The following is a 55,784-nucleotide window of genomic DNA, read 5'->3' on the forward strand; positions in this document are numbered from 1 at the left end:
CCTAAGAGCTCATGCTGCTCTCTTCCTTGCGTTCCTTAGGGCATTCTTGGACGGGCATTTTTTCGGTCCAACCTTGATGACTTTTACAGCCGCCTTGTTTGTCTTTGTTGCTAACTTAGCCTTCACCATGTTGCAGATAGTTGGTGCTTCATTGATGGTGAAGGAGATTCGACGACCAGCACGCCCTCCATGTCCAAGTTTGGATGCAGCAGCAGAGAGTTCGTGGAAGTAAACAGTAACTTGTGGTGCCATGCTTCCTTTTTTCTGCAAAAAAGAAAACACATAGCACATTAATTATCTTCAAAATTAGAGATGAAAGGGAAAATGGGTCCCACCGGGCGTGCCAAAAATTATGTTGAGCAAAAATTGTACATAATATGTAAACAAATAATTCACTCGACATAATTTCACCCTCGTTCATTTTTTCAAAGAGGGTTTTATTAATTCGAGTTCGACCCATTCTAGGCTACGCGCCTATTAATTACAACCTTTCTTTTGGAAAGGCATACCCTTTGATTCTAATTTGAATAAATCATAACTTGAGGATTTGTGTGTTTGTTTGATTTTGTGACTGCACCTAGGTCGAATCCTAGATTGCCTACGTACCCTCTTGAGGGATCAAGTCACTCGTAGTTCAGGTATTTGGTACTTGTTGGGATTTGATGCCTTGTGCAGTTTTAGCTCATGCGGGCGAGGAGCATAATGTGGCTTCGTGTTATTTAAATCTTGTTACGGCTTTGTGCCCTTTTGATACTTGATACGGCTTCATGCCATTGAAATTTGTTGTGGCTTCATGCCCTTTTGATACTTGATACGGCTTCGTGCCTTTGAGATTGATTGCGGCTTCGTGCCCTTTGAAACTTTTCTTCGGCTTCATGCCATTTTGGTATTTGGTAGCAGGAGTGAATTTAGTTTATATAAACCAGGGATTCGTTTCAGCTTTACGGTTGTGTCTAAAACTTGATATCAGACTGCCTACGTATCCTTAACGGAATCAAACCGGCGTAGTTCATAAATCTTGATTTCATGGTTGTGTCTGAAAATTGATATCAAACTGCCTACGTATCCTTAACAGAATCAAACCAGCGTAGTTCGTAATCTTGATTTCATGGTTGTGTCTGAAAATTGATATCAAACTGCCTACGTATCCTTAACGGAATCAAACCAGCGTAGTTCGTAATCTTGATTTCATGGTTGTGTCTGAAAATTGATATCAAACTGCCTACGTATCCTTAACGGAATCAAACCAGCGTAGTTCATAATCTTGATTTCATGGTTGTGTCTGAAAATTGATATCAAACTGCCTACGTATCCTTAACGGAATCAAACCAGCGTAGTTCGTAACTGCTTGATTTGGATTTGCATTCTTGTGTTCAGACTTGGAAAAAAATGAGAAGTCAATTGGGTATTCAGACTTGTTTGAAACCCATACATGACCTTTTGTGACCTTTTGTGAAATGGGACTTCACTTTTTTCTTTAAGTAGCAACCCACGAGGGATGTGCAGTACAAAGTAAATGGGACTTTGTCCTTTCTTTGAGTAGAAGGTGGGATTCACACCATATGGACTAAAAAGGCATTTAAACAACCTTTTATTTTTGGTTGGTTGAAGGGCTTCCCTTGTGTTATAAATCCTTAGTGAATTAGGATTCATCTTTGCATGACTTTTTCACACGGTTTGGGAAAGGTTTGATCCATATAACTTCTTGTGATGCCTGTTCTTTGAGGGTTCCCCGTAAGTACCGTCCGTAATTAATTTGTGAAGTTTGCTGCAAGCAAACTTCTTGTTTTTTCTTTTATTTTATTTTTTGCTTTTCCACCCCATTTAAATATCGGACTTTGAACCCATTTGATTCAAAACCTTCTGACATCAAGCTTTTCTCTTCATTGTTTTTCATGTGATTTTAAAGCTTCCAAATTCCAATAAGACTTGAAAGTTCGAAATCCTCTCTTCCTCTTCACGTGAGCCAACTCCCACGTAAACCATTTTTCCTTCCTTGCTTTCCTTTGTCTTGTCAATTTGTCAGTGTGTCCCATAATGGGGATCCATGACTTTCTTTTGTTTTTCTCATGAGTGGCCTTCCTGTATGGGAAGAAGACTACATCAATCATTTTTTAATTTTTACTTTTGCTGTAACAAAAGCTTCTTTTGATGACGTTGGCTGGAACTCTTCTCTTCCTTGTGAGTTTTAAACTCCTTTGTTTTTGTCATTTTTTCTCCAACTTTGAATTTATCTTTTGCCCAATATTTGACAATGGCTTACTCATCTTGGAGGTTCCACGTGCTAAGCTTTTTGAAAGAAAGCATTTTTTAGTTTTACCACTTCCTGCATGGATTTGTCCTCGCAGGGGAAAAAAAAATATATCTTCAACTGTAGTCATGAATCCTTTTTATTTGCTGGAGATTTTCCTTCCAATTCCCTTTGTTTTCTTCTCTTCCCTCTCTACTTTTCATTTTCTACTTTCTTTTGCAGAGTTTGTAATCTTCATTTACGGAGCAGCATCAACACACCAAGCTCCTAAAATGTACCAGCAGCAACACACCAAGCTCCTAAAATGGAGCAGCAACAACACGCCCAATTTTCCGAGTTGAATTCTTCTATTCTTGATGCACAGTTTCTCAATGAGCTCATAGCAGTAACCATTTCAATTCTACATGTGAGCTACTGCGGTTGTTGTTCTCACGGCGGCGAACTTCGTCTACAACCGCCTTCTTCTTTTATGCAACACGGCATCACCATACCCATCTCCTTCAAGCCACGTCCTGCGACTTCCTTCGGGTTCTTCTGGTTTTATGCAACACGGCATCACCAAACCCATCTCATTTAAGCCACGTCCTCCATTGACCTTCGGGTTTTTCTGGTTTTATGCAACACGGCATTACCAAACCCATCTCCTTTAAGCCACGTCCTCCATTGATCTTCGGGTTTTTCTGGTTTTATGCAACACGGCATTACCAAACCCATCTCTTTCAAGCTGCATAATGCACGGACTTCTTCTGGAGGACCACCATTATACAATACTGCATCATCAAATTCATCTCCTTCATGTTGCGGAGTGCATGGGCTCATTCTAGATGAGCACCAGACGGCTAGAGAGCGGTAGTGTTGCGGTTTGGTTGCTGCAACTTGGGATGACGTTGGGGAATGGTAGAGGTTGGAGAAGCAAATTGCTTCTTTTCTTCCTGCGAAACCAAGAGAAACCAAACAAAGAAAATTTTAGAAGGATGGATTTGTACCTTTAGATGCTTTGTTACTTGTAGTTTGCTCTCCTTCTTTGAAAGGCTTGGTTTGGAGTCACCGGTATTACTTCGTTGCTTCTTTCCTCCCTCAATTTCTATCTTAATTTCTGCAGCGTCTCCTCTCTTGTTTCCGTCCCTTCCTTTTTTTCGTCCACTGCGACTGATGCCTATTTATAGGCATCATAGGAAGCCTCGGGAACTTTTACGTGGGGAGATAGATGCCATATCTTTCGCCATCCTCTCCCACTAACCATGTAACCTCCCATGTCTTGCATGAAACTTTCCACGTTTTGCAGAAGATGGGGAGTTTTGCTCCACGTTTTCTTCTCTTGTCGACTTGGATTTCCAAGTCTAAACAGTTTTCACGTGAGCAGCATCTTTCTTTTGAAAAGTTTGTTTGCTGCAAACTTTTTATTTTATTTTTTATTTTATATATATATATATATTTTTTTTTTTTGTTCAACACCATGCATGCATGATATGAATTATATGAATTGATAATTGATGCATATATATATGTGAATTGGTGCTGTGGACGCACAGGTAAGTATCAGGTGAGTTTTATGTTATTCATGTGCATTGTTGATGTGTATATTGTTGATAGCTCATAACCTGCAATCATGGTGTTAGTGCTTATATTATTCACCTCGCACCGCACGCTCACCTTGGATCCAAGTAGGTGCATGTCGTACAGACCATGAGAGGGTTTCGACTGATAGGTGGCCTTAGATTGTGTACACAGATGATTGATGAGAGAAGCACTAGAGCGTATTATTACACCATTCATGTCGTACGGACTACTTCAGGTAGTTCCGACTTATCTGCAGTGTAGTGCCGTACAGGTCACCGAGGTGACTCCGGTTGGATTGGATGTTGAGCTATAGAATTAACCGTACAGGACCAACTGCAGGGTCTCCGGTTAATTCATCATTTCACCTGTTACATTGATGCATCATTCATTCTGTTTTCGAAAGTTTTAACATGGCATAATTTTTTGTTTTAAGAAAGATTGATGATTTGAGATTTATGAAAAGTATTATGCTATTATGCTATTTTCTGGGAAAGTATACAGGTTTTACAGCGAGGGGTTAGAAATGTTTTAAATGAAAGGTTTTCGAAAAGCTTTGTTTTACTGACCCACTTAATTTTGTTTTGCGCCCCTCCAGGTTCTAGTTAGCAGTTGGTGGCTCACGAGGTTTCGCTTCGGCGTTCTGACAGACTTTCTACATGTAGGACTCACCTGCGGGTGTTGTAACTTAATTATAGTCCTACTTGACTGCAACTATTGCTTAAGCTTTGTTTATGTGTGCACTCACACTTTAACTCACTCTAGCATGCTATTTGGTTATTCTTGCTAGTAGTTGGTTTGTATTCTTTCGTAATTCTCTTATCTTTGCTTCTGCACTGCACTTATGGTTACGTCACGCTCACGTGACGGCCAGCATGCCTTGATTCTAGGATCGGGTTGTGTCAGTTTGGTATCAGAGCTTAGGTTGCAGTCTTGTATAATTGTTAATGCTCTAATGATCTTTTGGTGTTTTCTGTCAGAACTATGCCGCTCGTAGGGAACCACGTCGTACTCTGAGTCTAACTTCCCTGATATAGCTCAATTAGGGGAAGCGATTGCCCATGCTTTTCAGAATGTAATCCGTCCTCCTCCCCTGCCTCAGAGAACACCCCTGGAGACCATGTACAACCTGAAGTTAGACCGTTTCATGGGTAACGAGGGTCACGAAGGGGCAGAGAAATGGCTAGACCATATTGAGAAAACTTTTCAGGTGATGCAAAGTCAGGGGAACCTTCCTGCTAACAGATGGGTTGAGACCACCACCTGGTTTTTGGGGCGAGAGCCAGCAGGTTGATGGAATAATCAGGCCCAGTTTATGTCACCGAAGATGGCATCTGATTGGGCAGTATTTAAGGAGAATTTTAAGAAGAGATTTGCCCCTCCAGAGTATATTGACCGTAAGAAGCAAGAATTTGCCCGACTGAAGCAAAAGAATATGTCGGTGCATGAGTACTACAGGAAATTTACAGACTTATCTCGTTACGATCCAGATACAGCTGGTAATCCGGTAGAGATGCTTCGCCGCTTTAAGCTGGGAACAAAGAGGAAATGGAGAACTTTTGCTAGTGCACTTCCTTGCGCTGATTATCATGAGTTTTATGAGATTCTGGTTCGGATGGAGGATTCCGATAACCTTCCCAGTAACAGTGAGGATGATGAAGAGAAGAATGATACTCAGAGGAGATATGACAGAGGAAAAGGTATCTCTATTCCGGGACCCCGTAGGATGCAGACTTTTAAGAGGAGTGGAGCGAGTTCCAGTTCTTCCAGTGGAGGGCTTAGTGTGACAGGCCAGAGGAGAGGTGAAAGGTTTGCTGGCGGACCTATATTTCAGAGGCCGAGAGATTTTAGTGGAGCTGATGATTCAGGTGCTCCGTTGTGTCGTCGATGTAACTTCAGGCATCATGGAGAGTGCAGAAGAAGTGGTAGTGGTGGTGGTTGTTTTACTTATGGGCAGATGGGACATCGAGCTGCACAATGTCCCCAGAGTCAGCAGAGACCTCAGCAGTCTACTATGCCACCTCCAGCACCTGTTCAGCAAAATTATGGATCAGGCAGCTATGATCAGACTGGCCGTGGTGGTGCTTACCACTATCAGGGTGATGCTGCTCCCTATGCTTCAGGACATAATCAGTATTCCCAGGATCCTTATTTCCAGAGTGGGTATTCTCAAGATCTTGGAGGTTATTTTTCATATTCTTCCATGCCAGCCAGTGGGTCTCAGTGGTATCAGGGAAATCAGCCCCGTCAGGGAGAGGTTGTTGCTAGTGGTGCAAGATCGTCTAGACATGCTAGCCAGTAAGGCCAGGGACGCACTCCTCAGGGGCGAGGTAATCAGAGTAGTAGAAGTCGTGGTGGATGACAGCAAGCTCAGGGACGTGTTAATCACATCTCTCTGCAGGATGCTCAGAACCATCCAGACTTGATCATGGGTACGTTAAACATCCTTGGTCACTTTGCTAGAGTTTTGATTGATTGTGGTGCTACTCATTCTGTGATTTCTCATACGTTTGCTCAAATGACACAACTTCACCCTACACCTATAGGATTTGATTTAAAGTTTGTTATGCCTAGAGGGGACAAATGTTATGTTGATAGTGTTTATCCAGGGTGTCCAGTGATGGTAGATGGCGTAGTTATGCCAGCTAATCTTATCCCGTTAGATATTGTGGATTTTGATGTGATTTTATGGGCAAATTGATTGCATTATAATCGTGCCCATATTGATTGTTACGGGAAATCAGTTACTTTTCTTCGTCCTGGACTACCAGAGGTTACTTTTATGGGTGAAAGAAATGGAGTGAGACATGGTGTTATTTCTGCCATGAGAGCAAAGAAGTTGTTATCAAAAGGTTGTCAAGGATACTTAGCACATGTGGTGTTAAATGATGTTGCTCCTAGTAGTATTGAGGAAGTTGGAGTAGTCAGGCACTATCCTGATGTATTCCCAGATGATTTGCCTGGATTACCGCCAGACAGAGACGTGGAGTTTTCTATTGATTTGTTTCCAGGTACGGATCCTATATCTTTGACTTCATATAGAATGGCTCCAGCTGAATTGAGGGAGTTAAAAATTCAGTTACAGGAATTAACTGATAAAGGTTTCATCCAACCTAGTACTTCACCTTGGGGAGCTCCGGCATTGTTTGTAAGGAAGAAAGATGGAACTTTGAGGTTATGTATTGATTACAGGCAATTGAATCGGGTAACGATTAAAAACCGTTATCCATTGCCTCGTATTGATGATTTGTTTGATCAACTTAAAGGTGCATGTGTGTTCTCCAAGATTGACTTGAGATCTGGATATTACCAGTTGAAGATTAAAGATGAGGATGTACCTAGAACGGCTTTCAGAACCCGTTATGGACATTATGAATTTTTGGTGATGCCATTTGGATTGACTAATGCACCTGCAGCTTTCATGAGGTTAATGAATGAAGTATTCCAGCAATATCTTGATATGTTTGTCATTGTTTTTATTGATGATATTCTGGTATACTCTTAGTCGAAAGCAAACCATATTCGAGATCTAAACTTGGTATTAAGGAAATTGAGGGAACATCAATTGTATGCCAAGTTCAGTAAATGTCAGTTTTGGTTGAATCAAGTGGCATTTTTGGGGCATGTAGTATCAGCACAAGGAATTCAAGTTGATCCTCAGAAGATAGCAGCGGTGGAGAATTAGGAACAACCGCGAACCGTCACTGAGGTACGGAGTTTCCTTAGTCTAGCAGGTTACTATCGACGGTTTGTTCAAGATTTCTCTATGATTGCTTTACCACTGACGAAGTTAACCAGGAAGGATGTTAAGTTTGTTTGGGATGAGAATTATGAGCAAAGTTTCCAGCAGCTGAAACATTGCCTCACTCATGCTCCAGTTTTGGTACTTTCTGACGATAGTGGTAACTATGAGATTTACAATGATGCTTCATTGAATGGTTTAGGATGTGTCTTGATGCAACATAACAGAGTGATCGCCTATGCTTCTTGACAGTTGAAGATTCATGAAAGGAATTATCTTACTCACGATCTTGAGTTAGCAGCCATTGTCTTTGCTTTGAAGATTTGGAGACATTATCTCTATGGCGAGAAATGTAAGATCTTCACAGATCATAAGAGTCTTCAGTATCTTTTCATTCAGCATGATCTTAACCTTCGTCAGCGAAGATGGATGGAGTTACTAAGTGATTATGACTGCACCATTGAGTATCATCCGGGTCGTGCAAATGTGGTAGCTGATGCACTAAGTAGAAAACCTCAAGGTCGACTTAATGCCTTGTATGCTAGCCGTGTTCCTCTACTTGCAGATTTGAGAGCTACTGGAGTTAAGTTGGAATTGGAAGAGCGAAGAGAAGCTTTTCTTGCTAGTTTCCAAGTCAGGCCAATTTTGGTTCATCGTGTACTTGAAGCTCAGTGGGTTGATGATGAGATTCAAGAATTGATTCAGTTGAGAAGTGAAGGGAAAAAGAAAGATCTCAGGATTCGGGAGTCGGATGGCATGCTTATGCAAGAGAACATGATGTATGTGCTGAATAACGAGGAATTAAAGAAAGAAATTTTAGATGAAGCACATTGTTCGGCTTATGCAATGCACCCAGGAGGAACCAAGATGTACCATACCATTCGACCATTTTATTATTGGCCGGGTATGAAAAAGGAAATTGCTGAGTACGTAAGTAGGTGTATTGTTTGCCAACAAGTCAAAGCTGAAAGAAAGAAGCCTTTTGGTCGGATGCAACCACTTCCCGTTCCTCAGTGGAAATGGGAAAATATCACTATGGATTTTGTGTATAAGCTTCCTCGTACACAAAATGGATTTGATGGCGTTTGGGTGATTGTAGATCGGCTTACCAAATCAGCACACTTCATTCCTGTGAGGGAAAAGTATCCTCTGAATAAATTGGCTAAGTTGTTCATCACGAAGATTGTAAAGTATCATGGCGTTCCAGTGAATATTATTTCTGATCGAGATCCAAGATTTACTTCTAAGTTTTGGATAGCTTTTCAGGAAGCTCTTGGTACGAAATTGCTTTACAGCACTGCTTATCATCCTCAGACAGATGGACAATCTGAGATGACTATTCAGACATTGGAGGATATGTTGAGATCTTCAGTGTTGCAATTTGGTGATTCTTGGCATGATCGCCTTGATTTGATGGAATTTGCCTACAACAATAGCTTTCATTCGAGCATTGGTATGTCACCATTTGAGGCACTTTATGGTAGAGCTTGTCGTACGCCATTGTGTTGGTCAGAGGTTGGTGAAAGAGTGCTAGAAGGCCCAGAGATTATGGATGAGACTACGCAAAATGTTCAGGTGATTAAGGCTAACCTGAAAGCGGCCCAAGATCGACAAAAGAGTTTAGCAGATAAACATGTTACTGATCGAGTTTATGATGTGGGTAATTTGGTATTCTTGAAATTGTCACCTTGGAGAGGTTTAGTACGGTTTGGAAAGAGAGGCAAGCTAAGTTCGAGATACATAGGACCTTATGAGATCACCGAGAGGATTGGTGAAGTTGCTTACAGATTGGAGTTGCCTCCGGAGTTATCTAAGGTTCATAATGTGTTTTATGTCTCGATGCTTCGACATTTTGTTTCAGATCCTTCGCATGTGATTCCTCCTTAACCTTTGGAGATTAATCCGAATTAGACGTATGATGAGGAACCAGTCACTATCTTGGATTGGAAAGATAAGGTTCTAAGGAATAAGACGGTGAGTTTGGTGAAAGTATTGTGGAAGAACCATTCAGTGGAATAAGCTAATTGGGAGACGGAAGACCGAATGAGAGAGATGTATCCGAGGTTATTTTATGAGTATTAAGTGGTTTGATTGGTTGTATGAATTTCACGGACGAAATTCTATAAGGAGGGAAGATTGTCACAGCCCGTCCCGAGATTTTTTTATTAAGGATGTGAAAGGACGAGAGTGCCCTCGACGTTTGCTAAGGTACGTATGTGTGACATATATTTTTGGGACTAAATATACATTTTCCATAAGTTTTTGGAAAATTATATAAGTTGATTTAAAATTGGGTTCTATGTTTTGTGTGGTTAGGGATTAAAAGACTTTGGTTTATGGATGGTGATGGTTTGAGTTGGACCACACAACACACATACAGTCAACCCTCTCTCTCTCCTTCCCCCCTGCTCTCTCTCTCTCTCCTCCCTCACGACTTCCTCAGTTTCTCTCTCACCCTCGAACGTATGGACGAAGCCCAAAACCCTCGAACTTTCACGGATCAATGCCAAAAAAGTATGAATCTTCATCCTTTCAACCTCCTGAGTCGATTGGTGTTGGTTTTAAGAAGTGAAACCTTCGAAATCACGTGAAACCCGAACCTCCATTTTATGTCACTATTCATGCAATCGTAATATGTCGATTTTCAGGGAATTCTAAGCTTGTAGTGAGCTTAGTGAGGTCCTAAGGAAGCTCGGAGTGCTTCGTTTGAAGGTTTTGGACGTCGGGATCACTGGGTTCAACTTTGGCCGGTTTTCTTGGAATTTTTCCGGTGAGATTTCGTAATTTTTAGAGCCTTAAAGTAGTATAGCGTGAAACTACATGTTTAGGGCTTCAAATTGATATAAAATTCGAAGAAAATGGTTGAGAAACGAGGGAGAACAAGGCAATTGAAAATTGCCCAATTTTCCAGCCACCGGAAAGTTCAGTCCGACGAGCTCGCGAGGAAGAAGACGCGCGTGGGCGCGCGTGTGTCTGTGCCACCCACGGCGCGTGCCACATCAGAAATTTTTTCTAAAAATTCCTAGACGTCCGTGACTTCGAGTAGGTCACTGTGGTATATTCATATACCCAAATTGAGCACCGTATGAGAAGTTATTACGAATTGTTGGTTATATGCTTTAAAATAACGTTTTTATAGTTATTTCGCATATAGGTGATACCTATCCCGAGGACGAGCGCATCCAGGGACGTCACGGGGGCTACGACCCTTCGACTTATCAGTGAGTGGGCAGTATTTTCTGTTTATACCTATATAAAGGTCGTACCCAGTGCACAAGGCTCCCGCTTTATGCAGGGTCTGGGAGAGGTGAATGTCGGCTAGCCTTACCCCCATTTTATGGAGAGGCTGCTCCCAAGTCTCGAACCCGAGACCTACCGCTCATGGACGAAGGCACTTGCCATCGCACCAAGTGCGACCTCTTGTTTATACCTATATGCTATTGAAATTCCCAGAAATTGAGTTTTAATGAAAGTATGTTTCTAAAATGCCATGCATGCATGATATGAATTATATGAATTGATAATTGATGCATATATATATGTGAATTGGTGCTGTGGACGCATAGGTAAGTATCAGGTGAGTTTTATGTTATTCATGTGCATTGTTGATGTGTATATTGTTGATAGCTCATAACCTGCAATCATGGTGTTAGTGCTTATATTATTCACCTCGCACCGCACGCTCACCTTGGATCCAAGTAGGTGCATGTCGTACAGACCATGAGAGGGTTCCGACTGATAGGTGACCTTAGATTGTGTACACAGATGATTGATGAGAGAAGCACTAGAGCGTATTATTACACCATTCATGTCGTACGGACTACTTCAGGTAGTTCCGACTTATCTGCAGTGTAGTGCCATACAGGTCACCGAGGTGACTCCGGTTGGATTGGATGTTGAGCTATAGAATTAACCGTACAGGACCAACTGCAGGGTCTCCGGTTAATTCATCATTTCACCTGTTACATTGATGCATCATTCATTCTGTTTTCGAAAGTTTTAACATGGCATAATTTTTTGTTTTAAGAAAGATTGATGATTTGAGATTTATGAAAAGTATTATGCTATTATGCTATTTTCTGGGAAAGTATACAGGTTTTACAGCGAGGGGTTAGAAATGTTTTAAATGAAAGGTTTTCGAAAAGCTTTGTTTTACTGACCCACTTAATTTTGTTTTGCGCCCCTCCAGGTTCTAGTTAGCAGTTTGTGGCTCACGAGGTTTCGCTTCGGCGTTCTGACAGACTTTCTACATGTAGGACTCACCTGTGGGTGTTGTAACTTAATTATAGTCCTACTTGACTGCAACTATTGCTTAAGCTCTGTTTATGTGTGCACTCACACTTTAACTCACTCTAGCATGCTATTTGGTTATTCTTGCTAGTAGTTGGTTTGTATTCTTTCGTAATTCTCTTATCTTTGCTTCCGCACCGCACTTATGGGTGACGCTCACGTGATGGCCAGCATGCCTTGATTCTAGGATCGGGGTGTGTCACTAAGTCTGTTAGAATTTATGCCCGAAATTAGAACTTCTGTCATTCCTCCGTTAGTAGCTTGCAGGTGGGTCTCACGGGTAAGACTAAGATGATCATTTCATCATTTCCATTTCATCCCTTACATACATAAACACAAGTTTTGCACCCAATTGCCCATCAGCTTCCCCACCATTGTCACAGATAATTGAGTGAACCATTTTTTCGTCTTCCATCGACATCATTCCAGCACATAGCTCCACAACGGAGCAGTAAGCCTCCAAGTCAAGCTCGAATTTTTGAGCCCTCGACACCATATTCATGGCGGATTTCAGATTACCCATTTCGCAGTACTTGTTAATCTTGGCGTTCTTGTCTGCAACTCTAGTGATGGCGGGTGTGGCGAGAAAGTTGGAGATGCGAAATCGGGCACGAGAAAGGCCCGAATTTGGAGATAACATATGGGTTTTTTAAGAGGGTTTGAGGAAGATGTAACCATTTGAGGGTCTGAAAGATTTTGATTTGTTTCGTGGTGAGGAAGATGAGACATCGCCAACAAGTTTGGCGGTGCAGTTGTGGCCATCATCATCGTTCTGAAGGAGATCAATGGAAGGGATGAAATGGAAATGATGAAATGACCATCTTAGTATTACCTGTGAGACCCACCTGCGAGCTACTAAAGGAGGAATGACAGAAGTTCTAATTTCGAGTATAAATCCTAACAGACTTAGACTACAGGGGTTTAAATCCAAATTTTTTTACCACAAGGGATATCTTCCGAATACCTTATGACCACGGGGACCATTTATCGATTAGGCCTTATTTTTTTAATCCCATATTGACAAGGTTAGTAAATAAGAAAAAACATCTCACGATTTATACAAAAACACTTTAAAAGTTCTGATGGAAAACAAAACTCATATCTATCTACTTGTAAACCTATAGTTTTTTTGTTTCCTTCTCACGATAATAAATTAGTTTTTCCATGTTTCTAAATTATTAAGTTTGAAGTGATTTTCTAAGTATAATTTTATCGATATCTTATGTGTCAAAACAAATAATTTTCTTATATAAAGTAAGGGTACATTTTTTAGCATTGTCCCGGGCCTAAAAAATCTCTAGACCGGCCCTGGGAAGACGAGGTTTCTGGTGGTGAAACCATTGCAGGAGCAAAGGGGAGTGAGGAGGATGGAAGGGGAGGCGTAGAGGAAGAAAGGAGGTGTTTGGATGTGGGGTTAGTATTGTGTTTGGTTACTTGTTTGTACCATACTCTGCTCAAGGCAATGAGGTAAAATTAAAATAAAAGAATGTTCCAATGTGCATCTGTTTTCTCTTTTGACACAAACGATATTGGGAAAGGAGGATTCGAACACAAAAGCTCGGGTTCAAGGGAGGAAGCTCTCCACCAACTAAGCTACAAACCCTTTGCCACTGTGTATCAGTTTTTCGATACCAATTGCAAAAGTTAAGGCTGAAGGAGCATTGCAAATTGGTACAAACAAGTTTTGGTACGTACTCGAACACAAAATCGATGTAATTCAAAGAACTGCAAAATTGAATGTCATGAAAATATGAAATTTATTGCATATTGTTCAAGAAGACAATGAACACAAAGAACCAAAATCCTAAAAAAAATTAAACAAACTTAAAACAAAATCCCCTAGGCACTTAAGAACAATAGCTATACGCAATCAGTAGTTGGCATACCAGTACCACATTCACAAGCAGCAAGCAGGGCACCTAATCAACCCGTTTTCGTTGCAATCCTGGCATCTCCTCAGTTCCCCTTCATCCTCATCAAACAGCTTTCGGCTGCCATTACATGTCGGGCACGGTGCAAACCTTGCATCCCCACATCCTTCACAAACAAACCCGCCATCCCTCACCGGAAACCCCCTCAAAAGCTTCCCCAATTCTCCGGCCTCGTTGAGTTGCTTAACCTCCTCTGCGCCTCCAACATACTTGCCTCTAACAAACACTTGTGGCAGACTCACCGCCTTGTCCCCAACCGCATTTTGCAACTCTTTCCTGTACTCCGAGTCCATTGAAACGTCCCTCTCGTCTACCGCCACTCTAAATCCCCTAAATATCATCCGAACGGCGCAACAATCCTCGTAAGTCTTTCGAATTCCTCTCAATGTGGTGAAGTAGATAACGATTTTATCCTCAGCGCCCGGAAGACAAAAACAAGCATTTGAAAATGGGGAATGTAGCAAAGGTGTACTACTACAAGTGAATGATCTTACAACATTGCATCGGTTGTTGCTGCTGTCGCCCAACTGTTTAGAGGACAATGCTCTTCTGTAAGTCAAGACCACATTGGGGTCCATTTTCGACAACAACGATTCCTCGGCTAAATGCTGCCACAGAGGCTTTGAATTCGACGAAGAAGATGAAAGGGCTGGCAATGCGTCCTCTACCTTTACTTCCGAGTATTTCGCCGATTCGAAAGAATCAAACGGTCTTCTTGAGTACCTGCAAGAACTGGCCTTCTCGGGAAAAGCGATGGGGCGGTCAGAAATGGGGTGTTTTGCAGAGAAATGGGTGTGGAAGTCGGAGTCGTTGAGACCATCCATGAGTTCCCAGGTGTTGATGACGGAGTCGGGGGAGGAGGTGGAGTGTTTTGGGGGGTGGGGGTGATGTTCAGGAGAATCCTGAGCGTTGAGATTGAGGAGGGGGTTTAAGGGAGATGGAGGGTCGAGACGGAGGGAGCCGTAGGTGGTGGAGGTGAGGGAGACGAGGTGGTGAGTGTCGCCTTTTCGGAGAGGAGGGTGGTGGACGAGAGGGGCAGAGGAGATTGAGAGAGCTCTTCTGGAGGTGGAGAGAAGTGGGGAGGAATTGGAAGAGTCTTGGAAGGAAGTAGGAGCAATTTGTGAATTCTGTTCTGGGTTTTTGGTTAGAAGGGTGAGGGGTCTTGAAGCAGAGCACCCCATCTCTCTCTCTCTCTCTCCCTCTGCAGACACACAGAGAGAGAAAGATAGAGACTTTTTGGTTTGGTTTGTGCCCTGTTTGTTTTCTGAAGGGAATAAGATTGCTTCTAGTTCTAGAGAGAGAAAGAGAGGAGGATTGTGGAGGTGGGTTTGGGAGCTTTTAGAGAGAGAGAGAGGAGGATTGTGGAGGTGGGTTTGGGAGCTTTGAGAGAGAGAGGAGAGGAGAGGAGAGGATTGTAGAGGTGGGTTTGGGAGCTTTTAGAGAGAGAGAGAGAGAGAGAGAGAGAGAGAGAGAGGGGGACTAATGTTTTGGTGAGGAAGAGATTTCAAGAAGGAGAAGAAGGGGTTTGGGTAATTTGAGAAATTGGGTGGGAGAGGGGAAGGTGAAAAAATGAATGAAGGCACAAAACGCGGTTCGTTTCTAATTAGGAGGTTTTTTTATATGAATTTATTGATAAATAAATATTAATTTTGTAATTAAACAAATTTGTTAAAGCGCCCTAGTTGTACTAAATTTGGAATCATTCGAGGCAAAACCTTGGATTAAGGAAATCATTAATTTTGGAAAGTTTCAAGAATCATTTGCAGCAAAGGAACCGGTATGATATGTCGCAGTCTGCATTCATGTGTGCGGATTGACATTTGGACCAATTTCTGCGTTCGTAAGGGTAAATAAGGAAAGGTGTTTCAATGCGCATGAAACGTCAGTACATACGTTATTGTCATTATACGAGTGGAATGATAGTTGAAAAAAATTTCTTATACTTGTACAGTAACATGCATATCGTCCTGTATTTTAGTCATATTGAAAAGTCTCTTATAAATAAGATAAACGTGTCAATCCCAATATTTATGGTTAATTGCAGTTTCCCTATATATTTTGCATAGATATAATTGAAGACTTTCTTTAGGTTAGCGGGGGAAAGTGATTCGAAGTTATGAAAGCATATTTGGTGTAGGTAATAATAGTAGTGTAATATGGTTATCTTCATGTCTGCTTGTTACATAATGCTTCAAACGAGTAATTTTTGTAAGGTTTGACCTCCATTGCTAATAACAAACTAAAACACTTATCACAAACAACCAAGTTCTGATACAATTTGACCCATATAAAAAACACCACGGTCTTGTTTGCTTTGAATTTGAGCCAAACGCGTGACCAACACATTGACAATAACCTTTGGATATGCGTCGTGGAGGAGCCAAACATATCATACTGTTAGGTAAGGCTTCAATTTCACAATGCAGGACATGTCCTAGTTTGATGCTTCAAATGTTATAGAAGTGAAGAGTATTACATGTGCAATGCAGGTTAGAAAACTTGCATTGAAAGCTCACTTTCACATTTAATATTAAATTTGGTTCTTTAATTGTGTATCGTGTTGCAGGACCAACTTTTCAACGATCTTTATATAACAAATTATCACCCAAATTGAATGGTGTGAACTCAACAACCTCCACCAATTGTGATAAATAAATAAATAAATAAAAACTACCTCCACCAATTTTTTAATACGAAAACATAAATAATTGTAGATACAACAAACAAAACAAAAGTGACAAAAAGTGGAAACTTGGCTATGGACGGAGCTGACTTAGGCCCAGCGGGGGCCGATGCCCCCCTAAATTATTTTTTTATTGAAAAAAGAAATTTAGTTGCTTGTGACATTAATATTAATTCTTTTATGCATTATTGTTATTGTCGAAAGAATATATTCAGTCATAAAATTTTTAAAGATCGATTGAGAAATTGGATGAGAGATCAATAGATGAATAATAACATGATTATTTTTTATAGATAGATTTGATGGTATTAGTAATGAAGTTGTCATGCAACGTTTCAAAACATGAAACGCGTCGAGAGATATTGTAATAAGTTGTATAAAAAAACTTATGGATTAATATATAAGTGTTTTGTTGAGTACATTTTTGAACTTTTTAATTTGTGACTTTGTTATTTGAGGATACCCCCCATCCATGCAGATCTCTAACTTCGTCCCTGTCACACATCGACCATTTAACGCTAAGATATATGATATTTTCTATGTGGTTGGTTGCATATCTAATCGTTAAATGGTAAATGTATCAACTAAACTAATGGAATATTTGTCTGTCCAAACTTTGAAAGGGTGTAGTACAAATTGAATTTTACAGCTTAATCTCGTATATTTCATAATTCTGGTTAAATAGGTACATACAATCCTTGTTGTAAAAGGAAACAAATAAAGGACATATTGTCCTTCCTAAACAAGACTCTAATAATTACAAAATATTTACATTCCATTTCTCCTAAGTATTGACTTATTCCAATACTCCCCCTCAAGTTGGAGCATAGATATTACTCATGCCCAACTTGACTAGTGAATCATCAAAACGCCTACGACACACGACATGGGTAAGAATGTCTGCAAGTTGTTCTTCTGAGTTCACAAACGGTATTGACACAATCTTCTTTTCCAGCTTTTCTTTGATAAAATGTCTGTCAACCTCCACATGTTTAGTCCTATCATGCTGTACCGGATTCTCAGCTATTTCTCTGGCAGACTTATTATCACAATACAACTCCATTGCTTCTGTCTGTTTAAAACCGAGACTCCAAAGTAGCTTCTGTAGCCAAAGAATCTCACACCCTGTGCCATTCCCCTATACTCGGCTTCAACAGAGGATCATGATACTACATTCTGTTTCTTGCTTCACCAAGTGACCAAATTACCTCCAACAAATGTAAAATACCCAGATGTCGATCTTCTATCAGTCACATCACCTGCCCAATCAGCATCGGTAAAACCCTCAATTCTCAAATGTCCATGACATGCGTACAAGATCCCTTTACCAGGTGCAGACTTCAAATAAGCCAAGATCCTCATTATTGCCGCCATATGATCCACACTTGGTGAGTGCATGAATTGACTCACTACACTTACAACATAGGCAATATCCGGACGAATGTGAGACAAATAAATCAGTCTCCCTACCAGTCTTTGATAACTACCCTTGTCAACTGGCTCTTGATCTGGATAAATCCCCAAATAATGTTTTTCCACGATGGGAGTGTCCACCGGTTTACATCTTAGCATTCCTATTTCCTTTAATAAATCCAGAACATATTTACGTTGAGACAAGAAAATACCTCTAGATGACCGAGTGACCTTCACACCAAGAAAATATTTCAAATCTCTCAAATTCTTCATCTCGAATTCAGCAGCCAGGTTTCGTTCCAGCCTCATCATCTCTTCTGTATCATCACCTGTTATGATCATATCATCTATCCATATAGATAATTAAGGCCGTCACTTTTCCACTCCTCCGTTTCACAAATAACGTATGATCTGAGTGACTCTGATAATACCCAATTCTTCTCACCACTTGAGTAAATTTTCCAAACCATGCACGAGGTGACTGTTTAAGTCCGTAAAGTGACTTTAACAATCTACATACTCTGGTTTTCCCTCCGATATTAAACCCTGGAGGAAAATCCATATATACCTCTTCTTCCAAATTTCCGTGTAGAAAAGCATTTTTTACATCAAATTGTTTTAGTGGCCAATTCAGATTTGCAGCTAAAGAGATTAGAACCCGTACCGTATTCATTTTCGCCACTAAGGAGAAAGTTTCCTGATAATCAACACCATAGGTCTGAGTGTAACCGTTTGCCACTAACCTTGCTTTATACCTGTCTACTGATCCATCTGCCTTGTATTTAACTGTAAAGACCCATCTACACCCAACCGGCTTCTTTCCTTTAGGTAGCTCCGTTACCTCCCATGTATCATTCTTATGTAATGCCATCATTTCTTCATCCATTGCAGCAGCCCATTTAGGATCCTTCAAGGCCTCCTCAACTCTAGTTGGTGCTTGAATTGCTTATACATTATTCACCCAGGCTTGGCGTTCCGAGGCAAGGTTCGAACACGACACATAATTAGCTATTGGATACTTCACTTTTCCTTCAGGAGAAAACCTGTCAGGAGGAACACCATGATTTTGCCTTGGTGGAAACTTATATGTACTCATAATGTTATCTGGATTAGGTACATGAGTATCAGTAGTACTTACCTCAGGGATATTTAGAGGAGATACATTGGGTGGCACTATCGAAGTCGAGAGAAAGGGGGTTGCAGATTCGGTAGGTAGTGAAGTGACTGGGTCGGCAACTTCATGCCGACTTTCTTCAGTATCCACGGCAAGCTGTTGCTGAGAGGACTCAGGTGGCTGAATAACACTCCAATGCTCGGTAGGCTCATGTGGAGAGCCTGCACGGTTCCTTTATGCAATATGCCGAGAGCTTTCACAATTCCTTTCTTCAGTACACTCTATCCCTGAGCTACATATTTCCAACCACCTAAGATCACCGATAATATTCTCCCTCTGGTGATCAGAAGGTGATGGACTCAAACCATAGAAATATTTGGACTCTGAAAAAGTAACATCTATGGTCACGTACATATGGCGAGTTGCAGGATGGTAGCACTTATACCCTTTCTGTTGAGGAGCAAAACCAAGGAAAACACACCAGTGGGCACATGGATCCAACTTACTCCGATGAATCTTATGAATGTGAACATAAGCTACACATCTAAAGACACGAGGAGTAAGAGTATGAGTGGACATGACTGGAACAAACTATGTTAACACTTGGAGATGTGTACGAAAATCCAACACCCTGGATGGCATATGGTTAATGACATATACATCATAAGTAACCGCATCATGCCAGAACTGGGTAGGTACAGATGCACCAATAAGCAAGGCACGGGCAGTCTCCAAGATATAACGGTTTTTTCTCTCTGTAACTCCATTTTGTTGTGGGGGTATGAAGACAAGTAGTTTCATGCAAGATTCCGTGATCCCGGAGAAAGAGAGACAACTCGGCACCAATATATTCACCTCCATTATCAGAGCAGAGAACCTTAATAACATAGGAATATTATGTTGCAATCATTTTAGAGAAGGACTGAAACACCATACTCACATCACTTTTATTTTTCATCACATAAATTCACGTTATACGTGTACAATCATCCACAAAGGTAACAAACCATTTAATGTCGAACAAAGTACTTACAGGAGAGGGACCCCAAACATCAGAGTGCACAAGATAAAAAAGGAATAATCTTTTATTCATACTAGAAGGAAACGAAGCACGATGACTCTTCACGAGAATACATACTTCACAATGTAAGTCTGATTCTTTTATTGCATGGAATAAACTAGGCAACTTATGCCTTAAATAACCAAACGAAGCATGTCCTAACCGATGATGCAATAGCCAAACTTCTTGTAAATTATTGGTACGGGATGCTTGAACTGCATTAGCTCTGCCAGGAACGACGTCATCCACATAGTATAACCACTCTCTCTTAGTGCCATGCCCAATTATCTCATTGGTCTGAATATCCTGAAGTAAACAAAACAGTGGATACATAAGTACGACACAATCTAATTGCTCAGTAACTTGAGGAATAGATAACAAATTATGAGACAATGAGGGAACAATAAGGCAATGATAAAGAGGAAGGGCCGGCGTGAGGTGCACAGTGCCGGCCCCCAAAACTGGTGCTATTTGTCCATTGGCAGTTGCAATACATTTCCGGGAACTCATTGTCATACTAGTAAATAAATTCTTATAAAAAATCATATGATCGATTGCACTCGAGTCTATAATCCAACCTGTATGATGTTTTGTATCAGAGGCTAAAAACGCATGCCTCATACTACCTAGAATGGCCGAGGTTTCACTAGGAGTAGTCCTAGTCAGCAAACTTTGACTTGGATCACTAGAGGGGGTGGCATTCTTAGAAGCAGTGGTCATGGATGCACGGCCGCCACCTGCTCCACCAGCGCCTCGTTCCTTTGCACGCAACTTTTTCTTCAATTCCGGAAACCATTCTGGTACTCTATGTTTCTGAAAACATGTATCTTTTGTATGACGCGTTTGCCCACAAAAAGTACATTTCAAGTCATCCTTATTTTCCCGAGTGAAAGGCTGAAAAGTTGTTGATGATAATGGATTAAAGGTCCGGCTACCTGAAGGTGGCCAGGACACCATAAGCACGGGAGAGATTCCCCCTGATTCCCAACGCCATGACTACCCATCATTGTTGCATGGCGTTGCGCTTCCCGCCTCACAATAGAGAACACTTCCTCCACAGATGGTAAAGGTTGTGATCTCAAGATATCACTACGCACCTTATCAAATATATCATCAAGCCCTGCTAAGAAGGCATACACACGATCTAGTTGGATTTCCTTTCGAAGTGTCTTCAAGTCACCAACACATTCCATCTTGATTGGTCTCATCTGATCCAATTTTTGCCAAATAGTTTTGAGATCGGCATAGTATACACCGATAGGCCTCCCTTCTTGTCGAAGTCTGAATGACTTGACTTTCAACTCATAAATCTGAGAAATATCAGACCCATCATAATACGTTCGAGCAACTTCTTCCTAAACTTCTCTAGCAGTACGAAGATGGATGAAAAGCCCCATGATGGTAGGATCCATGGAATTAATCAACCACCCTTTCACAATGGTATTCCTCATCTCCCAAGCTTCATACTCGGCACTGTCCTCCTTGGGTTCTTTGATGCTTCCTGTCACGAACCCTTTCTTACCACGCCCAGCGATATGCATCTCCAACACCTTGGACCAAAGAGGATAATTTGATCCATTAAGTTTTATAGTACTAGGTACCGCCGAAGCATCACTCTGAATAACAACCAAGTTTACGATTGAACCGTGGGTAGAACCATGTGATCCACCCTCCAACTTCAGCCCCAAGTCGCCTTTGTCACTCGCTATAGGTCACGGCACACACAAGCACACTGCACAGCAAACTCACGGCATACACAAGCACACTGCACAACAAACACACACACTGCATGACAAACTGTTCTTGTTGCAGGTATGCAACGAAAAAACCAGTTTTGTCTTCCTCCCTTCCTTCACGACACACACAGCACGGCAACACAGTGGGATTAGGGTTACAGCTTGGCTCTGATGCCAAATTGAATATTACGGCTTAATCTCGTATATTTCATAATTCTGATTAAATAGGTACATACAATCCTTGTTGTAAAAGGAAACAAATAAAGGACATATTGTCCTTCCTAAACAAGACTCTAATAATTACAGAATATTTACATTCATTTTCTCCTAAATTTTAACTTATTCCAATAGTACATGCTTATCAACCTGCTACTTGCATCAGGACTTCTCAAATATCCTTTCTTGTAATAGACAATTGTTCTAATTATTAGCATTTTCTTGCCAAATTAATTCTATAAATTAATTTATCTCTTTCATTCAATCCCGTTCTCCTAGACCCTACGGTCCAAGGAGATTGTGGCCAATTATTGTTCAATCTTAGACTTCTTAGTACAAACGGTGGAGATGATGGAGTTTAGGAGAACGGGACTATTCTTTCTCCATATACAAGCGGTACAGAGGAGAAAAAATGCATACTCTGTTCACATGAATGAATGTGAAACAAGGGTTCATAAACTAAAAATTCATAGGTATTTGTCCTTGCACTTATCACAATCCGGAACAATGATCATTTTTTATGTTAAAATTTACATCCAAAATAAAAGGTTTAAAGGGACGAAAGTTTTAATAGAGTTATCCAAACTGATCATCGTTCCACATTGTGACAAGTTAGGAGATCAACACTCACAAATTTCTATGATCCTAAATGTGCAAGTGTAATCACATAAACCAAGTCAAAGACTTGTCAAAGGCCTCAAGTTTCCAAGATCCTAGAAGAAAACAAAATGTATTGTTTGCCTCATACCAACGAAGCTCTAGTGCAAACTTGCACCAAAATCAGTATTATAGTTATGCAAGTTGTGCAAGGGTTGGTGAATCATTTAATACATTGTCCATTGATCAATGCCAAATTTGTTGAGCTCTTGAAAAACCCATATGCCTACTCGAGTTCTTTTAACCGTTGGTTCTCAATCAAAGATATAACGACCAAGATTTAACTGTTAAAAATTCCGGAGCATAGGTTACTCTGGACTAGAACTTTCGAGATTGAGATGCTAAAATTGAGCATGGGTTTAGTTTGGGTTTGGGTTTGGGAATATCTGTTATCTGAGTTCTACCAGAAAGAGACTGAAAGAATAATAATGAACCCAAGAAAATGACATGGTTTTCCAGCAGATTGAAATGGACTTATGATAAATGGGAAGGACCACCATTCACAAAATTATTCAAAAAATTAGGGTTAATTCCACGGAGGTCCATTCATCCCATGTGGGTTGAGCTGCCAAGTCATTATCTTTGCTAACTTTATTCTTCTGCCTTATCCAATCTCTTTGTCTCAGATAAGCAACAACAAAGTCTTATCCCACTAAGCGAGGTCAGCTGTATGAATTCTAGAACGTCATTACACTCGGTTTTGTATCAAGTTAGATACAAGTACTCCAAGTCTTAAAAAAGCAAAGAACAAATAAAATTCACAAATTTGTTTGATTTGCATAAATTTTCCTACCAATGAGAGATTATTTGTGTAAACAGTGGCAAGCCTGTGCTCATATTTTATCTCAAGCCTTTCTTGGACACTGGGACCGAAAGAAACACTCGTGGCAAATCACGTGCAGCATAGTTTGTCAATTGATACATACTTCTTACATGAATTAATATGACAAACTATTAGTTAAGGAATCAACTGTTATATTATGTTATCCACTAATTGTTGGTATAAAAGGTTGGCTTGATACAAGTCAAGATGGATGTGAAGATAGTCCCCATCGGAGAAGTCCAACAATAATCTAAGGTTTAAATATAGCTGTTCTATTTCTAATTACACCAAGACTTTTTGAGATAAACCTCACACGTGAGGTTTATTGGGCTTGATACCACCCAAGGGATGGAGCCTCGGTGAACAAATGGGGACATTATCGGTGCATGACGGCCTCAATAGTGGACACTTATGGAGCTCATGACACAACACTAATGTGGTAAAATATATATGCTCCTCCACTAATTTTTAAAAAGAAGAGTCACAAGGGCAGGTTTGATTTGATGTACTTGCTAATGAAGAGTTTAGTTGTGAAATTTTGATTAGAAAGATATGTTGGCATTCATTTGGAAGAAAAATATGCCACACAAGTTAGTACCCAGAAGAGCTCTAACTTTTTAACCCTAGCATTTGTTTTGGTCTAGAGATTTGGATTTATGCAGTTAACTCAGTGGTGTATACAAAAAGAAACATCAAAACTGTATAGGCCAAGGGCTTTTAGATTTAGTACAAGGTTAAGGGTGTGTTTTAGACATTGGTTCAATTTGAAAAAGCACCCTGACAACTACAAGTTTTATGCAAAAACACTCGGCACAATTGGCCAAAAAACCCTCATTTATGATTTATCCACCTGCCATCCTCCAATTGATTCTTAATCGTGAAATTCTTACTACTACTTAAACTCTTGCAAGTTCCCAAAGTGGATAGATTCATCTAAGATACACAGATCATCTAGGCAGGGCATATTAGATGCCGGGAAGAAAGACAAAGACTTGACTTTAATAAAGCAGCTGTTGAGTGCCACAATTTACGGCTGGGAAAAAAAATGAAGAAAAACGTTGCGTAGCCATCAAATTAGCATAAAACTATGGTTTGAGCTTAGGAAATTCGGTATACAATGTTGCCGAGCACGAGACTTGGTTTTAAAGCATAGCACCCAACAATCTTATTGATTTCCAAACACAAACCAGAAATATACAACTTTCCAGTACAAAGCACAAACCCCAGTATGACTTTGGTATTTAATATGAAACAAAAAATAAATAAAAATAAAAGAAATCTACTCACAGTATTTACAGTATTCACAGTATAAAATTAGCAGCTCTGAATGTCCAGGCCATGCACCCACCGTCCCTTCACCGTTATTTACGGATTTTAACCATCTGCAAGTGTACAGGAAAAAGGAGTTGCTGTTATACAGAGTTGAAAGACCAAATGACTGAAACCCGTTAATGAAGTAATCAAGCTATGTGTATCAGTAAAACATGATACAGGGTGAATCGGGTAAAAACAAGAAATTCGGGTTGTATCAACTTTAATTTTTGGAGCCCAAAACCTGACCTAAATAAAGTTGTATAGGGTACCAAACTTGCTAAATAGCTGATGCACCACTTAGACAAGACACATTTTCTCCTACAAATATGGCTTGGAATATTTTGATTCTATTTTTTGTTTATATTCTTAGCACAAATCTCAATCGAGATTCCTCTCTGAAGCATCATGTTTGTTTGTTGAGGTGGAGTGCAAAAACAAGGTGATGGATTGGGTTGGTTGAAATTTCGGGCTTGTGAATAAAATGGGCACAGGGACTTTGAGGAATTTATCAATTTTACAGAATTTCATACCATAGTTGAACAAATTTTGGTGATTGGGGAGATATAAGGTTAGCAAAACCACCCATCAGAGCCATCGTTAACCATCGGTCGTTAAGGCGTATTCTCAAGATACCAATATCTGTAGTTGTGGAAATAGTTCGAGAGGACAGGGAAGGACGCAGAGTGGAGGCATTGATTTCATAGTTAACAAGATAAAAATTTAAACAATTTATAGAAATATTGCAATAGTTTAATTTCTTAAGTTCAGTTGTTAGAGAATTAGAAAACCAATGACAAATCTCCCATCTCATCAGAAAACAATTATCATTTTAATGGTGATATCAAAGTATGTAGAGCAGGAACGCCTTAGAGACAGACAACTAGCAGGAAGAGAAAAAATTTGTTCCAAAATATAAGGCTTGCCCAGCACAAGACTCAAGTAAATGTTATGATTAAAGAACTCAAGTGCAACCATAACATGCACAAAATAAATGAGCTTGCTGGATCTGTCCTAAATGCTTTGCCCTTATTAATTATTCCCAAAATCTTGATCGACCTGGCTTATGCTCGGAAAGATTATAAAGGTTATCTTCTTTGTTCTGATGATCCACTAGCAATCGAACTTTTGAAAAAGTTATTTAAAGAAGTAGCAATGAAACAGTTACTGCAGTCATCCTTTGATGTTGTAAAAAAATGATAAGTTCCAAAAGAAAAGGGCAAACCGTCAAAGTAAAGGTAGATAAGATTCAAATGAGGTTGCTAATGTGCACAAATGATGGCTACCTAATTGTGTAACTCATCACCACACGAGTTGTGACAAGCCATATAGAAGAAACAATGGCCATTTACAATCTCAATTTCTACGGCAGCTAGGTACTTGGGATTTCTTTTGTATATGGATACAGGGGCACTAGACTTACAAACAACCTGCTTTCCAAAGAGATCATGTCTGCAGGATATGTGACAGAATTTATAAATTCCACATATCTCAAATAGTAAAATGATATCGCAATCAGATATTAGTTATTTCCTGACATTGATACAACACCCTTAGTAACATATTAAAGACAGCAAGAAACTCACCATGAATCAGTATTAACATATTCTGTGAATTGAGTTTGATTTCGAAGTTGGCCTCACTAGCACCCTTGTGGGCTACTCTTTATAAACAAGTCTTAGCTTTAGGTAAGACAATCTAAACACTCACGGGTATTTGATTCTTTCCTGACTTACAAATATTTCTTCTCTAACCAAAATTCTACAGTTTGTATCCAATTCAATTCACACAAAAATTAATGTTCAGCAAGCATAACCACCTAATAGAACCTCAAATTACGTCCCGGAAAAAGGTGATTAAGGTACTTTTCTTGTTGACCATTCACAGCAACCCTAAAGCCATGAGTTTGTCATTCTTGGAAACCCTAAACAACACATCTTATGATCGGGCCCTAAGCGGACCATAAAGTGGATTGGCTGGTCCAAAAAGGATAAGCATGAGTTCTTGTCTAGGGCGTGGTTTCTCCAATTTGTGACGTAACTCTTAATACTAGTCATTAAGGGCTTGTTTGGTGGGCTGGATGGGATTAAGCCTTAAGAATAGGGTTGGATTTGTAGGGACACGACTTGTAATCCATGTATAAGGATATAGGTTAGATAACCTACTTTATTGTGGATTCATAAATCATGTCCATCTCGCATTTAGACACAACAAACAACATATTGGACTCAGGTTCATTTTAACTGATCACAACCCAACCAGCCCATCAAACATGCCCTAAATGGATTACAGTCTGGAACCATCCAACAAACAACATGTGGTGAATTGCTCAGGTGAATACGGTCTTCCTCTTCAACCCACTACCGTTCAAACCCTTCCCCTACCCTTAGTATAGCTTACAGTAGTAATGTCGCTTGTAATAACAAAAATCGATTGCCCAACAAACCCATCAAGCAAAACAACCAGACAAAACTTGACAAACATGAAATCAAGCAATCAACTGAATTTACAGAGACAAAAAGATGGAGGAGGAGGAGGAGGAGGAGGAGGAGGACGAGGAGGAGGAGAACAAACCAGAGAGCATAGGAGTGGTGAGTCCGGTGACAATCAATCAGCCGACATGCAAAGGGCCAATATCTCCGGTTCTAAGGGAGCCGGCGACTTCATCGGCAACGGCTAAGCAAGACGAAATCAAGCCGGTGAGGGCCAACCACACCACCCTTGCCATCCAAACAGTGACGCCCCATGGCATTACCATTTTTCTGGGGAGGCTTCCTTTCCCCCTACAATGGTTTTGCACCTTGATCGATCCGAGCCCCCCTTTTGGGGTAAAAACTGAAGTAAAAAAAAGTCGGAAGAGTTCATAACAAGGATTCACCTTTTCCTTTTCCTTCTTGGCTTTTTTTTTTTTTTATTTTTTTTTTTTATTTTTTTGAGAAAAGCTAAAGAGTCACTCAAAAGAAAGGTATAAAATATCGATAATATCGGAAATATCGGTAATTCAAAAACACGGAAATTTCGATGGAAATATCGGGATATTATCGATATCAATAAAAATTGAATAAAAACCACGAAAATTGTAAGAAAAACTTGGAAATTTTTATTGAAACTTTGCAGGATGTTTATTTAGTCAATTATCTATTAGTTTATCACAAAAAATTGGAAGGAAATGCATTGCATGATAGATATAACTGATTTAAGTTGATTATATAGCGAGCTGTCAAACATTGTGAGTGTAAAAAATATGTAGTAATTAATGAAAGAAGTTTAAACACACCATAATCATTTATATATAATGAATTAGTATAATATTTTACACTTTATACATTGCATGGTAAGATACATGAGTGACTTAGCAATGTCTAAAATATCGATGATATCGGAAATATCGGTAGTCCAAAAAAATATCGATAGTCCAAAAACACGGAAATTTCGATGGAAATATCGGGATATTATGGATATTTTAGACCATGCTCAAAAGTAAGACTCTGTCAGTAAAATATTATGCAAAAAATATCAGGCGACGGAGGGTTTATTGAGAACCATTTTGAGAGTCACTTTCGTAATTTTTTTTTTCTTTTCTGAGCAAAAAGTATTAACACTCGAAGTTTTAACTTTAACTTTTAAAAAATCCGGTCCATCCAAATCGTGCCCAACCTACTACTGAAAATGCTTTGATTCCAGAAAAAGTTTGAATTAAGCACGCAATGGATTTAATAATAAGACATGAACATTAAAACAATTCACCACTTGTTGTTGTAATTAAACCAACCAAACTATGACAATGTATGTTTTGCATTAGAGAAGGCCTTAGGCCCTTAATAATAACAAAAACGGTTGTTTACTTCAGGAGCTGTTAACTATTACTCGGGTCATATTTTGATCCCTATTTTGATTTATTCTAAACAACGAGGAAGGATATTTAAATTTGGATATAGAACGAAAAGCACGCTGCTATAAAATATACTTTGGTTAAGTTCAGATATGTGTCAAAGTTGTGACTTATAAAACTAAACAAAAAGGGAAAATAACTCAATACAAGAGGAATTTGCTAGTACATGATCTAAATCAAATTATTCATTGTAGGCTTGATTGCAGCCACATTGGTTGAAGTATATTTGTTCACCCATGCAACAAGGTTTGAATCTCCATCGTTGTAATTAAGATAAATTTAAAGTAAAGCATCACTTTGTATAAAAAAAATAATTCAGTTATCATTAGGCCAAAATCCTTGCACATTTGAGGAGGCCAAAATCCTTCACACCTCAGAATCGCAATGCTTATACCTTCTTCAACTTCAAAATTAGGAACAACTTTTTGAATTGATCAAATTGCGATCCCTCACAACTTTGATTTTTCGTTTTTTGAGTCAAATACAAGCACCTTTGAATTTTGGTCAACAATGTATTCAGTTCATCGATCACTATTGACATGTAATCATATCATATGTTAAACAACACAACCTCAATTTAAAATATGATCATGTGCTTCACAGATGATCACGTATTTCTCAATTGCGCAATTTTGACAAAATTGGCAAAAAAAAATCGACACTATATATTAAATCAAATTCAAATACCAAATACCACGAATTTTAATTCAGTTACAAAACTTCAATTGACCAATAATTTAAGGCCGATTTCTGTAATTTAATCTTTTACAAAAAGTTAGGGCCAAATAGTTACATTTCATAAATCCCAAGGTGAAAATTGTAATTTAGCCTAAATTTTAATCTCAATCGTGCGCTCCCCACCTCACCTATAAACAAAGTTGCATCCCTCTAGGGTTTTACTTCTCAGCGCGCAGCCTCAACACAGTACAGTCGCTCGCCGCCGTCTCTTCTTCTTCCTCCAGCCGCCGCCGCCTCCCTCCGCAACCGCAACCATGGTAATTCTCCCTCCAGCTAATTTTCTGTTTGTTTCCCGAGAAACCGAAAAGAAAGAGAACGTTGAATTTGTTGTATCTGCAGATCATTTCTGAGAAGAATCGTCGGGAGATCTCCAAGTACCTGTTCCAAGAGGGAGTTTGCTACGCGAAGAAGGACTATAACTTGGCGAAGCATCCCGACATCGACGTCCCAAATCTGCAGGTGATTAAGCTGATGCAGAGCTTCAAGTCCAAGGAGTATGTGAGGGAGACGTTTGCTTGGATGCACTACTACTGGTACCTTACCAATGACGGTATCGAGTTCTTGAGGACTTATCTCAATCTCCCTTCTGAGATTGTCCCTGCTACTCTCAAGAAGCAGGCCAAGCCTCCTGGCCGCCCCATGGGCCCCTCCGGTGACCGCCCCCGGTAATTCGCTTATTGATTTATGTTGATGGAATTGTTTATGGTAGAATTGCGAAATGTCGAAATGCTTATGTTGATGGATTTGTTGGTATTAGGAAGTTGTTAATTTGATTGATTAAATTGATACATTGCTCATTTTTGGTTTAGAGATTCTGCAATAAACTGCAATTGAGTGAAATGTGAGTGGGGTTTAATGGATGATTGAAGCATATTTTTTTGGTTGGGTTTTAACGAAATCACGACACGTTTGAATCAAAACACAACACATTTGAATCTAATATTGGTCATGTAGGAAGAAGTTAATTTTAACAGCATTGCAACGCATTTGAATCTTTGTTAATTATTCCACCAATTAACTGTGACAGATTTGAGCTTCCTTTTCTAGTCTATTTGTTGAATGTTTTATTGGGTTGGAATTTAATGTTTGGTTTGGTGATGGTGTGAACAGTGGCCCATCTCGCTTTGATGGAGAACGCAGATTCGGTGGTGACAGGGATGGGTACCGTGGAGGACCTCGTGCACCTGGTGGTGACTTTGGGGACAAGGGTGGAGCTCCTGCTGATTATAGGCCTTCTTTTGGGGTAATTTCCTTGTTGCGAATTAATTTGTTTTGTATTTTACTCTAAGGTTCTGTTTGTGTTTACCATTTGTCGGATATGGGATCAATTTCACTTCTATATGTCAACTGAAAAAAAATCACTACTCGTGGAATCGCAAAGCTGTTTTCTGTCTGATACTATCGAGCTTTTTACCGATGACTTGATAAGTGTTGCATGACTAGACAGTTTGGTCACTTTGGGAATAACATGCATCAGTGTTTTTTCTGTGTAGTGTAGAAGCAGTGCCCTATCTTTCCTTCTTGTTAGGTGTCAGTGTTAAAGCGCTTCATATGAAAACCTCTTAACTCATCTTTCTCTTTGCTGTCTGTATTTTCAGGGTCCCGGTGGAAGGCCTGGCTTTGGTCGTGGAGCTGGTGGTTTTGGTGCAGGCCCGGCTAGCTCTAATCAATCTTAAATGAATGGATGTTGAGATGATGACATTTTGTATTTGGAGACAATAGCGGTTTTGCTTAATTGTTCAAGTGTCTACAACATTGTCGGATTTTCATCGATGTTTACTTTATTCTACTTTGTTTTTGAACGGCACCTTGAAACATATTTTCTTTCGGTCATCTATCAACAAAGTGCCACAATCGCGACTGACTAGAAAGGTAAGAACTAAGAACTCCAACCTATTTGATGCTTCTTTTGGCCAAATACGACATACAAGTGACACTTGCACTACAAGCAACTCGAGGGAAATGGGTTCTACCAAGAAACTATGGATAAGTACATACAAGTGAGACTTGCAGTACAAGTAACTAGGGATGGGCAATGGTTATGACGGGCGGCTAATCGTTGTTATTTACCTATAACCGTTTATATTCATGCCCGCATAACCGTTTACCCGTTAGATAATTGCCTAAACAGTTATATCCATACCTATAACCGTTTATAAACAGTTAACCATACTTATAACTGCGTACCCATTTAACCGTAACTGTATACCCGTTTATCCATTTTTTTAACCTATTTACCCCTTTTTGCACCTATTTACATATTTTTTTTAACCGTAACCGTATACAACTCCAATAATTGAAATAATAAAAACGAACGATAGTTTTAATCAATCAAGGTAATATAAATTCAGACTTCTTCTTCCACGACTTCCCTAATTTTAATTGAAAATCAAAATTACTGATTATTCAGTTTATGCAACAACAAAAAATCACTGAATAAAAAAAAATCTCTAAAAATTAGTCTTTAGTCTACACAATATTTTCAATCAGAATATTCAGCCTTCCCTAATTTTAATTGGCTCAATCCGTACTATGACTTCCCTAATTTTCAATCAAAAAATTTAAACAATACCCTGCATCACTAAACCCAAAAAATAAGAGATTTTCAATAAATTAAGAGTAAATTGTAGCTATGGTCCCTTAACTTTAACTCAATTAGAGCAATGGTCCCTCAACTTACAAATTAGGTTTTTTGTTTTTTTAATTTTATATATCTATTAAAATAAACGGGTAAACGGATAACCGTTATAACTGCAGTTAGTATCCATAACCGTTCATTTAAATTTTACGGGTAAACGGTTATACCCATAACCATTTAATTATCTAAACGGTTACCCATAACCGTAACCGCGAAATTTAAATGGACGGATAACCACGGTTACCCATAACCGATGGGTATTTGCCCATCCCTACGAGTAACCGGAGGGAAATGGTTCTGCCAAGAAACCATGGATAAGCTTTTGCCATTGGTTATTGGTCGAGCCACTGGAATGGAACGATATAAAGTCTTTGGAGATCTTTCATCCCACTTGAAACAGTTTTTGCCGTCGTTGGCCCTTCTTTCACTAATGATGCCGTTTTTTAGTAGTTCCGCAAGGGACCGTACTCCTTATTGCTTGTGCTTGCTTGTGCTAGCTTTTCGCTCTCAAGTTTTCGCTCTCAAGTTAACGGTGATTATTTGGTACTTGTATCAAATTAGGCTGCCCATTATCTAACTTAGCCGAACTCTCCTTCTCCTTAGTGTAAAAATATCAATGTACTCAAAAGTAAACGGTCTATCTAAAGCAAACCAAAGCACAAGGACGATAAGTTTGCCGTTTGAAGCGCTACTAGCACAGGGCATCTTGTCCAGGCCCAAGTGTTAATTTAGGGTTTTGCCATATGGTTATCATTCTACTTGCTTTATGAAGGATTTTACCCCTGAAAATCAAAAGGGAAGGTCTTTATCATATAATGACCAACAAATGTAAACAGATTTTAAGATTAATGTATAAATTCTACCACATCCCTCTCAAAATTTCAACGTAAAATAGACCGATCTCATACAACTTCGGATACACAAACTTTGAAGAACCCTGAAACGAACTGAGCTTGAAAGCACTGAGATTCTCCCAAAACAAGACTGGTTCACAAAATGTTCCACTTTCCTGCCAACGCCTGGCAAATCATCGTGATACAATATGCCGCACTCAAGGGATAACCAGATACTGCAAGAGTTGACAAATAAGATGCTGCATTAAATTTCACAATACAGAATGTAGCAAGCAACGTACAGTTGACAAAATAAAAAAGAGAAGTTTTAAGGTCAAAAGCAAGGCATGAAATGCAACCGGACTCCAAGGCTAGAAAATGGCGGTAAAACGATTGCACAAACAAATCTAACGATGGTCAACACTCTGGTCATCAGTTTTTCATTCAAGAGAGGTACTGCAACACTAAAAATAAAGGAGTTCACATTTTCAACTAACATAAACATTGATTGCGTGCCAGTAAATGTACAGTCATGTGCTTGGATACAAAACTCGGTCTGATCATAATGTTTAGTAGGAAGCTTGAATTCAGCCCAGCCTGACCATCATGCTTAGTACGACGCTCGAATTCAAGTGATATCTAAAATTTTAGATAAATAGTTAAGTTTCTTTAATAAAATGTTAGTATGGATGAATATTTTTATTTGGAAATCGGATGAAAGGGGATAAATAAATGAATTTCAAATATGTAATTGTACTTGGTCATTTCAAACGTTTACATTGTATCTAGCCATTTCAGTACTTTGTATCTACAGTATTTTTACGCTCTTCCATATAATGTAGTCTTGCCAAAATTCTAATCATCTCTCTAAATCCTTCCATCAAATCCTAACCGTGGTTCTTTAAACTTTGTAGTCAAACTGAACAAAAGCTTCCATCCATTAACCCCGATACAGGGGATGAGAAATAGACCTAAAAAATTAAATATTATACTGATGAAAAGCAAGGACATACTTGAAATGAAATCCTCAATATAGTCTGTCTCAACTTTCCCATGAGCCATCGCACCAACCTGAAAATACAGTATTAGAATAGCTCCAAGTGAAAACAGATAATATTCAAATATAAGGCCAATGCATTAGTTTCACGCATACCACAAAAACAAAGTCCGCACTGTTTTCAGAACTAGCAACATAATTCTGTATGTTTACCAATTTTTCTGAACTGTATGAGAAGCCTGGAATGCAAGAATACATCTTCAGTTTTCAAGATAGATATGACATAATGGTTGGCGAGAGTGTAGCATAAGGGTTGTCTTTTAGTCCACTCACCTATTTTACGAGAGTTGACAGGTAAATACTGTGTCACAGGGTTCTTTATCACACGCATAAGTTTCTCACGCTTACCAACAGCAGATATACTCAGTTTTTGTAGCAGCTGCACTGCAAGATGGTTGGCAGGATTAAAATGACAAAATGGCCTTCAGAAAAAGTAAATAACAGTGTTGCTTTGCATAGGAATTAGACGACAGATGAACTTACACATGACACCAGCGAACCGCTTAAATGTTCTCGGAATACGAACATATGGCTTAACTTCAATTAGAACACCTGCTGCAGTTCTCACATACACGTTTCGCAACCTCCCAGCTTTATTAATTGGGCTATCTAAAACCATAAGGAGAGCCTGCAGACTTTGATAGTTAGAATCACATAACACTTCTGTAACTTAAATCAGTTATTTTAATTTTTTTTCCAAAACTGATAGTTACTTTCTTCTTCTTTTTTTATAATTAAAATCCATCGATTAAAGGAATCAAAGACAGCAAACCGAGGACAAGAAGTCCTGTACGCTAAAGAACTCCTGAAAGAAAGCTAGAAAAAGAAGCACACAGAAAAAAAATACATCTAGAATAACAGAGCAAAGCACTAGGAAGCAGCAGCTTTGAAACACGCTCCAAAAATCTGACAATTCTGAAACCAAAAACTCAACCCTCTCCAACAAGTATTCCTTCTCCTCCTCCCTCAAACCATCAAACACCCTCCTTCACTTGAGACACCGCATCCCACGACGGCCTTGCTGCCACACCTTCTAACAAAAGTTTCCTCATCTAACCAGAACGCCTCTAATTCATTTCATGTAACGGCCAGCAATATAATGCCAATTCAATTTTGAAACAGCTACTTTATGCAGTTCAGAGTTTATCCTATCTTATATAGTAGAGCTTAAACCAAACTTTTTTTGTAGCGACGAGTGGACATAAATTTACTCCATATATACAAGTGTCATGGAATACAACAAATAAGTAACCAATTAGCCAGAGTTTGCTAACCTGATGAAGGATATCCGGCCGGTAAAGAGCAGGATCCTTGTTGTTCTTCCTCAGGAAATTTGAGTGCTCGTCAGAATTCAATAGCTGATAAGTCTGCCAGCAAAAAACAAGTTACAAAAAATTGAGAGAGATGCAAGAGTTGAAAGAAAGCAAAAGGGTTAGACCAACACTGAAGAAACAAACAAAAACCCAAATATTAAAAGCCCTAAATACCCATTTATCAGTTCCTACAAACAATTAACTATAAAATAATAGAAATAGCAATGAAAAATCAAACCTTTCCAACTTTGGCAACTTCCAGAGAAGCTTTCTCGAGGATGAAGATAGCACCAGGTCCGTTCTTGGGGTTAATCTCTGCTGGGGCCATTGGAATACCCTCGAGCTCAATTGGGTTACCCTTCCTTTCTTCTGCTTCATTTCCTTTGCTCCGCTTCTTATCGGCTTCCTCTGTCTCTGTTTCTTCTGGTTCTGCTGCCGGTGCTGCTGCTTCTTCTTCTTCCTCTGCTCTGTCGTATACATCTGCCTTCTTCTTTCGCTTCTTTCCCTTCACTGCATACGGCCTCACCATTTTTGTAGCTCAAACTCGCGGTTTATCAGCTTCCCCGAGACTGAGGTCGCCAGAATATATGGCTTGATTGGAGAGTATTGTATTGGCAGTGAGAAAGTGAGAGTTTGGAGATGACGATTATCACACGTTTAGGGTTTAGGGCAACATGTGATGTCGAGCTCAAACATTTTGGGCTTGTATGATTTTGATGATAGGCCCAAATCTATATGGGGATTAGTTGTGGGGCCATGCCATAGAAAACTTTTATCGATATGTACTGTCTATTTTTCAAGTTGCAACCTATGAATCATTCTTGCAAAGTATTAGATAAGTCCGAAATATTTGAGGCATCTAATTGAGTTGAAAGAAATTCACGAATACTATATTTAAAGAAACATTGAAATTTCATCATAGCAAATAAATGGGCAAATTGTTTCGGATTAAATTGAAATTTTTCATAGATGGTCTATGAATCGAGACTTATAAAATAGACAGTTATGATAGTTGAATTTTGATAATCCTCATTTAAAAAAAAATAGAGATCCATTCATTTAAAGAGCCTGGATGACACACATCGATCAAGATCAAGGCATACTGACCGTCACATGGGAGTGACGTAACCATGTGCACAGTACGGAAGGGATAAAGATAGCAAATATACGAATAATTGAAAACCAAATTACTAGTGTGCACTACTAAACAGAAAGTGATAGGAGTTAGTTACAACAGTAACACTCCTAATCAGAGCATAAATTCTAGGTGCAGTCCAGTAGGACAAGTACTAGTTACAGAGTACTAGGAATGTCCTACTATTATTCAAATAGGTCAGAATTGTCGAAGATCTCGAGCCACCAACATCAATCTTACTTAGAACCTGAAGGGGTGCAAAACAGAAAACGTGAGTGGGCAAAAACAAATGTTTAACAAAACCATTTCATTTATCATCATAACTAACCCCTCGTTGTAAAACATGTATAATTTTCCCATAATCAAGATGTAAGCATATACATATATATATATATATATATATATATATATATATATCTGAAATCATAACCATTCAATTCATGCTTCACATAATCATTTTCATATGTATGCCATGCCGAAATTTAACAAGTAAACAATCCAGGTAAGAATGATTTCATAGAAGTACGATATATTAGCCGGAACCCCTGTGGTAGTCTGTACGGCTGAATTCATAGCTCAAACTCAATCTAGTCGGAGTCACTACCATGACCTATACGGCAATATACTGCACAAGAGTCAAAACCAAATGCAAAGGTCTGTACGACGATAATGGGTGTAATATAATTATGCTCAATACTACTCTCACATAATAGCCGGGCGATAAATTGCTAGTCACCTACGAGTCGGAATCACTTATAGTGGTATGTACGACAAGACTGTGCACCTAAATTGGATCCAATGTGAGCATATGATGCGGGAGGTGACATAATAAACAGGCTTGTATTTCATATCTCTGGCTAAATCACAATCACCCTAAGTGCAGTTTTATGAGCTCAACAATATTCAATCATATATCACATAGACAATCAACATGTTCATCTCATTTATTGAATGGCTGCATCTAACCTCGCCTTAGACTGCCTACGTACCCTAAACAGAGATCAAGCTATTCGTAGTTCACCTAAACCAAACATAACTTACTTGCACTTACCTGTGACTGCACAGCACCACAATTATATATATATATATATATATATATATGCAACCATGAAATGCATATTCAGAATATAAAGGCATTTGGCATATTATTACAAAGCATACTTTCATTTAAAACACATTTCAGGGAAATATATCAAGTATATACTTATATACTGAAAACAAACGCCCACTCACTGATATGTCGACGGGTCGTAACCCCCGAGTCGCCCGTGGATACGCTCATCCTCGGAATAAGTCTCACCTATATGCGAATTAACTATAAAAACGTTATTTTAAAGTACATATACGAAACTAGCTAATAACTTCTCATACATTGCTTAATTTGGGTATATGAATATACCACAGTGATCTACGCAACCTCACGAACATTGATATTTTTAGAAAAATTTAACTATGGCTCACGCACCCTCATGCGTCGGGGAGGGCATGGCCTTACGCGCGGCCCACGCGCATCATCTTCAACCTCCAGACACTGGAACTGTTCACCGGTACCGGATTCTGGGCAGACCTTCAAACTCACTATTCTCTTTTGTTTCTAAACAATTTTTCATGCAATTGGTACCAAAATGAAGCTAGGGACATCTACAATCACGTTATACTACTTTTAAGCCTTGAATTCCACTAGAATCTACCTGAGGAAGCTCGATAATCCGATCGACTTGAAAAGCTTCGATCTTGGCCCTCCGACGTCCAAACTCTTCCAATGAACTACCCCAAGGCTCGTGAGGACCTCCTTAAGCCTTATATGAGCTTAGAACTCCCTGAAAATCGAAGAATAAAAGTTGCATGAACAATGCATGGAATCAGACTTTGTGGTTCTACGTGAAATCAAAGGTAACCTTACCTATTTTTGGTACCTTTGAACTCACGAGGACCTTAGGACACACAATGGTACCATTTTCAACCTTGATTTGCAAGGTTTGGGGTGTTATTGCCCTTGTCCGTACGTATGATGAGGAAGAGAGAGAGAGTGAGAGTCCGAGAGAGGTGAGAGGACACGGGGGAGAGGAGAGAGGGAGAGTGTGTGTGGCCTAGGATTGGTCAACCACCAAAAGAAAACATAACTTAATCCTAATTGGTTCCAAACAATTAGGATTTAAGTATATTAACCCAAAGCTACCCTTAAACCACATTACACAACTAACGTTGAAGGGTATTTTCGTCAATTCACACCGTTGATAAATATATATTTGGGACGGGCTGTGACACTAGAAACATAAGTAGTGTTATAAAGAGAATTAAAAAGCCTAATGAGTAATTCCCATGTGAGATTGAAAATTTAAGAAATTTCAGAACGTCCAACCAGACCATAGCTTTGTTAGAATGTAATGGAAGATGATCGACACAACGCACCTGTACAACGCCCAAACCACAGTCCATGGCCTACATATCCAAATTTGAACATTGAATACTACTTTAAAAAAATGAAAGAAAACAAGTGTGCCAAAAATAGGACGGTGGTTCTACGCTAGTGTCATGCATTCAATGCGACGAGCACTCAATACTTTGCGGCAATCGAAGCAGTCTTGAATTTTGATCCTGATTTGACTTCCAGTAGCCATGAGTTGACGATGTACAAAGAAATAGTTGATGATGTACAAAGAATGATTCAAAATCATGTAAAAGCTTCCAAGCATCATGATTGCACCATTATGTGAGATAAATGGTCGGATGGAAAACGTAGGAGTCTAGTCAAATTTCTTGTCAACACCTTGAGGGTGTGTTTGTTTCACGTTCTTAGGTGGGATTGGACTAGGTGTGAACTAGGGGACTTGTTAGCTCGTCTAAGTTAGTCCTCCGCCGAACCATGGGATTGCTAAGAACCTTACTAAGCGCTTCCTTCTTGACGTGATTTGGTGAGAGCATGCTTTGTTTCCTTCCTTCTCTTTGGAATCCCAATCGGTCTATGAATCTCACTACAAATCTGAACTCGAGAACCTTGATTTCACCAACAATACAAGAATTCTTTGTCTCGTGGTCACTCGGTTTTCCACATCTTCTCTTACTGTTCAAAGCTTATACAAACAAGAGGACAATCTAGTTGCTATGTTTTCCTTCAAAGAACGGTAACTATGCAAAATTTCGTGAAGCAATGACAATTAAGAATTTTCTTCTGGATCAAGGGTCCATACTTGTTCGTATCAACAATTTATTAAGCATACATGTATATTAATAGCCATATACACAAAATCTTATAGTTGTTAAATACATTTGTTTATGTATATTTCATTTCAACGATGAAATTTAAATATTAAGTAGAAAGTAGTGATTCTACACCACTTAGTATCACTTGTAAGTTAGAGGTTTTAGGTTTAATTCTCCCCAATCACATTATTATGGCTTGCCCCTTGTGAGGTTTAACCCACTCTCTCACCTCTAGTGTAGATAATATCGTTTGTTAAAAACAAAAATTAGTGGTGATTCTACAACACCAAGTTCACATGATTAGAGTCTAATATGACATATAATTTGGATTATTTATCACTCATACTCACATTAGGAAAAAGAACGAAAGTAAACAATTATAACCTGTGAAACCTACCCAACCAAAACCGCCATAAAATAGTTTGCGTGGGTGGTTTGCCCAATTTATTGGGTGGAAATAGGTTCGAATAATGTCAATTGAGTTGGACAACGAGTTGAAGTCGAACGCTACCAAATGATCCATTGCCCACCCCTAGTAGGGAGTGGGCTCTTTGGCGCTTTGAATCCTAGACTCCTCACCCTCCTAATGAGCTAAGTTTTCTCCCTATTTCTTTCCAAGTTTTAGTGAAGGGAGCTGGAAATTGGATTTGAGATGATGAGATGAATCTAACGTGAATACGAAGCAATAAAAATGGCGCGCGGCGGTGAGGTTCAAGAAGTGTTTCTTCTCTGCTTCAGTATAACTCAGCAACAAGAGAGCAATCAGTTAGAGCTTGAAACACCCAGGTCGACCTTAAGAGGTTGCCGAAAAATGACAAATTGCCGGGAAAGCTGCAGGGAGGGGAAGTTGACAAAGCTCGTTCAGCCATCACGGTGGCTCCAATGAGGACACTAATAAGCACTTGTTAATGATAAATCTAATATTACATTCATTAAATAGTAACTAGATGTTCATTAAACAGCACACAAGAGGCACTGGCTAATGATAAATCAATCTCTAATATAATCATAAGCAACTTATGGATTTATTTTTGTTCATGACCACTCTTTGCAGCAGCAAGCTGCTTCTTAAGGCCGAGGACCTCTACTCCTTTTGAAGCTAACAGGTCCTTTAGCTTGACTGTAGCCTCCTCATACTTCCTGTTCATGTGATTGGACTCGTCTAGAGCGTCCTTGTATCTACTTCGGAAGGCATCTAACTTTGCTTGTGCCCCTCGAAGCCTCATTCGGAGCTTTGCTTTGTCTATGCTGTTTTCAACTTGATCCTGACCAAAGTATAGTAGGCCAAATTAAGGACGCAGCAAAGAAAGATTATATTACTTGCGATACTTCTTTTCTTTCTTTTCTTGAGAGGAAACAACTACGCATGAAAGTTTTAGATTTGAATTCCGACTCCACATGAAATTTTACTTTCATTTTTTTGCTTATTCCCTATGGTTATACGTCACTCTTAATGCAACCGTTGTGAAGAAGTTAAACACTTGTGGTAAACCCCATTAGCAATTAAGGATCAAATCAAACTTCCATTAGTTTTCCATTAAAAGGGGGCTTAAAATTGTCATTTCAAACAATTCAAGTAACTCAGAAGCCAAGTGCATTAGAGTTTGAGAAGGCCGTTCGCTGACCACAGAGTTGGGGACTCACTAATTTATTGAAATTGGTATTTCATGTACATTGAGAGGCTTGAGGCCTGGTGTAATCACCCTAAACATAGTTCTGAATGGGTTTTGCAAGATGAGGAGTATTGAAGATGCTTTAAAGACGCTAAACAACATGATGGTGGACAAGTTTTTTGCGCCAGAGTAGGATCAAATAGAACAGACTAAGAGGTTTTGGGATGATGTTATTTGGCTATCACAGAATCACAGAATCACAGAAACACAGCAACTTTGTATATGCTGCTATTATCAAAGGGATTTACCTTCAAGGGACGTTAGATCAAGCATGTCATTTAATTTAGGAGTGAGTAGATGCTGGGGTCTTCTCATATCTTTATAGACATGTGATTAATGCTTCTGTATATTAGTATGAAGAAGGAAGGAAGCATATGAACTTGCAAGAGAGATGGAAGAAACGAACTGAAAACAGAAATCTGAAAATACGGTTCAATTTAAGCCTCAAGCCTCCGAATTTCCATCAAATCCTAATTTCAAACACCTCAACTGTATTATGCGAACGACCATCCCAAACTGGTACAACATATGAAGTTAATTGTTTGAAAATGATGATATTAACCCCTTTACTAACGGAAGACTAATAGAATTTGGATTTAGACCTTAATTGTTAACAAGGTTCACCACAAGGGTCACCTTAGAATTGGGCTCTCACCACAGGGGGACCACAAAAAAAATTTGGCCAAATTTTTTTTAGAGATTTCTTGACTTCATTTGGAGCTGATGGATCTTAATATCCAGACGGTTAACCGGACCCAATTGTTGAAACTCAGCTGTATACTATTGTTTATCTTTATGACTACAAATATAGCAACTACAAATTCAAGTATATAAGCACTTACTTTGTGAGTCTTTAACTCCATGCTTGATATTCTCCTTTTCAGTTCCTCGACTTGAAACTTTGCCTCCAACAACTGATATTAAGTTCATCATTATATGAGACAACTCTCAAACAATAAGTACCACTGAGAAAAAAGAACTTTTCAGTCACCTACCAAATCATTATAACGTTTATTAAGACTTTCTTCTTCAATTGCAAGTTTCTGGTGCTCTTGGATCTGAGTCACTAGATTATCCCTTTCAATTGACAAAACATGGAGCTGGTTGTTGAGACTCTGTAGACAAAAACCAATGAATCAAACATATTGAATAAATTTCAAGAATAAATGTTAGTTTCTTCCCTACTACTAACTACTATACTTTTTCCCTGAACATTATGTACTGTTTCAAAAAGAACAGAAATGGAGATATTACCTGGTGGTCATTTGAAAGTTCGGATAACTCTTTTATTTGAATCAACAAGCCTTCTCTTTCTTTACTCAGACAACTGAGCTCCTTCCGAAGCACATTCACCTCCTCATAATCATTAATTCCGCACGTCCCCAAGTTTGAGCTCAACAACTAAATGGTTTACAAGTAATTTTAAAAAAGAAAAAGCGCATACCAACAAATGATAAATACGTGTAATAATACCAATGTTTTAAAAGGCTCGCCTCAGGGCGTGCCTAGGTGCCCTGTGAGGCTGGGCTTGAGGGTTCCCGCCTCTATTTTGAGGGAGTGGCCGGAAGGTGCCGGAAGGCGTCGCCGGAGCCGCCTAGGCGCATCTCAAGGGATTTTTTTTTTCTCCCAAATCCAAATTTTGGGTAGGGTTTTAACTACCTCATACCTCTTCCTTGCACTATCATCTCTTTGCCTTGTTTTCTGATTTTTATTTTTTATACAATGGATGTGTGTGCCTTCTACGTGCATTGTTATATGTATGCTCATTGTGCTTTTCATCCTCTATTTTATATATATATATATATATATATATATATATATATATATATATATATATAATATATGTATATATATGTGTGTATATGTATTTATAATATATGTGTGTGCTCAGGGTGATTATTGATTAATAATCTTCTTTTTTTTAATATAATATGTGTACGCTCAGTGTATATATTAAAAAATTTAGGTCCTGTGAGGCTTTGCCTCATGCCTCACGCCTCAGGCCTAGGTTGGGCCATCCCTCGGACGCCTCGCCCACGCCTTACGCTTTTAATACATTGAATAATACCAAACAGTATTTTGAGACGAAGCAAAAAACTCACTTCTTGAGACTCTTTGCTCAGAATATCATCTATACTCTCACCACTATTCAGTTGATCAATCCCCAAAGGCTTCTCCACGCTGCAACAGAAGTATAATAAAATAATAATATTTTGGTCTTCCAGATATTCACAACTTTGACGTTCAGATTCAAGACATTCATTGGATCAAAAAGAAAAAAAAAAAAGATTCAAGACATTCTAATACATCCAGCAGGGGAAAAAAGGAGTAACATTCTAATACATCCAGCAGGGGAAAAAGGAGTAATTTACACCCGATGGTAGAAAATAACAGGAGCAGAAATATTTTGGCAAGCAGAAACGTTGTCCTAAGCCTGCCGGATAAATAGAATGACAAGCCCTTAACGGGGGAACATGAGTTTCTAGGGAATCGGTCAGCATAAATCAAGCTAACAACACCCATTACCCAACCCCAACAGAGCAGCAGAAGAAACCAGCCCATATAAACTGCGTACTGGTTTCTGAAAGTTGAGGCATATAATTCAAGATTTATAGATTAGAAGACGTATGCTATCTTTATCTTTTATTAGAAGGGTGGGCTGAAACTTCAGAATAAAAAAGAAAAGTTTGCTGGAAAAGGACCATGATCAATTGTGACATATATGCATGCATAGCAAAGATTAGACAATGACCAAGATGGTGTGAAACGGTGGCAAAGCCATAATTTCATCACCAAACCCAGTCAAGCAGCTCAGTTCAAGCACTGAGAGCTGCAAAAATACTAGACCTTTTGCTGCACCACAGAGAGAGAGAGAGAGAGAGAGAGAGATCGCCACCAATGGTACCCAAGACCAAATAATATTTAAGACGTAAGTAAAGTGGAGAAAAAAGGAGGGAAAGGAAACTGAAACAAACCTGAATGTCTTCTGTCCAGCTGTTTCCTCGCAACAAGTTAAACTTTCCCTTAGGACCTTGCACTCTTGTCTACAAGAGTCCAACTCATTCCTCACCTAACAGTTTGACATAATTGCAACCAATAATCAATAAGAAATACCGCAGGTTTTGAACATTCTATATCACAATTATATGCATCTCCAACAGGAAAAGACCAACCACAATAGTTGTGAATATACTTGAACAAATGGTCAAAATATCGTTCCTAATCGTAATAACCAAATGGGAGAAACAAAATTGAAATGTTTAGACAGGCAATTTAAATAAAGAGAATCTTTTGTGACACCACAGCCAAGGCTTCAAGAAAGAAGTTCGGCAGGAGAGAATCAAACTGAGGGTGCTACAATAAGGTCAATTCAATGAGTGGGAAAGAACAGTGAAACTTAATGGCCAAATTTACGCAGTTTTCTCTCGAAGGCCATATCGAAGACTAGCAAGGAAACTCTTCATAGTGTACACAAGAGCGGAGATGAAGACCACCTCAGATATTTCCCTTGTTAATGATGTAATCTCCATGTTGTATAACTTTGATTTCTCTTCCATTGCTTCAATGGAAGCCTTCTCCTTAGCTGACCATATTGCTCTTTCCTCCTCCATTTCCAAAAGGGAATCTGTAAGTTGCTGCAAATGAAAGATACAAATCAAATGAGCAACTATGCACCAAGAACCAGTTACACACACAAGCTCAAATAAGAGCTGATATTTTTATTTTATAATATAGGAAAAATTACTGCCCAAATTTAGGCTACCATCGCCAAGTCTTCCTTTTCTTCAGTGAACATTTTAATGGAACCTTCCATCTTTTGCTGCTCAAATGTAGATTCTTCTAACCTCTGCTTCTGGATATACAGAAAGGTAACAACGAAAAATAAGAACAAAATCACATAATAAAGACACTAGCCATTTATTCATGGAAATGAAAGTAGAAAAAGACTTGGGTTAGTGTGAAAGAGAAACAAAGACAAGCTTACCAGGGCCAAAAGCTCTTCCTGCAAAGCTTCCAGTTCCAAGTTTGATGTGCTCAGTTTTTCAGACAGGTTTTCTAATTCAGATGCTAAAGCATCATTGGTGGACATAGCGTCTTCTTTTTCCCTGTATACAGCTGATAACTCTTCTTCTAGAGAATTAATCTTTGTCTCCGTTTCAAAAGCATAAACTTCCATCTTTTTGTATTCTTCCTGAAAAACAGAAAAGACCAAAAAAAAGAGTTATCATCATTAAAATACTTAACAAAACTATGTGCTACCTATATTTTATCCAAATGAGGCTAAAATGCTTAAGTCGAGTAACTTAAAGACCAAAGAACATAACAAGTAAATTCATGGAAATTTTACTTTAAAACCTCAACAAAATATTTACTATTCTCTTGTAGCATTGACAATTATTTTCTTTTCGTATAAGTTGCTCGTCAATTCAGCATATTGACATGTAAAGCTAAAATAACTTGCATGTTGTGTTACCAACATGATGCATAGTAAAGGAGCAGAAACTAGACATAATTTTCAGCACCTGCAATGTCTGTTCGAAGGCAAGGTTTTTTGCTCTTTTAGGATCCGATGTCTTCAAACCCTTATCATTAACTGAATCACGCCTTCTACCAGCAAGTGACTCACGTTTGTTCATGTCACGTTCAAGAAGAGAGTTCTGACTCTGCAATCGTTTTATTTCTCGTTCAGCAGATGCTTTTTCACCCTGCAAATAGGCGAATGTGTTGTAAAGTGAAGGGCTGTGATTTAATGATATCAATGACCAGAGCCAAAGGCACATAGTATCAAACCTCCAGTTTGGTTTTCTCTTGTATGGCATTCTTCAGCTTACACTCTGTCTCTTTCAACTTCATTCTTGTTTTTTCAACATCTTTGCGCAGATTTTCCTTTTCCTTGGCCAAAGAACAAGATGATAAACCTGATATTTCTTTTTCAAGGACTTGTATATGAGAAATATATTCTCCCTTTTCCAAATCCTGTTGTTCCAACATTTCCTGAAATAATAATCAGAGAAAAGGACTTACTAATGATACTAATAATGGTAAGAATATTGCTTTAAAAAATGATAGCGATATAATGCCAACATAAAAACTTACCCTCAAAGACTGTTCGGAATTTTGAGTCTGCAGTTTCAGTTCTTCTATCTGGTTCTGAAGATCAACTGATTGATTGTACAAAAGGAACTGCATACCATATATTAATACAGTTTTTTAATGTGGTCTGGAAGTAAAAAATTTCAGGATGTCTCACATAAGTAAAGTTATAACCTAACCTTTTCAGTCTCAAGTCCAGAAACTTTCTGCATCATGTAAGAGTTTAACTTCTCATGGTCACTGATAATTGTTTTTTGTTTCAAGGAGAATTCACACATTAAAGACTTGAAATCCTGCATTACAATGAAATCAGGCCATATAATGGTAAAAAAGAATTCAAGAGTTCACAGAATAAAGACCACAGCAGCTTCAGAAAATAAATCAATATCACCTAAGATAACATCTTGAGACATCTACAAACTATTTCTTTTGACAAGTATTAGAATATAAGAAAAGTCATTATAAGATGATGCTTCAGAAATACTCACTAGGAATGTATCGAATAGCACAGAGAAACTCTTAGAGACCTCATCCAAAACTGAAGATACACTTTCAATTGCTATTTCTGAGCTTTGAACTTCCAATATTATTTCTTGGACCCCCTTTGCAAGCTCGATCACAAAGTCAGAACTTCCATCCTAGATGAAGCTATTGAAAGTTAGCCGCATATACTTTAAAAGAGAACATGTATACTCAACCAAATCTACAGTATGAACACTATACAAGTTTTGAGTAATAGATACTAATGATCGTCACAGAGATTAACACAAAAGAAGGAGATCGTACATCAACTTTTGTTACAGATTCATTCCAAGTACGTTGATCACGAGCTACCCTGGCCTCCTCACGTGCAACTTGAAGCTCTTCATAGAGCTGTTTACATTTAAAAAGACATGCCGATTTTAAAATTATGAGACAGAAGGAACATCTTAATAACAGATCTAAACAATTAGAACAGAGAAATGAGTTCTCTAGATCTTTCTAACCAAGAAACCATGGAGCAGGTAGTGAGCGGGCATATGCACATACATAAAACGGTAACTTAAAACAGATACAACAATTTGACTTCATGTATTATACCCTACGGCTGAAAGCTCAAAAGATTTGATCATTTTTAAAGGCTGTGTTTTTGAAACAGGCTCTTGTGAGTCTGACAAGAGAGAATATACAAGGCAGTTTTACCTAAAATACTTTCAGCTGATAGCCTGTCAAATATATATAGCCCTTCACACAGGGAACCCCACTCAACTGTAGCTAGTCCATATTGTCATATTGACATGCACACGCGTATAAAGGTATGTAGTATATACAGATATGGAGGCATATTGAGTGGTGGAGAGAGAGAGAGAGAGAGAGCTATCAAAGGTGCTTTAAGTTCTTAAAATGAACTGAATATGATTTTCTTTTTCTTTTTGTTATTGCAGGTGGGTGGTGCTAATAAGCTTGAAGCTTAAGTTTGTAGCAGATTAGCGCTAAAATATATATAAAATAAAAATAAAAACCATGCAATTGACTGTCAATGCAATTATTGACATAAACATTTAAACCTACTAAGATCCCAAAAACTTCCTGAAGAGTAGCTCTCTAAACGAATTGATGAAGCTGCTCATAGATTAAAATCTATTCACACGTTTATATAGAACAACTGACTAACATAAACTATGATTACCTCGTCAAACTTCTCCCGGGCACAAATGTTTTGCTCAGTTGCCAGCTCAACCACACTATTCAGATTTTGCTGGCTTGAAGACTTCTCTGTTTCAAGCATCTTAATCTGCAAGTAAAGAACAGACAAAATGTCAAAACGAATAAAAATTCAATTAGAAAGATACTGAATTATCAGAAGTTTAACGTGCATAACAGATTAAAAATCAAGGACCCTAGAAAAAAAATTCCGTTTTAAAGAAATAAAGAGCAAGAGAATTACCTGTTCTTGAAGTCGCTTAATCACAAGAATAACCTCTGGCTCTCTTAAACTACCGTTATTGTCCCCATTAATGGTACCTTTATTGAGGAAAGACTTGGAGTAATCATTATACATTGCTCCAGATAACATATCAGCCTCAGCGAGCTTCCGTGTCAAGCAATCAATTTGTATCTCACTCAAAGTTCTCTAAATGAGGTAAAGATTAGTATAGAGTGTAAAAACATTTGATGATGCATTCAGGGGCAGAAACAGTTATATATAGGAACCTGAGTTTCATATTTGATAAGCAAATCTTCGTATTCTGCTTGCAGATCTCCTAATTCATTGTCCTGTCATACAATGGAGATTAAAATTGTGGGTTGCCTAAGGTTCAGTATGGCAAAATGTAATAGAAATGGTACAAACCAAGGGTAAGCTTTTCGTCCTGGGTGGCACTTTTCTCCTATTAGTAACATGTAACAAAGCACATGGATCAGGAAGAGCACAGTCCTCCAACATGATACAATTACTTTCTTCGTCTTCTTTGCAAGACTCATTCTCAGAAACTTCAATCTCATGCACCAGTTCTTCAAAAGGAAGAAGTGGTCCGATGTCACGCTTCAGTCTCATAGGTTTTGCAGCAGATGCCTTCGACTGGATGGTGGATGGCACCTGAAATGCAGGAAAGTAATTATAATAATAAATTAAATATAGCTTAAACTTATCGCACAACCGGATGATAGACATGTTCAGAAAATTCAGGGACCACATCAACACAGATAACAAAAGCACGTGAGATGTATTTGGAGCAGCCTGTCTCTTATCCTAATCCAGATTAGGCAATATAAGTCACAAATAAAAACTAAACAAGTTTTTACAATGGAATCCAGCCAGATGATAGATATGCATAGCGTTATATGAAAGTATTACCTTATTCTGACTAAGGAATGTCACAAAAGTATTTTAAATTCTACTTTGTATGAGGAAAAGGTTCAACTCCACAAACTGTGATGTTCACTCCTTAAGATTGACTGCAGATTCTTTTCCTAATTTCCAGCTCTATTTGGGGCCATATCCATCACATGCCATCACTTTTCTAGATGGTAACACTTTCTCCTGTTTCCTATGAAAGAGTTTGGAAGATTATGCTGGAAATAGAGGGGAGGAAATATCTTTTTAGGCTTCAGTATGTTCTGTATCACTTGATGCATATGAGGATGTTTCTGCTGTAGTTAGATGTTGAAGCTTGAAACAGGGTGGTTAGATCTTAGATTCAGTGGGCCATCTTGTCCAATCTTTTGTGTAATCTCCTTTTCCTTTACCAAAACATATTTCCTATCAAAATTAAGAAATTTCCACAGCTGTATTATTTGGGGAAGATTAAAATTTCCATGATTGCACATTGGTGGTGAAAATCTTGGTAGATAAGCTTTGCATTGATTTGTTCAGTATAAAATGCAAATAAAATTACACTTCCAGTAAGTACCACCAACAGTGTCCAGTTTTTACTTATTTTGCATTCTGCAATAAACTAAACACACAATAAGCAACACAGGGCAAGAATAAATCTTTCATGAATGTATTAAAAATTGGTATTTGTAATCAAATTTAACATGAGAATTAATAATCATATACACTTAGTAAGAATAAAGTATTACCTCTCCCAAAGTCTCCCTTGCAAGTTTACCTGGACACCAAGTATCACGCCTCTTCTCCTGCAGAAACCAACTGGAAAACTTTACTAGAACCAGAGAGAAGGAGAACAAAAGATAGATAGACAGACAAACAGGGAGGGACAAGTTATAGATGTACACATGGTCCGGATACTGTCACCTTCAGTAACGGGAAAGCCGGAAAGGGCCTAAAACAAATTTTTCAAAGAAAAGTCACATAACCTGAGTTCCACTGAAACACAAGGAAATCTATTGGAAAATCTCCTAATTTAGCTACTTATATGCTGCAGGATTGCCCAGATTATGCATCACCATGACTTGTATAATTGTATTTCCACTAAAAAAATAGTATTTAATCGTCATTGGTTACTTGACCCGTATAACTTCTTTTGCACAGCATTTCCTCCTCACACATGGGACTAATGTACATAACAAAGGTTATCTACATACATACCTGCCCAAAGAAGTAAAGGATCAAAGATAATGACTGATACAATCTTCTTTTTCTGTTCCATTGCTTGAGGGTTATTTATTTTTCCAGGACTGCTTTTTACCAATTAAACCCTTTTCCAGCAGAGCTAGTAACAAAATCAGTTCCTCCATCTCAAAGTCATGTAAGTTCCTTCTGAATGATGAATCCCAACTAAATTGAATTGTTAGGACCTATTTGATCCCAACAATTGTTGAGATTGTTTGACAGATTCCAATGCCTCTGAACTCATAAACTGATCTGTCAACACTTCCTCCCGAAACCTGACCCTTTCTCCCGAAACCTGACCCTTTCTCCATCCTTAACATCAATTTACAGGGCACTCTGAAAAACTACCACAACCTGGTGAAAAATGTTTTTTCTGTTGGGTTTTTTCCAGCCCATGATAAGTTGTCCTACGTCTATAAGGAATTATAGTCTTAGAGGATTAAATTGTTTTCCCAATTGGAGTTGTTTTCTCAATAGGAGAAGGATTCATAACTAGATTCCAATTAGGATTAATAATCCTTATTGAAGAAGACCTTTATTATGTCTATATAAAGGGTACTAGTTTTGAATTGGAGGGAGCAAAACAATAAATTGTATACCACTCAAGGGATTAGAGTGAGAGAATATTGTAAAGTGTGTGCGAGAGAAAAGAAAAGAAAAGAGAGAGTGTATTTCTTGTTCTTGTTCTTTCAGGTTTTTCGTCAAGTCCTAGTTCTAGAGATTTGGCAAGATTATTGGTTGTACTCATTATTGATATAGTGAAAGATTGTTGTTGCTGTCCCATGGACATAGGCACACATTGCCGAACCACGTAAATTCTTGGTGTTATTTATCTTGGTTATTTGTTTTTCGATTTCCGGAGTTTGTTCTATTTTTCTCATTCTTAAACTCGATATTCTCAACATTTTCATGCTTACGACTTGACCCACAACTGTGTCCCATCCATTTCCTTGGATTCCATCCCACATACCCTACCCCTCCACCCATCCCCATTACCGAACAATGCTTTGTTTATTTATTTATTTCTGTTTTGGTTACCTCTCCCTAATCCCCCTGTCTTTGTATATGAAGATTAACTAATCTTATCTCATTGACAACGATACATTATAACATCAAGCATATATTTTGTGTTTATAGATAACGGAAGTTTGAACTTTGAAGCTGTTATTCTCATTTTCATAACAATAAAATTAGGAAACAAAACATATATATGGACATCAAAACTCATTATACAGAAGTTGGAAATGAAAGATAATTAATCATCATGCAAACCTTTTTCAAGCGGTCGCGATTCTCATCTCTATTTGAATACAACACCATTGAACTCAGGTTCTCAATTTTCTTAGCTTGTTGTTGCACCATCTTCTCTCTTTCTGCTTGGGCTTTCTTTTCCTCCTCCAACTCCAAAGCTATACGCTCCCTCTCTAACTCAGTCTGCACAGAAAGTATGCATATTCCAGAATACACTTGCATTCAACTAATTACACTAAACATAAAGTGTATATTTCCAAACCTGCAATAACGTATTTCGCAGATTGAGGATTTCCTCTGCCCAATGTTCTGAATGAGATTCCTGAAACATGCCGAATATTTAAATTCCTTTATTTTACGTTGACAATCTATATTTATAATGATTATCATACATGAGTGACGACAACTAAAATAAAAGAAAAATCAACCTGCAATTTCGCTCGAAGCTCCTCAATTTCTTTCTTTTGACGCTTGAGAAGAGCAGCATCTGTTAGAATCTGCCAGGAAGGACATACGTTGAAATAATAACAATTAAAACATATGATAGACATAAAAGAACAATTCCTATTTCCAACAGATACAAACTTAGGAGAATCTGAAAGTGAACATTCAAAATTAACCCAAGGAAGATTGCAACAAATAAAGTGAGTAGAAAACCTCATTGACATGAGCACAATTCGTGACACGTAATGCTCTACTTGCAAATTGGAGACTGCTTTTAGTCTCATCTGCATGAATCTGACATAAAACAAAGGTATGAGAAACCAAGAAGAACACACAAATGTAATATTGAAAAGTTAAAAGAAAATTCATCCCACAAAACGCACATTATTTGGTCTGAAAACAGATTCAAAGAACCGACCATAGAAAGGAAGTAGCCAGACATCCAGATATACAAAAACATATCCACATATGCAAATTTTTACATATCCAAGCAATGTGCAAAAAGGGGCAGATCTGGAACTCACTTGACCTTACACTGCCATATGCTTTAGGACTGTAGTGGTGGTTGGTTCTGGTTTCTGGGGTTGGTTGGGTTATTCCTCAGTCACCCTTGGATATTCTTGGTGAAATGTTTAAGACTTCTGGGGTTGAAAGGAAAGAAAGAATATAGTGGAACTGTATTTTGGTAGTTTTGTCAGACAGAAATACAAACTTTGGGATGAAAGAAAGAATTGTAGGGAAAAAGCAAAGTCACATTTGGGGTACATATGAGTAGGTTTTTTTATTTAGATGACAGAGTTATAGTTTGGTTTTGTTTTTTCTATGAAATTATCACAATGATGGTGACCTGGGTGCACAGAGTCTTGTTTCTTGTATTTTGATTGCTATTAATAAAGCTTGGTTCCCACTAAAAAGGACTATAGGAAACATTACTTGTGCAAGCGTGATGTTGCATATTATAGCTGTGTTTGCATTTCCACCCAAAGCAGGTTGCAATATGCGCGTAAGTTTGCTATCTCGATATGGGACATGTCCCCTGCATCATATATTGAGGAAGGTCAATCTATGTATAGAGATATATACACTTATGATCCAACAAATGCAGAACCTACCCTTGACTCTCAGCACCTTCACTCAGTTTTTTAATGACAGTTCCCAAAGTCATAAGGCTTTTATTGATATGGGAACCCTCTTTGAGCCGAACACCTTCTGCACCAGTTTTTGCAGCACGTTCTGAACCAGCTAGGTCCACTAAATTCTAGAAACAAAAGAATATTTATGAAAATTAGAAATAGAACAAAAGAAAGCATTTGATCCATAATAAAATAGGAGGAAAGGAAAAAAGAAAGATATACTGATTTTGACAGAAACATACCAGAACTGAAACACGGACCGCATCACAAGAATTAGCAATATCTTCACCTTCATGTTTATCTCGGCTTTCAATTATCTATTTAAAGCATAATAATAATAACCATGAGCCACATAAGATGTATAATCTAAATGACAATCAACAATGGTAAGAATGTAGAAGTATACCATGCGGAAAATAGTGTGGGACCTACTACTGTACAGATTCATATTTGTCTCTCCGATATGCCGATGAGCTGAAATTTAAAAAAATAAAAGCGTCAAAATAGTTTCAAATGGCTGATATATTTAATAGATAGTGCACACAAAAACTAGGGCAACCCATAGCTCCTTTGTTTCAGGTGAAAGGGAGGGATTGAGAGTGTGCGGTGTTTTATGGAGAGTGTCTCTACATGTATGGCTGTGTGTGTGAAGGTGTGAGACTGAGTCAAAGACAAGCCTAAAGATTGTATTGATAGAAGTTCAGAGAGACAAAGAATTCGAAGAAAAGAAAAAGCCGAGAGATGGAATGATTTTGGAAACTAACTACAGTACTTGCAGTTCATACATTCTTTAATCCTAATTGCATACCAAACAGAAGTACAAAAGTGATAGCTAATCCGTTTAGGGAGAACTTAATAACTCTTGAAAAGTACTTTAATACAGATGAATACATATGAAACTGTAAAAAGTAATTACACTCTCCAAACTCCATGAGATCAAGGACTTGCTCTGGAGAGGCAACAATTTCTTCTCGCAATCCAGCAACATATATCCCTCGCTGTATTCATAAAAGGAAACGGAACTTTCAGTTACTTAAGTACCGATAAACTATCATAATAATTACCATATAGTAAATTCAATACCTCTAGACTTTCATGAATTTGCAACTTTCGATGCTCAGGAGCCAACAAATCATTTATGTCCTCATTATAGATCTCCATATAAGACATTCGTAATAGGAATTCCCGATCCACATCCTGAAATCAAGAAATAACTTGAAGTGTACAAGTCTCAGCTACAAAAACGATAACGAAATCGCAGTTTGATTGACCTAAGTATGCCAATTACCAAAGTGTATTAATGAATATTACTAGAAGTGTGCACAACAGTTTTCTGCAGCCAAGAACTGAAATGATAAGATAATTTCTAGGCATATAAAACGTAATCATATAAGTTTGAACGAACATTTTAAGCGTTAGAACTCGCACCTTGTTTGGTCAGAGAAATTTTAGATATTAATTACTTTGCAATTTACAGTGTTACCAATAATTCATACCAAATTACACATTTGACAATCCAACCAAAGTACCTCTTGAATAATGTCGAACATATCGCGCACTGCAAGAGGAATCACCCCCGGTTCAGTAGCCGAGCCTCGAATGGTGTGAGTTTTCCCACTGTTAGTTTGCCCATATGCAAACACGGTTCCTACAAACAAATAAGCAAAAAGGGAAAAAAAATTAAGTGAAAATTCAAAATAAATAAATAAAAATACCATTATTTAAATTGGGAATATTGAAGGTACCATTGAAGCCGCGAACCGCGGCGGCGACTATATCTTTGGTTTTTGATTCATAGACCTCGAAGGTCTTACAATCTTCACCGAAAATTCGATCTACAAACCCAAACCCAAACAAAACAAATCTATGTAAATTGGAGAAAGAGAAGACATCTAACCCAGGAAATTGAAAAGTTCAGAGGAGAGAGAGAGGATTGAGTTGGTACCGAATTCGAACTTGGAGTAGTTGGGGATGGCGATGGAGTTGCCGGAGATGCGCCAAGGGCTGGTCTTGGCGTCTTCGGCTGAGAGCGGCCGAGCACGCACAGTGACGTGAATTCTCTCCATTCTCTCTGGCTCTGCAGAATTAGGTGGCGGTTTGCTGCAATTATGGCGGTTTTCAAATGCTCATTTGGGTTTTGCTTTTGGGTGCTCTGGCTGTTTTTTCCCGCCTCTGTGTGCTTTGGAAGTGGGAGAAGACAACGCTGCTAAATTACGGAAATAGGCTTCTCGAAAAGCATTCGCTAGAAATAAACAAAAAAAAATTAGCTCAGTTCCTAGCTTACAAGAGATTTTTCAGTGTGATCGACACACGAGGTAGTATATCACGTGTCACTAATTATACAAATGGTCGAATTTGTGTGTTAAAAATTTAATAACTTAAAATATAAAATTTTCCACCACTTACATAAAAACACGTGGTGTACCATCCGTGTTCCCGTTACAATGAAAAATTTATCCTAGCTCACAGCTCACATAGGGTTTTAGATACTTTACGGTATGAGGCGTGCTAGTGCATATTGTTGTGGGAAGATTGAGC

At 38.6% G+C, this 55,784-nt stretch overlaps 4 protein-coding genes and 1 long non-coding RNA gene across 6 annotated transcripts; 1 reads left to right on the forward strand and 4 right to left on the reverse strand.

The window, feature by feature from the left end:
- Positions 1 to 13,578: 13,578 nt before the first annotated feature.
- Positions 13,579 to 15,205, reverse strand: LOC103454578 (uncharacterized protein At3g28850). Its single transcript, XM_008394178.4, has one exon. It carries the CDS (start codon positions 14,950 to 14,952, stop codon positions 13,738 to 13,740), a length of 1,215 nt encoding a protein of 404 aa, XP_008392400.3. The 5' UTR covers positions 14,953 to 15,205; the 3' UTR covers positions 13,579 to 13,737.
- Positions 15,206 to 24,609: 9,404 nt separating this feature from the next.
- Positions 24,610 to 27,737, reverse strand: LOC103424371 (uncharacterized). Of its 2 annotated transcripts, XR_011575539.1 has the most exons (3): positions 27,663 to 27,737; positions 27,359 to 27,567; positions 24,610 to 24,855 (listed from the first exon to the last, which is right to left on the reverse strand). It is a non-coding gene; the product is annotated as an uncharacterized lncRNA (long non-coding RNA). The 2 variants fall into 2 exon arrangements; XR_527756.4 differs by lacking the exon at positions 27,663 to 27,737 and having other exon boundaries at positions 27,359 to 27,656.
- A 1,684-nt stretch (positions 27,738 to 29,421) lies between these two features.
- On the forward strand, positions 29,422 to 31,221 carry LOC103454577 (small ribosomal subunit protein eS10z-like). Its single transcript, XM_008394177.3, has 4 exons — positions 29,422 to 29,671; positions 29,754 to 30,079; positions 30,525 to 30,657; positions 31,013 to 31,221. The coding sequence occupies exons 1-4, from the start codon at positions 29,669 to 29,671 to the stop codon at positions 31,088 to 31,090; spliced, it is 540 nt and encodes a 179-aa protein (XP_008392399.1). The 5' UTR covers positions 29,422 to 29,668; the 3' UTR covers positions 31,091 to 31,221.
- A 1,620-nt stretch (positions 31,222 to 32,841) lies between these two features.
- Positions 32,842 to 35,960, reverse strand: LOC103454576 (uncharacterized). The gene is made up of 7 exons (XM_070812341.1): positions 35,494 to 35,960; positions 35,217 to 35,309; positions 34,426 to 34,570; positions 34,216 to 34,326; positions 34,039 to 34,121; positions 33,899 to 33,956; positions 32,842 to 33,121 (listed from the first exon to the last, which is right to left on the reverse strand). The coding sequence occupies exons 1-7, from the start codon at positions 35,782 to 35,784 to the stop codon at positions 33,042 to 33,044; spliced, it is 861 nt and encodes a 286-aa protein (XP_070668442.1). The 5' UTR covers positions 35,785 to 35,960; the 3' UTR covers positions 32,842 to 33,041.
- Positions 35,961 to 40,496: 4,536 nt separating this feature from the next.
- LOC103454575 (kinesin-like protein KIN-7O) lies at positions 40,497 to 55,500 on the reverse strand. Its single transcript, XM_008394175.4, has 33 exons — positions 55,192 to 55,500; positions 54,992 to 55,081; positions 54,776 to 54,894; positions 54,330 to 54,443; positions 54,163 to 54,244; positions 53,653 to 53,720; positions 53,489 to 53,563; positions 53,226 to 53,371; positions 53,047 to 53,149; positions 52,327 to 52,407; positions 52,098 to 52,166; positions 51,932 to 51,991; positions 51,691 to 51,852; positions 49,926 to 49,982; positions 48,694 to 48,939; positions 48,555 to 48,617; positions 48,289 to 48,474; positions 48,031 to 48,135; positions 47,148 to 47,234; positions 46,850 to 46,999; positions 46,541 to 46,654; positions 46,365 to 46,451; positions 46,059 to 46,262; positions 45,791 to 45,973; positions 45,253 to 45,459; positions 45,031 to 45,120; positions 44,762 to 44,902; positions 44,243 to 44,337; positions 43,370 to 43,448; positions 42,522 to 42,668; positions 42,263 to 42,382; positions 42,110 to 42,181; positions 40,497 to 40,859 (listed from the first exon to the last, which is right to left on the reverse strand). Exons 1-33 carry the CDS (start codon positions 55,310 to 55,312, stop codon positions 40,620 to 40,622), a joined length of 3,963 nt encoding a protein of 1,320 aa, XP_008392397.3. The 5' UTR covers positions 55,313 to 55,500; the 3' UTR covers positions 40,497 to 40,619.
- Between the last annotated feature and the right edge of the window lie 284 nt (positions 55,501 to 55,784).

Source organism: Malus domestica, chromosome 14, assembly GCF_042453785.1.
Source record: "Malus domestica chromosome 14, GDT2T_hap1".
Lineage (NCBI taxonomy): Eukaryota > Viridiplantae > Streptophyta > Magnoliopsida > Rosales > Rosaceae > Malus > Malus domestica.

Coding starts and splice junctions, on each gene's coding strand:
- LOC103454577 (XM_008394177.3), top strand. Junction 30,080..30,524: donor CCCTCCGGTGACCGCCCCCG/GTAATTCGCTTA, acceptor TGGTGTGAACAG/TGGCCCATCTCGCTTTGATG. Junction 30,658..31,012: donor ATTATAGGCCTTCTTTTGGG/GTAATTTCCTTG, acceptor CTGTATTTTCAG/GGTCCCGGTGGAAGGCCTGG.
- LOC103454576 (XM_070812341.1), bottom strand. CDS start 35,784: ATGGTGAGGCCGTATGCAGTGAAGGGAAAGAAGCGAAAGAAGAAGGCA. Junction 34,571..35,216: donor GGCCGGATATCCTTCATCAG/GTTAGCAAACTC, acceptor CAAAGTCTGCAG/GCTCTCCTTATGGTTTTAGA. Junction 33,122..33,898: donor TATTGAGGATTTCATTTCAA/GTATGTCCTTGC, acceptor CAACTCTTGCAG/TATCTGGTTATCCCTTGAGT.
- LOC103454578 (XM_008394178.4), bottom strand. CDS start 14,952: ATGGGGTGCTCTGCTTCAAGACCCCTCACCCTTCTAACCAAAAACCCA.
- LOC103454575 (XM_008394175.4), bottom strand. CDS start 55,312: ATGGAGAGAATTCACGTCACTGTGCGTGCTCGGCCGCTCTCAGCCGAA. Junction 52,167..52,326: donor ATTGTGCTCATGTCAATGAG/GTTTTCTACTCA, acceptor CCTTCCTGGCAG/ATTCTAACAGATGCTGCTCT. Junction 40,860..42,109: donor TGGAGTTAAAGACTCACAAA/GTAAGTGCTTAT, acceptor TACTTTGGTCAG/GATCAAGTTGAAAACAGCAT.